Source organism: Pan paniscus, chromosome X (assembly GCF_029289425.2).
Source record: "Pan paniscus chromosome X, NHGRI_mPanPan1-v2.0_pri, whole genome shotgun sequence".
NCBI lineage: Eukaryota > Metazoa > Chordata > Mammalia > Primates > Hominidae > Pan > Pan paniscus.
The window spans coordinates 103656724-103728812 of record NC_073272.2 but is presented as its reverse complement, the minus strand read 5'-3'; the positions used below and the strand labels follow the sequence as shown (position 1 = coordinate 103728812).

Here is a 72089-nt window from a genome sequence, read left to right as displayed (position 1 = left end):
TGGCTGAGAATAACTGGTGCAAACTTTTGGAATCTTCCATGAGTTGCTAAAGCACAAAGTTTGAGCACTCAAAAATCAATTTAATTACCAAATTAACAGAATGAAAAAAGAAAAAACATTTGATCATCTGAAGAGACGCAGAAAAATATTTGACAAAATCCAACCTCCATTCCTGATTAAAATAAAAAACAACTCTTAGCAACTGATTAATTGATGGGACTTTCCTTAATCTATTAAAGGATAACTCTGAAAAATCTGCAGTTAACATTATGATGGTAGCAGGCTGAACATTCTCCCTGTAAGAACAGCCTCAGGCAAGGAAGAAGTTGAGGTAGTTGAAGCTAGAGTCTCAATTTTCTCTTTGAAGGCAGTAACATTCTCTGCCTATGCCCAGTCTTCAGTCTATCACTCTGATATTGTTCATAGATATTGCAGATCTAAGAAGGAGAAGAAAGCTAAGCACTTCACTTTGAGCAAGTAATGTACAAACCAATCATTTATCAGAATTGTTTGAATTCACTAAGCAACACTGCCAAGTACTACACATGACATGACGTACACCTCAAAGTCTTATATTGTGAAGCAGTAGTTCTCAAACTCTGATAATGCGTTCAATCACCTGGGAGCTTATTAAAATGCATGTGCCTAGGCCCCACTCCCAAAGAATATAATTCAATGTATCTGAAGCCCAACATAGGAATCAGAGAATCAATGTTTCAAAAAAGCTTCATTCAATCCCTGATACTGATGCAGGTGGTTCCTAGACCGTTTAGAGAAATACTGGAGTAAGGGCTCCATCACAACTATGACAATGACAACTATGGCAACCTAATTTTGGTGGAAGGGTATTGGATGACAAGCTGTTTCCTAGTGCTCAAGCTGTCAAATTATCTGTTGAAATCGTTACAGGCCACAGAGACACACTCTTCTTCACACTTTCTCTACCCTGCCTCCATGATACAATTTGATTCAAGGCTTCTACCGTTTTCTCTAACTGCCCATTGGGCAATTTTGACAAGGACTGGCTCTATATTGAGATATGTGGAATTGCCAGAGGAAGGGGCATTTTATGGTCCACTCTGCTGAAATCATATTTGTTTAATCTTCTCCACCTTCTTGGCCTGCTCCTTCTCTGCTCAGCCTCTGAGGGAGTCTGACAGAGCTGTGCCTACTGTGGGGATCAATTCCCTTTTTCAGCAGAGCTGTATATGTAGAAAACCATGTGTCATGTGAACCTGAAAAACCCAATTCTTCAAGATGGATCCCAAGTGGCTAATTAGGCCTAAATTTAAAATAGAGCCAAGTGGCCATTTGCTGACTAGAGGTCACACATTTACTCTGAGTTCCTCCAAAAACTCACCTCTGTTTAACTTTGGGACTTCCAGAGTTTACATGAACCAACCAATGACAGCTCACCTGAACCAATCAATCAGAGCTCACCTGCCTCGACTAATCAGGGATCAGCCAATTGGAACTAAGAGAGTTTGAATCCTTTATTTGCATAAATGGATAAATGGGCATGATTAGGAACCTGAGTGGGAGCTTATGCTATAAAACTCGAACCCTGCTTTTGTTCTCTGGAATGCGTCTTCATTTTATACCAAAGGCTGCATCTCCCTGGCTTGCAAACTGTTCACCGCAAGAAAGTCTTTCCTCCAAATTCCTTTTCTTAGAACTTTTGTTCACACACAAATATATGTGTATTTAGAACCATTTACATCAAAACTGATTGTATGCAGTGAAAAGATACACTTGTAAACTGGCCAAAATTACAACTGTTTCTATCCATATTGATTTGCTTTGTACACTCAAAGTGCAGTTGAAAGAGCACCATGATGTCTGACAGGCTCTGAAAAGCAGCACTTGCTGTAAGTAATTTAAATGGAGCACTATTACGGTTTATGGATTTTTTCTGTTTAGAATCAGTAAGAAGCAAAAGCCTGAAAGTTTTAAGCTGATGCTTATCACTTTTGGTTCCATAACTCCTTGTGGTTATGTTTTTTTCTCCTTTGTATTGTAGTCATTGAAGTTTCTTGGGCAGCAAAGTATCTTTAGTGATCTTTAAATATTTTACATGTTCTCCCAACCCACTCCCACTTCACCAAATTTTCACCTATAAATTTGTTGCAATAGAAAATTTTCTTTGGAGACTATTTATCACAGGCACAAGAAGGGAAATGTAGCTAATAAAGACACATCTTGAGAACAAAATAGGGTTGGTATGTAATTTCAGATGGTAAGTTTATTATGCCTTACTGACATCTACTCCTATCAACACAGGTTTTAGAATAGTGGCCTCATGGTGGGGTTGGGGAGACACTTATGGATCATCTACTGCTATCTCCCCTTTTCAAGATGGGCAAATTTAGGCCAGAGGGAAGTGATGTCCCCAGCTCCCAGAGAGTCAAGCTTTGCCTTCCTTCTTTCCTCCCTTCCTCCCTCCCTCTATCCTTCACATGCCTTGGGGCCAGCCTGGAGTCTAAGGTCAACCATGTTATGTCTAGAACCCAGAAGACTGGGCTGGGCGCGGTGGCTCATGCCTGTAATCCTAGCACTTCGGGAGGCTGAGGCGTGTGGATCACCTGAGGTCAGGAGTTCGAGACCAGCCTTCCCAACATGGTGAAACCCCCATTTCGACTAAAAATACAAAAAATTAGCCGGGCGTGGTGCCGGACATTTGGAATCCCAGCTACTCGGGAGCCTGAGGCAGGAGAATCATTTGAACCCAGGAGGCGGAGGTTACAGTGAGCCAGGATTGCGTCACTGCCCTCCAGCCTGGGCAACAAGAGAGAAACTCCATCCCAAAAAAAAAAAAAAAAAAAGAACTCAGGAGACCCTGACCCTCTTGAACTGCTTTGTCAGTCTCCAAATCTGTGGAAACACCACTGTTTGCATTTACTGAATCGTACCTGAGTTCCTCTCTGGGGCCTGCCCCAATCTACTGCCAAATCTAGTGATTCTCCTTTGGCAGAACTTTCCAAATCACTCCATGCCTTCCTAATTTCTACAGCCAACAATCAAATTCAGGCCCTCATTTCCTCTCTTCTGAGTTATTGGTACAGCTTTCTAACTGTTCCCTACCACCAGTTTCTTTGTCTCCAGTCCCATCTCCACTACCACCCACCATAGAGCTGGAAGACTAACATCCCTAAAGCCAAGTCATCTTATGACTCTCTTGCTTGAAACCTGTCAATGGCTCCCTATAATGGAAAACAAAAGTCCAAACTCCTTGATCTGGTATTCAAGGCCTGCTAGGAATTGGTCCTCACTTATTTATGCAGCCTCATCTTCTACTGTTCTTGATGTATCATATGCCCCAAACTAGACTTCTAGCATATTTCCAAATGTACCCCATATATCCCCTTATCCTTACCTTCACGATTAATCTAATAATCCGCTTAAAGATTCCCCTGCCACATAACACACTAGAAATTCTCTCTCCTTCCTCCTTCCTAGCACTTAATTACAATATAATTTTGGAGATAAATACTTGATTCTTACATTCTTCCTACTCAAACCGTAAGCTTCTTGCCAGCATGAATAATCTGCTTAATCTCTGATTCAAGCAAAAGTCGTGGTTACCATGCTGCCACTGGAGCAGTTGTGCAATGGAAAAATAATGTGGGTCGGATATGTAATTTTAAGTTTTCTAATAGCCTCATTTTAAAAATAAGAAGATTCATGGAAAATTAAGTATAGTCCTATATTTTGACTTATATTAAACTATCATCTCAACATGTAATAATATTAAAATACTATTGAGATATTTTATATTCTTTTTTAATATTCTATTTAATATTTTTTATATAGAATATTTTATATTCTATTTTATATTCTTTGAAACCAGGTGTATTTTTTAAGTTGACAGCACATATTAACTTGGACTAGCCAAATTTGAAGTGCTCAATAACCCCATGTGGCTGGTGGCTACCACATTAGACAGTGAAGGTCGGGAGTCTTTCTGCCAGGGCTCAAATCCTAGCTCTGTAACTTACAGCTGTGTAATCTGGACTAATTGCTTAACCCTTCTGTGCCTTAGAGTGAATATTTTTTAAATGGCAACAATAATAGTACCCACTCATAGGGTTACAGTGAAGATTAAATGAGAAAATGTGGCCATGTGCAGTGGCTCACACTTGTAATCCCAACATTTTGGGAGGCCCGGACAAGAAGATCGCTTGAGCCCAGGAGTTTGAGACCAGCCTGGGCAACATAGGGACAACCTGTCTCTACAAAAGTTTTAAAAATTAGCTGGGTGTGATGGCACACACCTGTTGTCCCAGCTATTTGGGTGGCTGAGGTGGGAGGATCGCTTGAGCCTGGAGTTCAAGGCTGCAGTGAGCCGTGATGCACTCCATCACGACATGATACCTGCCCCCCCCCAAAAAAAAGGATGGAGGGGGAGAGGGGAGAGAGAGAAAATGGGAGCAGAGAGCTTTGCATGTGGTTAGCACACAAGAAATTGTAGCCACTATTTTTAATATCATTAATTTTGAAGGTACCAAAAGGTCTAGAGAACATCTACGGTTGGCAACAACTGCATGTTTATTGCATTGAAATGAATTCTGCTGAGTTCCTCAAATTGCAGAGGGATTAAAGTGCTATTTATGAAAAATTAGCCTAAAAGTGTGAGGCTTATTCCAGTACAAAATCACAATGAAATATACTTGTCTTTTCAATGTACTGAATTTCCTTTGCAGCCTCCCAGGTTCTCGCCATGTCTCTGTGGTCCCAGGGGAAAGGATTTGCTACCACTCAGATCACTGGTTCTCAACCTTGACTGCATATTGGAATCATCTGGGAAGTTTTTAAAGCTACTGCTGCCCAGATCTACTCCCTCACCATTTTGATTTAATTGGTCTCGATGAGGCTGGGACATTGTTAGCTGTTTTGTTTTGTTTTTTGAGACAGGGTCTCACTCAGTCTGTCGCCCAGGCTAGGGTGCAGTGGCACAATCTTGGCTGACTGCCTCCACCTCCCGGGTTTAAGCGATTCTCCTGCTTCAGCCTCCTGAGTAGCTGGGACTACAGGCATGCACCACCACACCTGGCTAATTTTTGTATTTTTTGGTAGAGACGGGGTTTCACAGTGTTTGCCAGGGTGGTCTCAAACTCCTGACCTCAAGTGATCCACCCACCTCGGCCTCCCAAAGTGCTGGGATTACAGGTGTGAGCCACAACACCCAGCCGGACATTGTTAGTTTTAAAAGCTCCCCAGAGAATTTCTCTCTCTCTCTATCTCTCTGTCTCTCTCCTGTGTCTCTCTGTCTTTCTGTCTCTCTCTCTCTCTCTCTTTCTCCTCCCCCACTGGTATTTTTAATTGACGTATAATACTTGTACATATTTATAGGGTGCAGTATATTTTCATATATGTATATAATGTATAATGATCAAATCAGGCTAATTAGTATATCCATCACCTCAAACATTTATTATTTCTTTGTGTTGGGAGCATTCAAAGTCCACTCTGTAGCTATTTGAAAATATATGAAAATATATAAAATAAAATATGAGTTGTTTTAAATTATAGTTGAGCTACAGTGCTACAGGACACTAGAATGTATTCCTCTTATCTAGCTGTAATTTTGTATCTGCCAACCAACCTCTCATCACCCTTTCCCCACTACCCTTCCCATCATTCAGTGACCACTATTCTACTCTCTGCTTCTACGACATCAACTTCTTAAACTTCCACATGAGTGACTACATGTGGTATTTATTTTTCAGTGCTTAGCTTATTTCACTTAACATAATGGCCTCCAGTTCCATCCATGTTGCTGCAAATGACATGATTTTATTCTATTTTATGGATGATTAGTATTCTATTGTGTATTTATACCATATTTTCTTCATCCATTCATCTGTTGATGGACACTTAGTCAAGATTACATTTCTTGGCTATTGTGAATAATGCTGCAGTAAACATGGGGATGCAGATATCTCTTTGACATACTGATTTCTTCTCCTTTGGACACATACCCAGTAGTGGGATTGCTGGATCATACGATATTTCTATTTTTAGTTTTCTGAGGAATATTCATACTGTTTTCTACAATTGTTGCACTAATTTCCATTCCCACCAACAGTGTATAAGAATTTCCCTTTCTCAGGCTGGGCATGGTGGCTCACGCCTATAATCCTGGCACTTTGGGAGGCCGAGACTGGGGGATCACTTGAGGCCAGGAGTTTGAGACCAGCCTGGCCAACATGGCGAAACTCCGTCTCTACTGAAAATACAAAAATTTGCCAGGCGTGGTGGTGCGCACCTGTAGTCCCAGCTACTCAGGAGGCTGAGGCAGGAGAATCACTTGAACCAGGAGGTGGAGACTGCAGTGAGCCAAGATCTCAACCATTGCACTCCAGCCTGGGCAACAGAGTGAGACTCCGTCTCAAAAAAAAAAAAAAAAAAAGGAATTTCCCTTTCTCTGTGTACATGCCAGCATTTGTTATTTTTGTCTTTTTAAAAATAATTTTATTTTAGATTCGGGGGTACATGTGCAGGTTTGGTACCTGGGTATATTACATGATGCTGAGATTTGGGGTGTGAATAATCCCGAAACCCAGGTGGTGAACATAGTACCCAACAGTTAGTTTTTCAACCCTTGTATCCCTCTCTCCCCCTTCTAGTAGTCCCCAGTGTCTATTGTTGCCATCTTTTTGTCCGTGAGTACCCAATGTTTAGCTCCAACTTATACGTGAGGACATTCGGTATTTGGTTTTCTATTCTTGCATTAATTCACTTAGGTCATTCTAACTGGAATGAAATATCTCATTATGGTTTTGATTTACATTTCCCTGATGAATACGGATGTCGAGCATTTTTTCATGTATCTGTTGGCCATTTGTATGTCTTCTTTTGAGAGATGTCTGTTCAGCTCACTTGCCCATTTTAATTGAATTATTTGGTCTTTGCTATTGAGTTCATTGTATATTCTGAATATCAATCCCCTGTCAGCCACATAGCTTGCAAATATTTCCTCCTATTCTGCAGATTGTCGCTGTCGCTTCACTCTGTTGATTGTTTCCTTTGCTGTGCAGAGCTTTTTAGTTTGGTATAGCTCCATTTGTCTCTGATTTTGTTGCCTGTGCTTTTATTTATGTGTTTATTTTTAGATGGAGTTTTGCTCTTGTTGCCCAGGCTGGAGTGCAATGGTGCGATATTGGCTCACTGCAACCTCCGCCTCCCAGGCTCAAGTGATTCTCCTGCCTCAGCCTCCCGAGTAACTGAGATTACAGGCACACGCCACCACGCCTAGCTAATTTTTGTATTTTTAGTAGAGACGAGGTTTCACCATGTTGGCCAGGCTGGTCTCGAACTCCAGATCTCAAGTGATCTGCCCGCCTCAGCCCCCTAAAGTGCTGGGATTACAGGTGTGAGCTACCGTGCCTGGCCTAGGACCATCTTGTTTTTGGGAAGTGGGTGCCCCTGTAAAGTGCTCTGTGAATATGACTGTGCTTCCATGAATCCAGCTGGACCTTGGCAAGGCCACAAGGTTTAGTTAGCCAATCCAATGGAAGTGGCTGGTGGCTGGCCAGATCTATTTGGTGGCCTTAGAGTTTCTCCCTTCTCTTGTCTCTGTGGATATTAAGTGAATTTAGTGTGATCAATGACAGTGTTTGGATGAGAAATATATATATTTTCAAATCATGAATGGTTTTGCCTACAGAGAGAATAATTACATTGTAACCTGAAAAGCAAGGTAATAGGCAGCCATCCTTATGCGTTCAACAAGAATCTACAAAGTGCCTGTTTTGTATGCAGTGCTGTGCTCTGTGCTGTCTCTTTGACTTAGCAGGTCCCTTTGCCAGGAATGGATGGCTGCTCCTAATCTTGTCTTTCAAGTCAAAACTTAAATTTCCCCTCCTCAGTATTCCCCAGTCTTAACTGACACATTCTCCATCACATTATCTGATTTTATCTTCTTCATAGTGCTTTTGAGTATCTGAAATTGTTGTATTTGTTTTCTTTTTGTCTCACTCTTTTCCTCCCTCCCTCATCCTCTCTTCCCCTCTCCCTAGAATGGAAGCGCCAGGAAAGAAAGCTGGTCTTATCTGCCTTGCTCATTTCTATATCCCCAATGAGTAGCCACTCAATAAATATTCATTGAATAAATGAATGAGACACTTGGAAGATAGGAATCTCCAGCCAGGTCTTAAATGACACAGCCACGGGTCAGAAGAGAAATCAGCTTTCCAGATAAGGAGAGTAGGGTAGAAGACTTAATGACCTCAGTTTTCTGAGGGCCTGAGGGGAGCAGCCAGCGCATAGCCCAGGGGCTAGGTTAGGGAGCAATAAGTGCTGTCATCCAAGGCACAGGGAACTGTGCCCCTCCTTGGAGGGGACTGTAAAGCATGGAAAGTCACAGATGCTAAGATGAGGATGTACACGATCCAAAAAGCAGTTAAAAACAATGGGGCCTGGTGTGGTGGCTCACGCCTGTAATCCCAGTACTTTGGGAGGCCGAGGTGGTCGGGTCACTTGAGGTCAGGAGTTCAAGACCAGCATGGCCAGCATGATGAAACCCCATCTCTACTAAAAATACAAAAAAATAGGTGGGTGTGGTGGTGGGTGCCTGTGGTCCCAGCTACTAGGGAGGCTGAGGCAGAAGAATCGCTTGAACCTGGGAGGCGGAGGTTGCAGTGAGTCGAGATTGTGCCACTGCACTCCAGCCTGGGAGACAGAGCCAGACTTTGTCTCAAAAACAAAAACAAAAACAAACAAACGAAAAAAAAGAGAGAGAAACAATGGGTTATTGAGTAAGAAAATAATAAGAAAAACTGTATTTAGAGTTTATCCTAAAAGAACAACAAGAGTAAAATCCATTCATGTTCCTGAAGCACACTTGTTCCTCAAGTAAAACCTTGGAGAACACAACATAAAACAGATAAGTGCCTTACCCCTCTCATTCTTCTCTTTCCCCTTCTGTAAAGCAGGAACAGAAGCATCATTAACAATAATGATGTGCTAACAGTTCTATTGCAAGGCACTAATTCATACAACATCATTATGAGGTAGGTGGTGTTATTAGCTCTATTTTGCAGATCAAGCAACAGAGCCTCAGGGAGGAGGTTACATAAATCAAACCCAAACCTAGTCCAGAGTTTTATTAACCATCATCTATAACATGGAAGTTTCAAAGATAAAATCCCACTTGTAAATTTATTGGGAGAAGATGCCACCTTAAAAGAGGCAAAGTACATAATGTTAGAATAGGAGATTTCTGGACACTAAAACCTGAGATGAAAACACTGTAGTTGCACTCTGCTCTGACAGAAGGCAATCTAAGTGTATATGCAACCCTGTGATGTGGTGTTAAGAGCAAAGGCTTTGAAAATGAGATCAACCTGAATTTGAGTCACGGCTCAACTAGTTTCTCGGGGTGTGATCTCGAATTTCTCTGAGCCTCAGCTGCTTCATCTATAAGATGGAGATGATACTAATACTGAGGTCATGAAGATATAGTGAAGATTAAATAAGCTAACATATGTAATCTGCCACTGTAGAGAACAGAATCAACAGCTTTAGAATCAGACAAATCTAGATAAAATCCTAGCTGAACAGTTCAGTAGCTGTGTGACCTTGGGCAGGATATTTTACCTTTCTGAGTACTGATTTCCTTATATGTAAAATGAGAAAAATAATACTTACAACTCATTCTTCCAACAAACATATATATATATAATATATGTAAAAAGTATATAATGCACATGTAAAATATATATATATATATATGTATATAAAATTTAGAGACAGGGTCTCTCTCTGTCACTCAGGCTGGGATGCAGCTTGATCATAGGTTACTGCAGCCTTGAACTCTTGGACTCAAGCGATCCTGCCACCTCAGCCACCCAAAGTGCTGGGATTATAGGCATCAGCCACTGCACCTGGCCCAACAAATATTTTTTAAATGCCTGTGATCCTAGGCACAAATACCTTCTGAATGCCTCTGTTGCTTTTCTAGGTTTTTCTTCACAACATTTTGTTTTCTCTTGTACATGGTTAATTTTGAGTGAGTGATGAACACTATATATGAACAATGCAAAAGATCATTTGAGGCCTAGAATGAAGTTGCCCTGCTCAGAGTCCCTAGCAATCTGGAATTATCTTGATCCATTTCAATGACTGAGATTATCAGAAACTGGTCTTTAAATCCTGCAATGGTCAATCTATTTCTGGTTTCCCATTATTCCTAGAGTTACAGCATTTTGAAGTCCCAACCAAGAGTTGGGGGGGGGGCGGGGGGGGTGGAGTTGCCAGGCCCTACTGTCCTTGCTGAGCTCTGGACTGCAGATTTTGTACCCCCTTTCCACTTGAAGCTATCATAGCACTGCTTGGATTCTCAGTCATTTAGATGTTTCTTCTGGAATCAAGAGAGGCCTTAGAGGAAAAGTTGTCCAAATGCCAGATTCACTTCTACGAGTTTCTGCCTTTTCTTAGACTTTTGAATCTCAATCCCCACAGTTCTTCATTGCTTTGATACACGTACACACACACACACACACACACACACACACACACATATACTTTTCATAATTGTCTTCAATGAGAGGGTTGCCCAAATCCCTAGTCCACCAATACCAGAGTGGAAATGTTGCTAGAAACGTTTTTAAAATATTACCTCCCGTAATACTCACAAATGTGCTCAGCATCACACAGGAGAAAAGTGGAAGAGACAGCTATGGTAGCCCATTCTCTCTGATTCCAAAGTCTAAGTAACAAAACAAACAAGGGCGATGTAGCAGCCTGCATGGTGTGCGGCTAGAGCTGGCGAATTAGTTTTTATTAGTTTCATTCCATCTCTAACATTTAATGCTAATTTAAGTATTAGAGGAAAAGGAAAAAAACTCTATAAGTGAGTTGTGTGTTTGAGAAAGAAACACCTCAGAGAAGGGTGACTAACATACATAAATCTCAGCAAAAATAAGTTGTGGTAACTGGCTTCTATACAGTGAAGAATGCATCTGTTCCCCCCTTGCCATCCTCATTGCCATTGCCATAGTTGAGACCCTAATTCTCTCTCTTCTGGATCTGTCTTTGTAAGTTCTCTTCTGCAACAGAAGGTAAGGATGCTTAGTCTTCTTCAAATTATAATGGGGTCACCACTCTACTTAAAAGCCTTCGAAAAGACTCTAGGATTCCCCTTGACTTCACAGCCTCCTCCAGCTACCACCTTATTTCTTTGCTCCCTGTCACAGTAAGGTTTCTCAACAGAGTTGTCTCTATACTGGCTATCTTCACTTCCTTGCTTCTCATTCTCTCTTAAACTCACCACATTCTGGCCTCTGTCCATCAGCATTCCACAAAAACTTCTTTTTTTTTTTTTAATTTTGAGGTCAACACAATCTTCATATTGTCAAATGCAGTGGACCCTTTTCTTCCTCATCTTACTCTCAGCAGCATTTCACACTCCCTCTCTCTAGAAACACTAGCCTGGACTTTTTCTGACTTCTCCTCCTCTCTCCAACATCTGAAATTTGCTGTCACAAGTCTTGGTTGTGAGAAACACTTCTCCATCTGCATTCTCTCCTTATATGATCCCATCCAGTCCTACCTTGAAATACTACCTATATGCTGTTTCCCAAATTTACATCTTCAACCAGATCATTTCTCAGCTTCAGTCTCCTATATCTAATGATCTGTTTGATATTTCCACTTGCATATCTCAAATTCAACATGTCAAAAATGAATCTTTGATTCCCACAATACCCAATTTCTCTTACACTTTTCCTCATCTCATAAGATGTCATCTTTCCATTTCTACCGTCATCCTAATCCAAACTATCATCATTTCTTGCTTAGACTATACCAATGGCTTCCTAGCGGGTCTCCCTGCTTTTATCTTTGCCTTCCTATGATACTTTCTCCATAGAACAGTCACAATAAACCTGAAAGCCTAAATCGGAACATAGAACTACCCTTCTTAAATACTTCCTTCTATACACACAAAGGGCTTACATGTAGTAGAAAGAATAAAAATTATAAGATAGCGCTGGCATTGTTAAGGATTTGTGCATATGTCTTACTCTTCCTAACAAATGTATAGCTTCATAGATTCGATAGTGCCTTACACATTAGGAATCTGCAAGCTTTTCTGTAAAGGGTGATATTTTAGGCTTGGGGGCCATATGGTCTCTGTCACAACTACTTAACTTTGTCATTGTAGCACAAAAACAGCCATGGACAATAAATGAAGAGGCATGGATGTGTTCCCACAAAACTTTATTTACAAAAAACATGCAGCAGGCTAGATTTGGCTCACAGATCATAATTTGTCAAGCCCTGTTCTAAGTGTCCCGAGTCTTCTGTGATTATATCAAAGAAAAATGCCTACTATGGCAGACATGAAGGTGCACCATTCAGATCTCCCTTCAAGAGAGAAACTAGTCAAGGGGTGCAATTATCTGACAGCCTCAAGTTGCAGGTTGCTTTAGGGTCTGTTCAGTTTTAGAGTCAAGGCCATGTGCTTCCCACGTAGTTCTCAGCCTATGACTGAACATAGTGGTGGTAAAATGGCTCACCATTTATGGCCAGCACAGGACAATCTTTACACATGGGTGAGCTTTGCACCAGAGCTCCCTATTTGGCTGGCTGGGATTTTTTTCAGAGCTATGCTGCAATGTGAGGCTGTTCCTCCCCAATTCTCCTTTCTTCCCACTTTCCTTTGTCACGGGTCAAACCTGCATCACAGTCTAAAGGCAAGTAATGTGTTGGTGGCCTGGACTTCAGTGGTAACAACAGTAGTGGTAAGAAATAGTCAGATTCTGGAAAACTCTATAGGTAGAGCCAACAGGATTTGCTGACAGAATGGGTTTTGGGTGTGAGTTAAAGAAAGGAGTTAGGGGCCAGGCATGGTGGCGCGTGCCTGTATTCCCAGCTGAGGCAGGAGGATGACTTGAGCCTTGGAGGCAGAGGTTGCAGTGAGCTGATGAGCTGAGATCGCGCCACTGCACTCTAGCCTGGGCAACAGAACAAGACTCTCTCTCTCAAAAGAAAAAAAAAAGGAGTTGCCAAAAATGACTCTATTTAGTGTTTTCTGGTTCACTCATTTCTGCTCCTATTTTTCTTGTTACCTGCCTTATATTTTCTTTAGTTTTATTCTGTTGTTCTGTCTCTGAATTCTTCATTTATACAGTTAATAATCAATTTTGAAGCCTTTTCTCGTTTTATAAGCATCTAAGACTATACATTTCCCATGAGATAATTTAGCAGCGCACCACTTTGTTGGATAGTACTTTCATTTTTATTCAGCTGTATTTTTAAATTTGTTACTTCTTCATTGACCCATGAGTTTAGAAGTACATTTTCAAACTTTCAAAGATGTGTTTTTCTCTAATTATTATTTTCTATTGGTTCCAGTTTATCTGCACTGTGGTCAGAAAATGTGCCCTGATGATATTTAAAAAAAAATGTTCAGACATGTTTTAAGGCCTGGTCTGCAGTCGAATTTTGTAAAAATGCTGTGTGGGCTTTTTGAGACTTCTGTAATAATTGGGATTGTGTTCTATATATTCCATTAAATTAGGCTTAGTAATTGTGTTGTTTAAATCTATATCCTTATTGAATTTTTATCTGTTCAATCTAAAAATAGAGAAAAGTGCTTAAAACTCCCACCATAATGTAGATTTGTCAATTTCTCCTGGTAGTTCTGTAAATTTTGCTCTCTATATTTTTGAAACTATGTTGTTAGGCAAATTCAAGTTTAGAACTGCTATATTCTTCTAGTGACTTGAACCTTTTATCATTACATAGTGACAACCTTCTTTATTTTTAGTAATGCTTTTTGCCTTCAGGTCTATTTTGCTTGTTGTGAATGTAGTTTCACCACCTTTCTTTTGGTTATTATTTGCCTGATATACCTTTTCCCGTTCTTTGACTTCACCTTTTACGGGTCCTCATGTTTTAGATGTGTCTATTACAAAGAGATTACAAAGAGCATTTGCTTTTCTTCTCCCTTAACTTAATCATATAATCTTTTAACATTAGTTGTTTCACATTTATTGTTATTTTAAAAAATATATTTGATTTTCTTTCAGCCATTTTGTGCATTCTATTCATCCCACTTTGTGGTTTTTTTTTTTCTTTTCTTGCCTTTTTTAGATTTTAGAGATTCTTTTTTCTTGCTCCATTTTTTCCCTTTACAGATTTGGAAGTTAATTACTCTTTTATTTTCAGTAAACAATCCTTGAAATTCAAATTTAAAATAAAAATCTTAAATATTCATTGAAATAAAATTAAAATTTAATGTAATTAAGGACCTTGTATAAGCCCTTAGAATATTTTGACTGCAATCATTGCCTTCTGGCTTAAATGCTCATTTTGAAGCATTTTATTGAAATATACATACAGAATATTGCACATTAGTGTACAGCTCACTGACTTTCTACAAGTAGACTACATTATTTAACTAACCAACAGCCATCTCAACAAGTAGAAAATTACCAGTTCCCCAGAAGGGCCCCTCAAATACCCTTGTAGTCATTACAGGCATCCCAGACCCATAAAGGTAACCACTATCCTAGTCCTAGCAACATAGTTTTAATTTTCTTTTAATACCACGTACTATGTACTCCTTTGTATTTGGTTTATTTTGCTCAACATCATGTTGGTGAGACAGATTTATATTGTTGGGTATAGTTGTAGATAATTCATGATCAAGATTGTATAGTATTCCATTGTGTGAATATACCCTGATTAATCTATCCATGCACCTGTTGGTCATTTGATTAGTTTCCAGTTTGGGGATATTATAGTATTGCTATAAATATTCTAGCATATGTCTTTTGGCAAACATACACCTTTCTCAGGTAGGAGACTGTCAGCCCTTATTTTCCAGTCCTGACAGGATGAAATGAAAAAACCATTAGAAACCAGCAGATGGTAACTAAAGTGATCCTGAGCTGCCCTCATTGCTCATTAGCACCATGACAGTTTACAAACACCATGGCAACAACCCAGAAGTTACCATCTCTTTTTAGAAAGTTCTTAATAAGACATCCCCTCAATTTGCATTAACCCACCCCTTAATTTGCATGTAATTGAAAGTGGGAATAAGTGAGTATAAATACAGTCGCTAAGAGCCCATACATTGCTGACTGTGGGTGCACTGTCTACAATTTAGCCCTGCTCTATGAGGAGCTGTGCTGTTTAATAAAAGACTGTTGTCTAATAAACTGGGTTATCTTAAGGTATTAATTTGCTGAGTTACGGGAAATTTTGCTTTTAATGGTATAACCAGTGCCTTTTGGAGCTTCTTGGATTCATGTCTCAGAGGGTCAACTGTTGTCTCACTATTCTCTGCTCTCTTCTTTTAAAAATGCTGGAGATGATGGCTCTCTGTTTTAGCTTTTTTGTCAACTTCTGTGACTTTTTCTCCTCTTGTTCTGACTTTTGTCGTGGCCTGATACTAAAGTGTTTTGTCTTAAAGGTCTGTGAGAGCAGTGGTTTCCCTCAGTATTGCTTGATTCTATGCTTTTAATTTTTCCTAATATATAATCTTATTTTTGACTTTTAAGTATTGACTCTTATATTGCTTAAAAGTGGTTTAAGGGCTAATAAGTGTCTGCCCACCTTCATTCCCGTTCGGCCCAAAACATACATTTATTTATTTATTTATTTATTTATGAGACAGAGTCTCACTCTGTCACCCAGGCTGGAGTGCAGTGGCACCATCTCGGCTCACTGTGACCTCCGCCTCCTGGGTTCAAGCGATTCTCCTGCCTCAGCCTCCCAAGTAGCTGGGATTACAGGTGCACACCACCATGCCTGGCTAATTTTTGTATTTTTAGTCAAGGTGGGGTTTTGCCATGTTGGCCAGACTGGTCTTGAACTCCTGACCTCAGGTGATCTGCCCTCCTCAGCCTCCCAAAGTGCTGGGATTACAGGCATGAGCCACCGCGCCCAGCCCTTAGGACATTTTTAAATGGCCATACTCCCAGTGGAAATAAATCTTCATTTATTTTTATTTTGATTCATTTATTTATTTTTTGAGATGGAGTCTCGCTCTGTTGCCCAGGCTGGAGTGCAATGGCACGATCTCAGCTCACTGCAACTTCTGCCTCCCAGGTTCAAGCAATTCTCCTGCCTCAGGCTCCCAAGTAGCTGAGACTACAGGCGCCCACCACCACACCCGGCTAATTTTTTTGTATTTTCAGTAAAGACGGGGTTTCGCCATGTTGGCCAGGTTGTTCTTGAACTCCTGACCTCAAGTGATCCTCCCGCCTCATCCTCCTAAAGTGCTGGGATTACAGGCATGAGCCAGCATGCCCAGCCGGAAATAAATCTTTCAATAACTATCTTATTTAGACATATTCATACTATACTGATGACAAGGCAGTTTTCTAAATGCACACGAGGTAAATGCAGTTAACACTGCTAAGTGAATGTGACATTTTTGTTGTACTGTGATCATAGATGAATCAACTAAGTAAAACAATTAATCACAAATCAGTGTTACCAGGCTCACTGAGAGACTATTTCTCCCTTGCAAGGCAGTTAGAAGCTCTAAATTTATAAGCTAATCAGTTTATTCTAGCTATAAGCAGACATAAGTATCCGAGTATGCAGAAAATTTGTGGGCAATTAAGCTCAAATGATGATCCCCTTATATATATTTTGGCACATTTTTATCATACGGGTGTTGTGCAGATATATAAAATGACATACATTACAGATAAAATGTGGATAATATAATACTAAGATAACTAGTCCAGAATTTTAATACATGTCAATAAGATACTTAAGAATCACAAATTATCTTCATTTCATCAGCCTTTAAATAGCTTTGCTTTGTTTTGCAATGACTGGAACTTGTAACCTTAATAAGTATCATTATCATGACCAAAATCATTTGGAAAGGAACAGGGATTTACAAAGCTTTCAGTAAGTACTCCCCGATGGTGTTAGGGTTTTTAAAGTAACCTATTTGAATTGAAATCTCCATTAATCTCAGATTGACAAAGCTGTTAATAATATCAAATTAACAAAGTTCTTTACACAGGCACAAGGAACCACAAGGATGTAAAAATGAAAATGTGGACTAGTGGGAAAGACAAATAAACCTTCTTAATTGTAAGGCAGAATGACATACAAGCTGAATAAAGGTACATAAACATTTGAATAGTGCCTAGAAGCAGCAGCCTACATGTGGCCTGTGCTGGTCTATAATGAACTTTTCACTGGTCTGTAGCAAAATGATCAATATAACAACGTAGAAAAGTTTCCATACAGCTTCTTTAGATTATGTCCTTCCTACTTTCTTGGCATTAAAATTAGCTTTCTTTTAATGAAATGCATATTGGTTCCCTCTTCTGGGAAACTCAAAACCTGTGCAAAATAATGTAAGCTGTGTAGACTGGGTGTGGTGGCTCACACCTGTAATCCCAGCACTTTGGGAGGCCAAGGTGGGCGGATCACCTGAGGTCAGGAGTTTGACACCAGCCTGGCCAACATGGCAAAACCCTGTCTCTACTAAAAATACAAAAATTAGCCAGGCCTGGTGGCAGGTGCCTGTAATCCCAGCTACTTGGGAGGCTGAGGCAGAAGAATCGCTTGAGCCTGGGAGGTGGAGGTTGCAGTGAGCCGAGATCGCGCCATTGCACTCCAGCCTGGGCGACAAGAGCGAAACTCCGTCTCCAAAAAGAAAAAAAAAAAAAAAAAAAAGAGAAAAGAAAAGAATGTAAGTTGTGTGAAGGCAGAAACTGTATCTGTTTTTCTTTACCACTCATCTCATGGTGCTTAACATAGTGCCTAGCAGACATTCAACAAATATTGCTGAATAAATGAACGAGGAAGCAGCATATGAGTTTTCCTTTGCACGATGAAAAGGATGCAAGAGGAAGTCATTTCATTGTATATTTTTAGTAAATGATGTACTAGTTACCTAGCACTGCATAACACATTACCCCAAAATTTAGCAGTTTAAAACAACACACATTATCTTGCAGTTTCTGTGGGTCAGGAATTGGACATTACTTAGATTGGGTGTTTAGCTCAGGTCTCACAAGGCTGCACTCTTCTCAAGAATCTACTGGGAAGGATCCACTTCCTAGCTCACTCACATGACTGTTGGCAGGATTCAATTCCTCACAAACTGTTGGCCAGAGGCCTCCTCCATGATTCTTTGCCATGTGGCCCTCTCCACAGAGCATCTCATAGCATGGCAGCTTGCTTTATCAGAGCCAGCGACCGAGAGGACAGAAGAGAATGCCAGCAAATGATTGCATGAGCAAGACAACAATTTTCTACACTGCCTCACTTGTGCTGTATTTTATTGATCAGAAGCAAGTCACTGGGTCCAGCCCACACCCAAGGGAAGGGAATTATAAAGGGCATGAATTGCCACAATCATTAGAAGCCACATGAGAAGCTGCAGACCACAAACGCTGAGTAGACTGGTTGGTTTGAGTGTAGAGTAAATGAACAAATGCACTAAGTAAATTGAGGCCAGGCAAACAGCGGAGGCTCTTGAAATGTCCTAAGTTGTCTGAACTTTGTTCTGACCCTTGCTGCCACTCAAAGTGTGGGTCATGGATCACCAGCATTCATATCACCTGGATACTTGCTGGAAACACAGAATCTTGGGGTCCTACCACAGACTTACTGAATCAGAATCTGCATTTTAACAAGTACCTATGTGTATTAAGGTTTAAGGAGTATTGCTCTAGATCCTGAGGAGAAAACAGCTCTGGTGGTAAGATTGAACATGAAGGTAAAGGAGGGGGAGGAATGAATCAAAGATGACTAAATTTTTTGAGGATACCTAATAAGAATTTGGTCTGATCAGGGCATTAGGAGGTCTACCGAAGAATATGACTCATCCTCAATCAGTGGCTCCCACACTTATTCTGCATTAAAATCTCCTAAAGTCTTTTAAAAAATGGTGCTCAGGGCCAAGCATGGTGGCTCATGTCTGTAATCCCAGCATTTTGGGAAGCCGAGGCAGGAGGATCATTTGAGCCCAGGCATTTGAGGCTAGGCTGGCCAATACAGCGAGGAACTGTCTCTAAATAAAATGGAAAAATTAGCCAGGTGTGGTGGCTTGCGCCTATAGTCCCAGCTACTCAGGGAGGCTGAAGTGGGAGAATTGCTTGCCCAGCAGATTGAGGCTGCAATGAGCCATGATCACACCACTGCACTCCTGTCTGGGTGACAGAGTGTGAGCCTATGTCAAAATAAAAGAATCAAATGGTGCTCAGCTCCTTAGAGAAATGGCTAACTCAAGGGCTGGGGCATCGTGTAGTGCCAGAAAGCAAAGAACTGCTCAAAATACAAAAGGATGAGGGCAGGTCAAAGGGACACTGGAGCCAAGCTTTAAGAATTTCTAATGTCCAAAGCTGGAAAAATTTGAGTAACAAAATAACAGTACTTGGTTACAACCCAAAGTATAAAATAAACATCCATTAATCTGTCCTGACATGAATGACTGAATAAATAAATAAAGGCTGGGTGCGGTGGCTCACGCCTGCAATCCCAGCACTTTGGGAGGCCGACCTGGGCGGGTCACCTAAGGTCGGGAGTTCGAGACCAGCCTGGCCAACATGGTGGAATCCCCTCTCTACTAAAAATACAAAAATTAGCCTGGCATGGTGGTGCATGTCTGTAATCCCAACTACTTGGGAGGCTGAGGCAGGAGAATCGCTTGAACCTGGGAGGCAGAGGTTGCAGTGAGCCAAGAGCACGCCACTGCATTCCATCTCGGGAGGGCAACAGAGCAAGACTCCGTCTCAAAAATAAAATAAAAATAAATAAGTAGGCAGAAGAAACAAATCTTTCATTTGGAAGAATTCCAAATAATATATGTAGATATTCCATTCTTCAGGAGGTGGAGCCTCCTCTCCCCTTTGAGTGTGGGCTGGACTGAATGACTTGCTTCTGGAGAACAGAGTACAGAAAGGGAAAAATAGTACATTACAATGAAGAAGTCTGGCAAACACTATCTTAGCCAGGTGATAAAAGTTAGCATAACTAGTGTTAAGCCATGTTGACAGTATATCTTTGAGGTGAAGAGAATGGCACTTCATTTTTATGGTAATCTTCCTTAAGTCCCCAAATCCCAGTCTAACCACGAGAACATCAGACAAACCCAAATTGAGGGGTGATATTCCACAAAATACCTGACCAATTCTCCTATTGGTCAAGATCATGAAAAGCAAGGAAAGGGCCAGGCATGGTGGCTCACACCTGTAATCCTAGCACTTTGGGAGGCTGAGGCAGGCAGATCACTTGAGGTCAGGAGTTTGAAACCAGCTTGGCCAACATGGTGAAACTCTGTCTCTACTGAAAATACAAAAAAGTTAGCTGGGCGTGGTGGTGGGCGCCTGTAATCCCAGCTACTTGGAAGGCTGAAGCAAGAGAATCACTTGAACCCGGGAAGTGGAGGTCGCAGTGAGCCAAGATCCCGCCATTGCACTCCAGCCTGGGCGACAAAGCAAGACTCCATCTCAAAAAAAAAAAAAAAAAAAAAAGCAAAGCAAGGGAAGACTAAGAAACATCAGGCACCAGAGGAGGATAAGGAGATAAATGCAAGGGGATCCTGAATTGGATTCTGGGATATAAAGAGGAGATTAGTGGAAAAACTAGTGAAATCTTAATAAAGTCTCTAGTTAACGGTAATGTACTAACATTAGTTTCAAAGTTTTGGCAAATGTACTATAATTACATTAAGATATTAACATTGAAGAAAACTGGGTGAGAGGTATGCAGGACATCTCAGTACTATCTGTAACAACTTTTCTGTAAATCTAAAGTTATTCCAAAATAGAATGTTTATTATAAAACAATACCCAGGCCTCACCTTTGAGATTCTAATTTAATTTGTCTGGGTGAGGGACAGGGAACATCAGGCACCAGTATTTTCTCTTTTTGTTTTTTTGAGACAGAGTCTTGCTCTTGTAGCCCAGGCTGGAGTGCAATGGCATGATCTTGGCCCACTGCAACCTCTGCCCCCTGGGTTCAAGCAATCCTGCTGCCTTATTCTCCCAAGTAGCTGAGAATACAGGTGCCCGCCACCACGTCTGGCTAATTTTTTGTATTTTTAGTATAGACGGGGTTTCACCATGTTGGCCAGGCTGGTCTCGAACTCCTGACCTCAGGTGATCTGCCCACCTCGGCCTCCCAAAGTGCTGGGATTACAGGCATGAGCCACCATGCCCGGCCTGGCACCAGTGTTTTCTAAAAGTTCCCGGATGATTCTGATGTTCAGCCAAAGACACACTACTCTATATCAGTGTTTCTCAAATCTAAATGTCCATCAGAATACTCTGGCAGGCTTATTGAAACATGGATTTCTGGCCAGGTGCGGTGGCTCATTCCTGTAGTCCCAGGACTTTGGGAGGATGAGGCGGGCAGATTGCTTGAGCTCAGGAGTTCCAGACAAGCCTGGGCAGCATGGGGAAACCCTGTCTCTATGAAAATACGAAAATTAGCTGGGCATGGTGGCACATGCCTGTAGTGCTAGCTAGTTGGGAGGCTGAGGGGGGAGGACTGTTTGAGCCCAGGACGTTGAGGCTGCAGTAAGTGGTGGCCGCCCCACTGCACTCCAGCCTGGGTGACAAAGTGAGACCCTGTCTCAAAAAACAAACAAAAAAACACAGATTGCTGAGCCCCTCCCCGAGAACATCTCACTCAGTAGGTCTAGGGTGGGGCCTGAGTGTTTGTACCTCCTACAAATTGCCAGGTGATGCTGATTTTGATGGTCCACACACTGGGACCACTGTTCTATACCAAAATCTTAAGGTGGTTTCTCCCAGTTTCTTGGTGTGAGTTGTACAAGTGTGCAAACCACTGTGAAAAGTAACAGCAAGACATATGCAGCGTGATACACCTCCAGAGACTTGGATTCTAGCCCTTAATCTGTCATCAACCAGCCATGTGATCTGGATGAAGCACTTTACCTCTCTGGGCCTCAAGTTTCTCATCTGCAAAATAAAGAGACTGATTTAATGACCATTAAATCAAAAAGCCTATATCTCATTCAAATTTTCAGATTATCAACTAGCTCTGTTATCTCGGATTTGGTAAGTGATTATGGGAAATCTAACCCAATATTTCTAAAACATTAGTGAAAGATTTCTCTAGAGTACATTTTATGATTATAAAGCAATGAAAACTCTTTTAAATCAATAAGCCAGAGCTAATACATCCAAATTAGTATCACCCCATTCTATGTCACCCTGATACACCTAGTCCAATAATGCTGTCTTGCCCAAGATATTTCTGGAACTCTAGTATGTATCAACACCAGTTTTAAGGCCACATACACACACACAAAAAAAACAGCGTAATTACTTTAAAAATTATACCTCACTGGCCAAATCCAGAAATTTCCAGATTTCTCACTCACATCAACCACCAGACAGCTTCCAAATGACCCTTGGTTATTTTCAAAAACCAAAAGTGCCCTAAAAACACAATGTTAGTCATTAGGGGGAAGGAAATTCACTTGAGAACTTGATAAAAGATACAAAACCCTCCCTAGAAAAACATATCAGCAAACAAATTTTGCCAATAATTTTGATCGCTAGACTCCAGGTTAGTAACTTCTGCCCTAGAAAGACAAAAGATTTACTACTACCAAGAAAATTCACATATGCAGAGGAGACTCGAAAGAAAGCTTCTGGAGCCAACTACTCTGAAGGGAAAAAACATATAAAAGCACTGGATTTGGGGTAAGTCATCTCAAGATTTAGATTTAGATTTGGCTGTATCACTAACCAGTTTTGGGCAAAGAAGTAACTTTCCTCCTAGTGTAAATTTTCTCATTTGCAGGGAGGGAGAAAAAGGGACTGAGCTGTATCAATAGTTCTGTGTGTTCACTGGATGAGCAGCATCACATAGGACCTGTTTTAAAAATGCAAATTCCCAAGCCCCACCCCAGACCTACTCAATCAGAATCTCTAGGGGTGGAGCTTGACTATCAGTGTTTTAACAAGCCCTCCTGGGGATTCTGATCCACTGCTCAAGTTCGAAAACCAAGACAGATGATCTCCAAAGTCCTTTCAAGTTCTCAAATTTTATAATTTATTTGAAAAGTATACTCTGGTAAGTTAAAATGCAAAACAAAAACCAATAGTCTCTGTTTTATCTGTTAAAAAAAATTTAATTTCTAATAAATAAAAGGTTAGAAATGTCTATTTTTCCTTATATTCCCCATGGGATCCTTACATTTTTAAAAAAAAATAAATACTAGGTATTTGAATCTGTTACATGTGGGCCGATTTCAGCTAAAAAAAAGAAAATTATTAAGCCCAGAGGTAAGGTGGGACAGAAAATACCTGGCTCAGCTTATCTTGAACAGTTACTTTCCTGCCTGCTACTCAAATTATCCTGTGGCTTTAACAACAAAGTAGTGAGGAAAACAACTGGAATGTTTTTATCTAAGAATAATAGATACCTCACTTTCAATTAAAATGTGCTCAAGACACCATCAGGACCTATCAAGTAATAGTAAAAATAACTATTCTACCTTGGTGCTAGCAAAATGCAGAATGATTTTGAAATTAACACAAATGGTTATAATCTTGATGATTTTGAAATGAACACAATGGTTATGATTTTGATTTCAAATAGGTAGACCAGATATTTGATATTACAGAACTATTTTTATTTATAAATAAACAAGGTATATTTAAATAAATAATAAATAAGGAGGTATGATGATGGTATCATAATTATATATAAAATGGGAAGGCCGGGTGTGGTGGCTCATGCTTGTAATCCCAGCACTTTGGGAGGCCAAGGTAAGAGGATCACTTGAGCCCAGGAGCTCAAGACCACCTGGGCAACACAGGGACTCCATCTCTAAAAAAAAATAAAACAATTAGCCAGGCATGGTTGTGCACATCAGTGGTCCCAGTGGTCCCAATACCTTGGGTGACTGAGGAAGGAGGATTGCTTGGGCCTGGGCCGAGGCTGCAATGAACTGTGATTGCGCCACTGTACTCCAGCCTGGGTGACAGAGTGAGACTCTGTCTCCAAGAAAATAAAAGTGTCCTTACCTTTTAAAAATCATATATACTGACATGTTAAAAAATGAAATATGTCACCTGGGGTTTGCTTTAGTATCACTGGGAGTTGAGGTAAGGTGAGTGGGTAGGTGGGAGTAAAAGACACAAGATTGTCTGTGAGAAGAGTTGAAGTAGATACAGGTATGTGTGGATTCATCTTACTGTTCTCTCTACTTGAAATTCATTGTGTGTTTGTTTTTGGAGACAGGGTCTCGCCCTGTCGCCCAGGTTGGAGTGCAGTGGCGTGATCTTGGCTCACTGCAACCTCCGCCTCCCAGGTTGAAGTGATTCTCCTGCCTCAGCCTCCTGAGCAGCTGGGATTACAGGTGTGTGCCACCACATCTGGCTTTTTTTTTTTGTAGAGACAGGGTTTCGCTGTGTTGGCAGACTGGTCTTGAACTCCTGACCTCAAGTGATCTGCTCACCTTGGCCTCCCAAATTGCTGGGATTACAGGCGTGAGCCATCGCGCCCAGCTGAAATTCTTTATAATACAAAGTTGAAAATACATAAATCCAATCTAAATACATATTTTTAAGATAAAAAAGCATGTAACAGGATCCTGGTAACCAAAGGAATAAACTGGAATGTTAAAATGTTTGCTCATTACAAAGAGAAGCAACACTATACCTAAATCTAGTATCTATCAACTTATTACTAAGAAACAAGGATACTGTAATACAAACATCTCACTTACCATGAGATCCAAACTGATGGTGAGAGGGCAGAGGATTGTCCAACTCAAGTAACAGTGACTATGAAGGCTCTCACAAGAATTATTAAAACACACTTTGGGCCGGGTGCGGTAGCTCACGCCTGTAATCCCAACACTTTGGGAGGCCGAGGTGGGTGGATCACCTGAGGTCAGGAGCTCAAGAACACGTTGGCCAACATGGTGAAACCCTGTCTCTACTAAAAATACAAAATTAGCCGGGTGTGGTGGTGGATGCCTGTAGTCCCAGCTACTCGGGAGGCTGAGGCAGGAGAATCGCTTGAACCCGGGAGGTGGAGATTGTGGTGAGCGGAGATCGCACCACTGCACCCCAGCCTGGGCAACACAGTGAGACTCCATTGCCACCCACCTCCCTCCAAAAAAAAAAAAACAAACCAACAAACACTGAGGGGATGATTCCGAAATTCACGTTTCTACTTATTTGTAAGCATAGTTTTAAACAACTGGAGTCTTCTAAAATGTATTCAGTTCTGTGTCACAGCACTGTCATTTACAATTGCTTTTTTTTTTTTTTTTTGCATCGAAGGACTAACTCACAGAGAAAGCTGCATGGCAGCACTCTGCAACTATAAAATCTGTGAAACTGGCCCAAACTTCTCACATTATTCAAACATTAAATCTTATTCATAGTCAAATGAAATGGTCACTATGATAAATTTCTCCATTAAACCACCAAGTTCTCAAATTTGGTAGTGGCTTTAATGAAGCAGAAAATGAAATACAGGCTGGGTACAGTGGCTCACACCTATAATCCCAGAACTTTGGGAGGCCAAAGCAGGAGGATTGCTTGAGCCCAGGAGTTCAAGACCAGCCTAGACAAAAAACATTTTTTGTAGAGACCTTATCTCTACAAAAAATTAAAAAATTAGCTGAGTGTGGTGACATGTGCCCGTGGTCCTAGCTACTTCGGAGGCTGAGGTGGGAGGACCGCTTGAGCCTGGGAGGTTAAAGCTGCTGTGGGTTATGATCACACCACTGCATACCAGCCTGAGTGACAGAGCGAGGCCCTGTCTCAAAAAAAAGAAAAAGTTTAATCTCCCTCTCACACCAATCACCTACAACAGTTAACTGTGGGCAGCAGTTTTTTAGCCACTAATTACTGTTCACTGATAAAATGATGATAATGGTCACTACATAAGCCAGCAAATCTCTAGAGCAGCACTGTCCAACAGAACTTTCTGTGATGATGGAAATGTTCTACATCTCATGCTTTTCAATACAGTAAATAGCCTGTAGCCACATGGTAGCTACTGGATACTTGAAGAATTGCTAAGGAGACTAAAGAACTACATTTTAAATTTTACTTAACTTTAATTCATTTAAATAGACATATGTGGCTAGTGACTACCATAATGGATAGTACATTATGCACTGCCCATTATGGTAGTCACTAGCCACATATGGAACTCTAGAGTACCTAAGAGAAGAAACACACACACGCACATTTCACTTAGTATCTAACTCACATTTATTAAAAATTGAAGATTACAGAAAAGCATAAGATTGGCATCATTAAACAAGCTTAATTAACTTACCTTTGACTAATAAATGAAAATATTTAATAACACTAAAGGAATTTTGAGAATAAGTTCTATTCCAACCTTAGAAATTAAAAATAAAAGCAAAGCAGCTATTCTCCAAAGGAGAAAGCAACCACAGATCTCCCTCTAGTGGCAAAAGATAAAGTTGCTGCTGAAAAGCTGAATTGCTCCTCCATACATAGAACTGCTCAGACATTTCTTCTATAAAATTCTAACTTAAGATTCTAAATCAATATATAAGGAAAATAGATCTATTTTTTGTCAAAAAAAATTAGACCTACTGCCCAGTAATAGCATGGATTAAAAAAATTAGACAATTTTCACTTACTATGAATGCTAACCTCTCTAGAAATCTGCTCTCTCTAGAAATCTGATCTGTCCAGAAAAAAAAATAAGTTTTGCCAATGACATTTGGGTATCTGGGGCTTTCACCAAATAAAAGTTTATAAAGCCATAACCAAACTGTGAGCAACAGAAAAGGGAGCAGTTCTCCTCTGTTGGTAAATATTCTGGGATAGAGCATGAAAGGAGCTGACTCAAAAGTATAAAGTAGTAAGCAGCAGTGAGTGGGCTGTGTAACAACTCAGGGTGCATCAAAAGAAATAATATATTATAAGAGTTCTTAACCAAAACAACACTTTTCATTCTGGTATTCAGTTTCAAAAGACAGCTCTGCCACATTGCCAGTTTTAATTACAACCATACACACTCATTTAGATTTCACTATTGAACTACTTTCAAGTACAAGAAGGAACTCAAAATAGAAACGACTTATGATACAACTATTGTTATTCCCTCACAGCTTCAGGGAAAACAGGCTTTATATACACTGTAGTAAGTACAGAATGTACAGAAGACAGTTATATATACAAAAGTGCATTAATATAGTAATATATTTAGCAGTAATACAGGAAAAAAAAATCCTGGTTAACAATCTGATACATTACAGTATTTAAAACTACTTGAAGATTCTCCAAACCAGTCAACTTCCTACTTGCTTTGGTTATGATATTGCTGCTACATAACTAATCTTTGAAACTAAAAAGCAAAAACAAAAACCCACAATTTGAAATTTTTACCCATATGTGAATTGTTTTGCATATACTTGTTTACCATTAATAGCCTTTGACAATAGTCCTTAAATTCCCAACACAAAGGTTCAGAATAGATAATACTTGTTAAGTGAGAGTACTCAAATAGGAAATTAAATGGATCCACTACAGGAACAGACATTATCTGCTCCATTGTTAAAAGCCTCAGCTAGATAACCTAACCACAAATCTCAATTTCAGTCTCAGTTTAAATCCAATAGGTCAGCTACTGTTAAAAGAGCCAGCAGCTCCACAAAACTAGTCACGGCTTCAGGCCACTGTTCCTTAGAACAATTTAGAATATTAAGTGTTAACTTGTTATTTATACATATAGTCTACAACTACCTTTACATAGTCAAATGTATATGCATAATTAGAGCAAGTCTCCCCTTTTTCACCCCCATCCCTCACCACAAAAATGAACACAGATTTCCACAGGTTTTGTTGGACACGAAGATGTAACAAAGAAATGTGACAATTAAAAAAAGTACTACATACAGAATTTAGAGAAGATCAAACAAGCTTTTCTGAGTTCGGTATGAGTGTCAAATTAAAATTTAATTTGCCATTATATGCTCTAGGTTAAAACAGTAATTACCTTAATTTAAAAAATAACTAGAGGGAGAGCCAAAAAGAAATAATTTTAATGTTAAAAAAATAAGAAAATAAAATTTCAGTGAGTCAACTCAGATCTTCAGCAGTACCATTCAACTTCCTTACTCTTAATGGCCAGTTAGAAGAATTTTCAGAATTCCTTCTAAGGCTTTTGGAATAAGTAACTTATTTTCCAAAGAAATAAGACCTAAGCATTATAAGTAGTTATGTTCCGGATACTATGCTAACAAAGATGCCTAGCTTAAAATATCTCAGTTTTTATTCATTTAGCATAATTTTATTTTTAAGACAAAGTTTATCTTACTTTATCAGACTTAAAATGAATCCAAAGTTACCACAGTACATATGTATACAAATACTTATTTCCTAACTAACAGTCCTTTCAGAATTAAATTTACTTCTAGTTCAGACATGTTGAATGAGTCAGTGCCCTCAACATCAACACTATTATTTGAATGCAACTGGGGATTTTCCTATTAATTGTCCCAAACTATAAACGGACTGCGAGTACCCTCCACCAATTCCAAACAAATGTTTTTCCTTGAAGACAGAAGTGCTAGAAGTTCATTTGTTAAAGGAAAGAAGAGGAGTGTGTTCCAGCTATTACACAAATGAGTTCAAAGAATTCCTAGAGAATCAACTTGCTACATAATCTCTGTCCTTGAAGTGCTTTTGCCTATACCTTGAAAATTATCTTTCTAGATATTAAAAGTGATCTGGTTTGAAGAAGTATCCTGGCATATGATCTTTTTCAGAGGGAAAAAAATACATTAAGCCATACTTTAGAGAACTTTCAAGGCTCTTCAATGATCTAGCTAGGCCGAAAATAAAGTTACACAAATGAAACTTAAAATTTGAAGGTTTTTGTTTTTATACTCTATTAGCATTGATTGGTTCAATTTAATGGCTTTGCTTACTGATATCCAATTCCATGGGCATTATGCAAAACAAATTACAACATTTGGATTGTTTTTGAGTTTTGAAAAGCCTGATATTGACAAAAACTAGAGTTCACCACCTTTAAGGCACATGAGGCTATACAGAGTAAGCCACAAACAAAAAGTCTCTGCTGGAGAACCCAGAAACAAACAAGACTTCTATATTGGTTGTGTACTAATATTTCTGGCTAAAATATGAAGACATTTGCTATATTTTATAATTTTTAAAGCTCATCAGAATCTGGATACCGCTATAGTTTCCTGTAATTTTTCCTTTATGAGAGGATTTAGCACTTTTAAAAGCTAAATAAAATGAGAAGTTCACCCAATCTATAATGAGTCATTATTTTATAGGTCAGTTTCTGAGATTAATTCAGCAATATCTAATTCACTCAAGGGACAGAGGAACTGGACAAAACTGCCATAGCCTAACAAAAATGAGGTAAGTCTCATGAAAAAAAAGTGTTATTTTATTCTAAGTTCTTGTTGGGAGAGAATGAACTAGCCCTTTATACCTCACTACACATTATAATACATCACCTTCCTTTAATTCAGTTGCAAAACTATAGAAAAATATTATATATGTCATTTTGTTAAATGCAAGTCTCATCCTTTAGAAAGCTGTGGTAGGAACTGAGATACTACTATAAGATCTCTAATAAAATGTTTCTGGATAAATCTGTGGGAAATGTATTACGCCCTCAGTTAACAAGGCTTATTTTCAAAGGGGAGACTTAAAATTTGCTCCAATGTCAGTTCTCTACAGATGAGAACCAATACTACAGCAAGTAAGTCTTGCCTTTTTATTAATTAATTGGTTAGTTAGGATTTGTATTTAAAAATAAATATTACTGAGTTGGATTGTTTTAAATTGAACTCAGAGATACACCATATTGAATAAATTATTACTTATTCCAAGAAAGAAATAGTTCAAACTTTGAATTATCTACACAAGACATTAAAACAGAAAAAATGTACAGCACATGAACAGACACCAAAGAGCTTTTTATATCTTTTTCTGCTAGTTTCTTTTTTGGGGGGACAGAGGACTATCTAATCTCCCTCTTCAATCACAAGCAAGCCCAAGTTAGTTAATTATTTTCTTTTAATCAAAGGAAATATTTTCAATCTCCTTCAACCCAACTTTATGGACTATCTCTAAGTTATAGTACTATAATGACAGTTCATCTGGATTTACACAAAATTTCATGATGCACTTCTATAAACATTCAAACCTTTACAAACGTTAAAAATCAACTTTGTGGCACTTTGGTAAACTTGCTTAATAGTGACTCAAGTTAAATTGAAAGTAATAAGACTATGTGATTATTGGGAGAGTAGGGGAATTGGTCTTAAATTATATCATGACCTTGTTTAGGGTTTTTTACTGATGACCGTTAAGTAAATAGTTTCCAAGTATTTGACAGATAAATGGTGCTCTATGGTCTCCAAAAGTGGCCTGTTTTCCTTGAAGAATAGGCAATCATTCTGTGGGATTTTGCTTTTGCTAAGAGCAGGTAGAGAATTTAGATACAGTTACTATGCTCTATTTGCTCTTCCTATACTTGGAAGGGAAAACAGTGAGGTTAAGTTGTTCCACCTCCACAGAGTATTCTGGTGTCTATCCCTAAGCTCTCTTTGGGTCCTCTAAGCTGGTTAGGAGAACCAAAGAGGGGGAGGGGGAAAGTAAGAAAGACTACTCCAATTGAAAACCATAGACACATATGTTTTATTTTAATAAAAATTTCAAATTATGACTTTAGTAGTCTTTAAAAGGTTACAACCATATCACAGACCTTGGCAAAGCTGCAGTGTATTAATTTTTATCCCCAGTTTCCATTCTTTAACCTTCAAGGAACGAAAATGAAATCAAAATTTTAAAACACATGATTATAAGCCTTTGTATCAACTGAGAATTAAGAATTTAAGTCATGAATCTTTTTCTTAATAAGCTACTTGACATAACAAAAAGTAAAAAAAAAAAGTAGAAATCTTACGAACCTCTGTACTCTTAGAGTTTGAAAAATATTGATTACAGCTCTTCCTACAGAATCACGGTCACCTTCAAAATGCTATCCACAATATGAAGAAAATTATGAAAGTCAGAAAGCAGCTTGATTGTCAGTAGTATCAGTTTCCATCTTCTTTAACCCATGTGAATGTTCAAGACATGTGGTAGAAGAAAAGGAATAACGCTATTTCTAATGTTCATGATAACAAACACTCTAGGAAAACATTTAAAGAAACTCCATGATTTCACAGTTAAAATTAGAGCTCTATTAATAACCAACAAGCTAAGGTGTTTTCTATATCTCATTGCTCTGTATATTTCTAGCAATTTATAGAGAAGTTTAGCAGATCTACAAGGGTTTTCATCAGTTAATTTTCAACATTAACTAGGTCACATGCCAGAAGCTGTTATACCAAATATTTAAAAATTAGAGCTGTGCTGAAAAAAAAATGACCTACAATAAGAACTTGAGAGAGATATAGACTGACTTCCTGCCTGAGACAATTTTACAGCCTAAAAATTCTGAAAGCAACAGAAAAGCAGAATTGCTTATTTTGCCTAATTACTTTCACCATTTAAATATTAATCAACATAGCATCAAGTCTAAAATTCAGCTACTAGTAACATTATTTCATCAGTAGTCATCACTTAAAAAAGGATTCTGAACTTACATAAAGTAAAAAACAAAAATAAATCTAATAGGAAAAAGATAAGGGCCTGTTCTAATACCTTTGAGTCAATAATGAATGAAAACACACAGAACTAAAACTAATGAAGGCACTATCGTAAACAGCAATCCACACCTTGCCCACCCCCACACCTCAGAAAAGATTTCCACCAGGAATCAAGAATTATGCTATGGCCCTTTAGGAAAAGTAAACTAAGAAATTGTAACATTAAGAAGGGAACTAAATTATGATCTCTACACATGTATGTATACTGACATAATAAACTACTGTCAGCAGTACCTTGAAATCTTCTAAACTGTGTAAGTACTAGTCTTTGAAGACGCCCACTTCACCGCCATAAACTTTAAACAGTCAAAACGTTTACCCAAAGTAGTGGTTCTTAAACTAGACTGTGCATCAGAATAACCCAGCACTTGTTAAAAAAACAATGCTAGGCGCCTCCCTGTTGGTTTCTGATTCACTATGTCTGGGGGCGGGGCCCACTAGTATGCATTCCTAACAACTTCTCAAGTGATGCTGAAGCTGCAGGTCTTGGGATCACCTGCCAAGAACCACTGGCTTAAATTATTAATGGTACATCAGCACAGCCCTAACCAAAATTTTGGTCAAGATGCATGTAAACCCATAAGGATGGAGTATTTTAATGCTCATAAAGAACGTTGATAAATTCACCCTTATTACATCAAAACATCAACATCTGCTTCATGGTCTTCCTCAGTCACTTTCAAGGACAGCACCTCTTCGTTAAGGAAGAGCCCACTGAGCCTCTCCTTCCGGGCCTGCCTCTGCTCCTTCAGCTGCCTCTTGCGGAAGGCCTTCTGCTGTAACTTCCGCTGCTTGGATCGCTTCTGTCAAAATAAAAATTTCTAAATCAGTTTGGTTTAGTTTTTGGCATATCCACCCCAAAATGTTTTGTGGATCAAATTCTCTATTTTCTAACTTTAAGAGCTGTTCAAATCCTTCTGTAGTATGATCCTTGTTCCAATTAGTGAGCCACTGGCTTAGGCTTAAAAATGATTAAGATTCCAATTTTGTGGTATTTGACCAGTGACTCTTCTGATTAGGAAGGGTTGAGACAATCATTTTGGCTAGTGATAGATAAAAAGTCACTTCAAAGACTTCTTTTTTAAATTCCATTAAGGTACATTGGTACAAATGCATAATGAACACATAATTAATACTAGGCGACAATACTGAATACAACTGTGGAGAACATTGCCCAAATCTCTAATACTTATGATTCTCAGGTGCCTTTCATCCAAAAACACTAGCAATCTTACAATGGCAGGTAAAAAAAAAATCATGCCTTTTTTGTAGTAGGCGAATACCATCTTAAAAATCCATCAGAAACTCAGTGGGTACTCCCATCCTTGTCACCGGTGAACTGATAATAAAAAGGAATGACCACATATCTAGAGAAATTCCTTAGCAACAAAACTGGCTATGTTTCTGCTACTTCCCTAAGAACCAGGGAAAGAATCATTGTGTATCTTCAAGTCACCACTGGGTCACTAAAGAGTTAGAGAGATTCTCTTATCATCTTTAAACTGGCTCCAGATTCTTGCCATTGCAAGGAATCAAACTCCCCTGCTAAGCCACAGGACCATTCTAAATATACTTATACCTTCTTTTTTTTTTTTAAGTGCCCGACAATATTATACAGAACTTTCTCAACTGTGAAAAGAGTAGACAGAAATTATAGAAAGTATTAGATTTTTAAATTAGCTAAGAAGAAACATTTAAGATTAAAACATTAGGAAAACATTTAACACACACAAAAGACATACACAACATTCTTAGGAGCTAATAGACAGCAACATCAGCAACGTAGTGAGATTCGCTCAGTAGTGAGTTGCAGTCAATATTGCAATCTTGAGAATAACTCATTATTTCCACCAATTTATCTTACTTAAAACATACACAAAAATCAGGTAAGATTGAATGCAATATGGTTGTGGGTCAAAACAGCATTTCAAAGCACTCAGCCTAGAGTGCTTTGTTCAACAGCAGAGCATCCTGCTTGTTCAATTAAGACCAAAACCCACAGGCATCTAGACAGCAGGATCATTTTAACTCTTCGAGAAATTTATATGAAGGAGTACTAATGTTAATATTGAAAGGTAAAGTTTTGTATTGATTAGACGTTTTACTTTTGAATCCCGAATCCGCTCTGCTGCACTTGCAGACAGGTTGCTGTCACTGTGTGCTCGACTCATGTTGGCACTGGAGTTTGAAGCAGAGTTTCCAACACTGGACCCACTGCTGCTTGCAGAACTGACCATGCTGGCACTGCTGCTGCTGGCGCTGGCACTGGCACCGCTCACTCCACTGGTGCTTGCACAACTAAAGTTGCTTCTCTTCCAGGCCTCTCTTGCAGGCCGTTGGCGAGGGCTATGTTCCTTGATATAGTTTCTGACCTTGGGATGCACAAACACAAACTGGTTAGTGTTGCACCTTGATGTTCTACCTTCAAAATGCTGGGGGAAAAATAATATTGTACTTAATCTAAAAGATTGTCAAAAGTGCTGCAGATGCATACGTAAGGTAGAATAGAAAGGCTAAATTTAGAAATAAGTACTAGAAAATAGACAATGCTCAAAAAGCTAGAAAACATGTTATAGAGCTGGATTTTAAAAGCACATAAAATATAATCAGTAAATGGAAGGCTACTCGCCTTCAGAAATTTAGGACTGTAAAAAAATGGTACTCAAAATACAAACTAACAATAAAATAAAATAGATGAGATTAGGCATTTGTTAAAAGTCTCCACTTAAGACAATTTAAGTAAGCTGCTGATTTTATCTAAGATTAGGATGTTTCCTAAATCTTAGCTAGGGGCCAACAATACCTGTCTTCAAATGCAAGACATCAATTTATCATACTAATGAAAAATTTGCTGGAATGTAGAAAATTATAGTATGTCTGCTGGGAGAAATACTGAAATAAGAGAAATTTTTCATAAATAATGATAAATGCAAAACAAAGAAACAAATCAAAAGTAGAACATAAGAACGTAAGTATTCACTCAGCTACGTACCAGAAAAAGAACAGCAAAAATTGTATTTAGAAGATACCAGAGGCCAGGTGCAGCGGCTCACGCCTGTAATCCCAGCACTTTGGGAGGCCGAGGCAGGTGGGTCACGAGGTCAGGAGTTCAAGACCAGCCTGGTCAAGATGGTGAAACCCCATCTCTACTAAAAATACAAAAATTAGCCGGGTACGTTGGCAGGTGCCTGTAATCCCCGCTACTTGGGAGGCTGAGGCAGGAGAATCACTTGAACCCGGGCAGTGGAGGTTGCAGTGAGCCGAGATCGCGTCACTGCACTCCAGAGTGAGACTCTGTCTCAAAAAAAAAAAAGAAGATGATACCAGAGTACCAGAGATGCGTATTTCAGAACAGCAGAGGGAAAATTCACTAGGTTTCACCCTAGCCTGGCTCAATTATTACTGCATAAAACTACTCAAATCCCTCAGCTGTTTATCAAAGAATAGCTCTCATTAATTAGTATTTTGATTGTCAATTAGTCTCCTGTAAACTGAGTTAGAATAAATCTATACCTTAACCTAACCACTCCGTAAATGGTGACATTAAATTTCAAATCCTATACAACTGAAAAGCAGGTTCCAGATTCACATTGATCCCAGAAAGGTACTGGCAGGTGAGATGTACATAAAACCTCTTAAATCAATGTGCCATCATTTTTTCTAATATTACCTTTCGCAGCAGTGATTTTGGCCTTAATTATCTATGTATTTACACATGATTATTTTAGTCTACATTTTATAAGATGGTGGTATTTTTAATAGGTAAATAATCTGTATTTTCTTTACATACCTGCTTCAGTTTTTCATCTGTGAGACAGTTAAGTTCAATAATAAACTCACTGTCTGTAGGGGAGATTTGAGCAGAAGGATCAATGATCTTAATAATATCAAGTTGCTCCCGAAGACCCATCTCAGTACTCACTTTCCGACTCAGATACTCAATATATTCCACCTATGTGATGAAAAAATTACAACAAATAAGATCATTGCTAAAACTTCTGATCCTTTATTATGTCAATTATAATGTTTACATAGCAGAAGCACTTAAGGTTATATTTTTTCCCTGAAAAACCGTTAAAGCTCAAATTCAGATTTACTAAGCAATCCACATTTCCCCAGTAGCTTTAAACAGGCAATAAACTGAGCTTTACCTAGTCTCCACATAAAAGCTTTTAATTAAGAATGTCAAGATCTTTACCTGCTCATCATTTGTCATTGCACTCCAAGGGAGTTCATCTAAATTCCGGTGCTTGTTTTTCTTTTTAGGTAGCAGGCAAGGTGAACTTGGAATACTGGGTATGACATCAGAAAGTACATCACTCCCACTGGCAATGTCACTGCCTGGTAACTTTATAAAAATAAGGAGGGTGCGGGGAAGGAAAGCAAAATTTGTTCAGACTACATTTTAAATACTACAATATATTTTCCACATCGATTAAAAGTTAGTTTATGAGACTGACGTGCTGCTGGCTGTGCTAAGAGGGCTTCCTTTAATATAAGACTAATGGCAGCCCGGCGTGGTGGCTCATGCCTGTAATCCCAGCACTTCGGGAGGCCAAGGCAGGTGGATCACCTGAGGTCAGGAGTTTGAGACCAGCCTGGCCAACATGGTGAAACCCTGTCTCTACTAAAAATACAAAAATTAGCTGGGTGTGGTGGCATGTGCCTGTAGTTACTCGGGACACTGAGGCAGGAGAATCGCTTGAACCTGGGAGGTGGAGGTTGCAGTGAGCCGAGATCGTGCCACTGCACTACTCCAGCCTGGGAGATAGTCAGACTCCATCTCAAAAGAAAAAAAAAGAAAAAAGACTAATGGCAAATATAGAATCAGAGGACATTAATTCTGATTCATGCTTATTTTATACAAAGCAGCAACATAAGTATATAAATATATATTCTTTGCATATAGTTATTCAATGAAAGATGTTTTTGAAAAGCTTAGACTCATAATCAAGACTTATTAAAATGGTAACCGAAGAGTCAATCATCATTAAAGTTTTTAATGTATAATGAGAATATGACTAGGGCCTCCACACTGTAATGAATAAGAAGCACTGGTCTCCATCTGGGGAGACCTGAATGATGTGCCACTAACTGGCTTTTTGCCAGAGACTCTGCTAAACTTACTGTCAATATAAAGACAAATACATCTTGGTCTTTGACCTCAAGTCTGTATTAGTGACCTCAAGACAATTAAAATAAATTAAGGCCGGGCAAAGTAGCTCACGCCTGTAATCTCAGCACTTTGTGAGGCAGAGGCAGGAGGACTGCTTGAGCCTAGGAGTTCAAGACCAGCCTAGGCAATGTGGCGAGACCCCGTCTCTCTAAAAAAAAAAAAAAAAAAAAATTATCATGCCTGTAATTCCAGCATTTTGCAAGGCTGAGGTGGGAGGATCGCTTGGGCCCAGGAGTTCCAGAGCAGCCTGTCCAACATAGCGAGACCTCATCTCTATTAAAAAAAAAAAAAAAAAAAAAAAAGAAAGGAAAAAAATTAGTTGGGTGTGGTGGCACATGCCTGTGGTCTGAGATGGGAGGATCGCTTGAACCTGGGAGGTTGAGGCTGCAATGAGACATGTTTGTGCCACTGCATACCAGCCTGGATGACAGAGTAAGACTCAGTCTCAAAAAATAAATAAATAATAAAATAATTTTAAATATGCTGTTAAAATAAAGTAAAACACTTTAAGAACCAGAAGTATTACAAGAGAAAAATTAGAAAAAAATCATAGAAGACAAAGTGTAGACAAAGGAGGAATAAAAGCAAGCCTAACATACAGAAAATCAATTTAAGACAAACAGCAAAAATACGTGCTATAATTTTATATATATTTATGTATACTTTTGCACATATGCATATACTCAAGTATATGCATGGTCACCGCCATGACCAAGGTTATAAATATATCAATTACCTCCAAAAGTTAGAATGGATTTAATTTTAAATAAATATATTTAAGTCATTCATCAAAAAGGTAAAGTCTTTTCTTCTACAAGGAGCACATGACAATTTTCAAATATACTGACTTCATTTTTACAAGGTATAAAACAGTACCTTTTTGCTGTGTTTTGGTTCTATAGAGCTTGGAACTGTATCTGAACTCTGGATAATTTCTAGGCTTCTACGGTTACCAAAAAAGCGAAGAGCTACTTTAGTCATGAAGACTATTGCGATCACATGTATTTGAACTCCTACTTTGTACACAGCAGTATAATAGGTACAGGGGATTCAAAGCAGTGTTAAGTCCTTACACAAAAACTTTACTTGGGAAAGTAATACAATAACACAGACATACAATTATACAACACAGCACATGATGAATGCTAGGTTTCAGATGACAGGTCATCAACGGAAATATCTAGCAGTGGGCTGAAGCTGCAGGATTAAAGTTTGGGAGAGTTGCAATGGACTGCAGGCAGGCACTGGGGAATCAATCACAAAGAAATAAATGAAACCACAAAGATAGGAGTCAATCACTATGCAAAAGATGACTATGATGTTTAAAATGAAATTGTCTAAGAGAGAGGCCATTCTTTCTACATCCCCATAAGTAGCTACTACTCTTAAAAACCACATTTTCACTATGACAGTTATTGACAAGTCCAAGTACATAAGTGACTACCAACAATCTGTATAACTTCTTTTAAAATCTCATTAACGGCTGGGCGCAGTGGCTTATGCCCGTAATAACAGCACTTTGAGAGGTGGAGGTGGGTGGATCATCTGAGGTCAGGAGTTCGAGACCAGCCTGGCCAACATGGCAAAACTCCGTCTCTACTAAAAATACAAAAATTAGCTGGGTGTGGTGGTGCGCACCTGTAATCCCAGCTACTCAGGAGGCTGAAGTAGGAGTATCGTTTGAACCTGGGAGGTGGAGGTTGCAGTGAGCTGAGATTGTGCCACTGCACTCCAGCGTGGGAGACAGAGCGACCATCTCAAAAAAAAAAAACAAAAGAAAACAAAACATAAAATCTCATTAACTAACACTGCTTGAACTGTTCACCCTTGACCCTAATTGTTATCTAGGTGGTGTTATGAAAGGATGATTGCTGAATGCACATATGAATACCATCTCTTTTTCAGCCTTTAATTGCAAAAAAGAAAATGCGTGCTATTTTCTCTTTGACTTCAAATCACATCAGAAATCTCCCTGTGGCCCCTAAAAAAAAAAAAGAGATACTTCTTATCAGACAAAAGGCCTCCCCTACATCAAGTTCCTTTGATAAATGAGGTAAATGGAAGAACTCTTGAAATACCTATACTTTCAAAATATAATTAAAAAAATTCACCTAAATCTTGGAGAATATCTGCTAGGCACTTAAATTTGTACCTTTACTTCTCTTTATGCGTTTGTTGGGGAGGGAGGGGTGTAAAAAAGGTAATTAATGGTACCTCGGTCATTTTTTTTTCAGGGATAAGTAAGAAGATCCCGGAGTTCAAATCCCAGCTCCACTGCTCACTAGCAGTGTGACCTTGTGTAGGTTAGTTTGTTTCTTTGAGCCTCAGAGTTAGTAGTAAAATGTGGTCAATATCATCAGTCTCAAAGGATTGTTGAGTGGTTTAAATGTGGTAACATGCCTGGCACAAAGGCAACACTCAATAAAGAGATATACTTTTCTTTTTCCATCCCTTGCCATGGTTTTGGACCCTTAAAAAAGCAGCACAATCCCTCAGAGAATGTCACAGGTTGCTAAAGTGCCTGGGTTAATTTCACAAGGCAGTGTTTCAGAATGATAGGGGGAAAAGGAAAAGACATTCAGGTAAGGAGAATAATTTAGTAAAGTCATAGATGGAAAAAAACATAGTATGAGGTGACATATATTCTAGATATCGTATCATTTAATCATATGTCAATATGATTAACACAGAAAATCAGTGCTAGGGATTTGAAAGCTCAACAGAAGAACCAGAAACTGTCATATGATATGCAGAAGTAGGCCGATAACATTTTCTAAGAAGTAACTTGATGAAACTGGTCTTTAGGGAAGATCAGCTAAAAAGCACTATGGGGACAAAATAGAGTGAGGAAAGATTGGAATTAGATAGGAAGCTCTTGTAATCTAGGCGTGGATGAAAATAAGCAAACATGGAAAGAAAAATGGGAATAGATAGGAAAAATATAACATGAAAATTTACAAAGCCGAGCGCAGTGGCTCACACCTGTAATCCCAGCACTCTGGGAGGCCGAGGCGGACAGATCATGAGGTCAGGAGTTCGAGACCAGTCTGGCCAATATGGTGAAACTCTGTCTCTATTAAAAATACAAAAATTAGCCAGGTGTGGTGGCGTGTGCCTGTAGTCCAAGCTATTCGGGAGGCTGAGGCAGGAGCATCGCTTGAACCCAGGAGGCAGAGGTTGCAGTGAGCCAAGATCGCACCACTGCACTCCAGCGTGGACGACAGAGTAAGATTACATCTCAAAAAAAAAAAAAAGAAAAAAAGAAAAAAGAAAAAAAATTACAAAGCTGTTTGATAACTGAATGGATAAGGTAATAAAGAGTCTCATGTTGAGACCAGAAAAAAATTGGTGACATTTCAGGTCATACAACCCACCCAGAGTGATACACTTAAAGACCTCAATTTTCATAGCAAGGTAACTGAAAGGATGTTAAAGATCTTCTAGTCCAACATCCTCATTTTACATATAAGAAAAAAATGATGTCTGGGGAGGGTCATACAACTAGTGGCAGAATCCAAAGTAGGACACCAATCTAATGCTTTCAACTATGCTAAACAGTTTTGCCTGTCTGGTAAGTTTGTAATAAGAGAGGAATGCAATTTGGGATATAAAGAGTTTGTAGTGATAATGGGAGAAGCAAGCACAAGTGTCCTTTGGACAGACAATAGTAATTTTTCACTAAGTTGTAAGACATGTCACTAAGCAGAGTCTATTTTTTCCATGGAAACATTGTAATTGGAAGTTGCAACACTGCATCAAAGACTCAGCATCAAATAATGGGTTAGTATTAAATATTAAGGTCATCTAAGTGGAAATGTCAAGTAGTCAACTGGAGATACGGGATTAGACTAGCGGTTGTACAGGAGAATTGTATGGGCTCCTGTATATTTATTAGACCAGCAATTTTCCATTTTATAACTGATACTATATTTCAGAATAAATACTTAATAACTCCCAGCCCATATTTTTCATGGGCAATATTTGGCATATTTATATTATGATCAGTAATTCTGAAACATAGGGAGACTTAAATCTCTGCCATATTTTCTGCAGAATGCAGCAGAATTTTATGAGTAAGCTCATTTCTGTAACAGCTGATATGTAATTTCAGATTGCACCTCTAGGTTTCAAGTGTGACAGCTGATTACTCACTGTTTAAATTTTCTAAGCTTTCCTGATCAACAATAGAAATAATTTCTCAGACTCTAAGACTACTCAAATATATCCTTAATAACAAAAGGACTGAAAGCAAAGAAAATTATTAGCAAAGCAAAATGCAAAGATGCTAATTCATTCTAAGGTTAAAATCTCATCTTATTAAGTAGTGAGCATTTTTCTTCCCAGAGAATCCATAAATCATTTATATTTACTTTAGTAGTAACTAAAGCATCTGTTAAAAAGAAAGATTTAAACAGATGTAGTTTTTAATCATAACAGAATACAAATTTTTTAACTACAGTAAATGATTTTTAATCCATATTAATCCTAACATATAATTTGTAATTATATTCTTGGATAATTTACTGCTCATGATTACAAAATCCCACAAATACAAGACAGCACTTTAAATCTTTCAGCATATTTAAATAGCAGATATCCATGGTAATAGAGTATCCGTATTCCAATTTCACAAGTGGGAAAACACATTACTAAGGCAGGTCTGATTTTTGTTCTGACATCATAGTCACTCATGTACATTAACGGTGAATGGCTGGGGATGGTTTTCCACTCTTAACTACTCATAACATGAGTGAAGAAGCCAGCAATTAAAATTTAAAAATGCCTGCCACCTTGCAACATTATGGATGATAACTCTAAATAAATCACATAAAATAAGCAGAAGAAATATTTCTTAGAATTATCAGGACTCCCATCTGATTTATGCTTTACTAAGAATCCTTGTAGTCTGATTTTAAATACAAAGTCTGTACTGAGAAAAAAAAAAAAAAAAAGAGACACTGGCTGAGCACAGTGGCTCATGCCTGTATTCCCACCACTTTGGGAGGCCAAAGTGGAAGGATCGCTTGAGCCCAGGAATTCAAGACCAGCCTGGGCAGCAAAGTGAGACCCCGTCTCTACAAAAAAATTAAAAAAAAATAGCTGGTTGTTGTGGTGCCCACCTGTGGTCCCAGCTACTGAGGAGGCTGAGGCAAGAGGACTGCTTGAGCCCAGGAGGTCAATTCTGCAGTGACCCATTTTTGCATCACTGCACTCCAGCCTGGGTGACAGAGCCAGGCCTTGTCTCAAAAAAAAAAAAAAAAAAGGAAAAATTCATTATCAATATCATGAAAAAGTTTGTATCTTAAATGAGAAAATCTTATTAAAAAATTTTAACCAGAAGAGGAAACACTTCCTACCTCCTTATGAGAGGCCAGTATTACCTGGACACCAAAGCTAGACAAAGACACAACTGAGAAAGAAAACTGCAGACCAATATCCCTTATGAATATAGATGCAAAATTCCTTAACAAAATACTAAAAAACCACATCGAGAAGCAGACTGAACCTCTCCCCTAAGATTAGGAAAAAGACAAGGATGCTCACTTTCACCACTTCTATTCAACGCTGTACAGGAGATCTAGCTAGGGCAATTAAGCAAGAATTAAAAGGCATCCAGATTAGGAAAAAAGAAGGAAAACTATCTCTAGTCACAGATGACATGATCTTAAATATAGAAAACGATAAATAATCCACACATGGGAAAAAATTATTAAATCTAACATGATTTCAGCAAAGTTGGCAGGATACAAAATCAATATACTAACACCAACTGTATTTCTATACATACACTAGCAATGAACAATCTGAAAATAAAATTAAGAAAACAATACTATTTATAACAGCATCTAAAAGAATACAATATTTAGGAATAAATTCAACCAAGAGAGTGTAAGACTTAGACATTGAAAACTACAAAACATCATTGAAATAAAGAGGCCCTAAATAAATAAGATATTCCATCTCATATTAATGAATCGGAATATTTAATATTGTTGAGATGGCAATACTCCCCAAAGCAATCTACAGATTCAATGTGATCTCTACCAAAATTCCAACTGCTCTTTTTTGAAAAATGGGCAACCTGATCCTAAAATTCATATGGAATTGCAAGGACCCCAAATAGCTCTGTTGCCCAGACTAGAGTGCAATGGCGCAATCTCAGCTCACTGTAACCTGCACCTTCAGGGCTCAAGCGATCTTCCAACCTCAGCCTCCTGAGTAGCTGAGACCACAGGTGCACACCACCACGCCTGGTAAATTTTTGCATTTTTTCTAAAGACACAGGGTTTTGCCTTGTTGCCCCGGCTGGTTTCGAACTCCTGGGCTCAAGCTATCTACCCACCTCGGCTTATCAAAGTGCTGGGATTACAGATGTGAGCCTAAACAATCTCTATAATGAACAACAAAGTGGGAGAACTAACACATCTCAATTTCAAAACTTACTGAAAAGCTATAATAACTAAAACAGTGTGGTACTAGCGTTAAGGACAGACACATACATCAATGGAATATAATTTAGAGTCCAAAAATAAACCCACACATCTATGATTAATTCATTTTCGAAAGGGTGCCAAGATGATTCAATGAGGAAAGAATAATATTTTCAACAAATGGTGCTGGGACAACTGGATACCTACATGCAAAATAATAAATTTGCGAGCCAGGTGCAGTGGTGCATGCCTGTAGTCCCAGATACTCAGGAGGATGAGGTGAGAGGATTGCTTGAGCCCAAAAATTCGAGACCAGCATGGACAACATAGTGAGACTCTGTTCTTAAAAAAGGAAAGAATGCGCCTGTAATCCTAGCACTTTGGGAGGCCGAGGCAGGCAGATCGCCTGAGGTCAGGAGTTCGAGACCAGCCTGGCCAACATGGTGAAACTCCATCTCTACTAACAATACAAAAATTAGCCGGGCTTGGTGGTGGGTGCCTGTAATCCCTGCTACTCAGGAGGCTGAGGCAGGAGAATGGCATGAGCCCAGGAGGCAGAGGGTGCAGTGAGCTGAGATTGCGTCACTGCACTCCAGCCTGGGCAACTGAGCTGAGTGGGACTCTGTCTCAAAAAAACAAACAAACAAAAAAAACAAAAAAAGAAAGAATGAATCTGGACTCCTATCTTACACATCATATACAAAAAGTAACTCAAAATGGTCAAAGACCTACATGTAAGAACTAAAACTCTAAAAGTCTGGGAAGGAAACAGGTGAAAATCTTCCTCATCTTGGATTACACAGTGGTTTTTAAAATATGACATCATAAGTACAGCCAAAAAAAAGATAAATTAGACTTCATCAAAATTAAAAACTTTGGTGTCAAAGGACACTATCAAGTGAACAAATGCTAACAAGCAAAAAGACAACCTGCAGAATAAAAACATTTTTGTAAATCATATATCTGATAAGGGTCTAGTAGCCAGAATATAGAAAGAACTCTTACAACGCAACCATAAAAAGTAAAATAACACAATTTTAAAAGCAGCAAGGTATCTGAATAGATATTTCCCCAAAGAGGACACACAAATGGCCAATAAGCACATGAAAAGATGCTCAAAACCATAATGAAATACCAATTTATACCCAGTAGGATGGCTACAAACAAAAAGACAACGCCAAGTGTGGACAAGGATGTGGTGAAATGGGAACTTTCATACGCTGCTGGTGGAAAAGTAAAATGGTGCAGTCACTCTGGAAAACATGTTGGCAGTTCCTCAAAAAGTTAAATAGCAAGTGATCATATGATCCAGCAATTCCACTCTTTGGGGTATATCCAAGAGAATTAAAAATATAAATCCACATAGAAACTTGAACCTGAATGTTCACAGCAGTATTATTTATAACAGCCAAAAAGTAGAAACAACCCAAAAGTTCATCAGGTAATGAGTGGATGAACAAAATGTGGTACTGTACATCTACACAATGGAATATTAGCCATAGAAAGGAATGAAGTACTGTTATATCGTACAACGTGGATGAACCTTGAAAACATTATTCCAAGTGAAAGAAGCCAGACACAAAAGGCCATATATTCATCCATTTATATGAAATATCCACAAAAGCAAATCCATAGAGAAATTAGATTAGTAGCTGCCAGGTGATAAGGGGGAGGGGAGAATTGGGACTATGTGCTAATGGGTATAGGATTTCTTTTGGGGGTGACAGAAATGCCCTGGAATTAGTGGTGATGGCTGAACAACTGTGAGTATATTAATAACTACTGAATTATACATTTCAAAATGATGAAAATGGTGAATTTCATCTCAAATTTTTAAAAAGTTTAAAAATGTTTTAATCCAAATAATATGAAAAACAAAAACGGAAGGGTTGTGAATTACTTTTTTTCTTAAAAAAAATCTCATCTTTTCAGTGTAGCATTGTTTATAACAACAAAAAACTGAAACCAACCGAAATAGCCATAATTAGGAAATGGATTAAGTAAATTATGATCCAGTTATGGAAAAGAATGAGATGTGTTAGCTGAAAAAAAGCATAGGGCCAAACAGTGGATGAAGTATAATCCCATATGTTTTTAACAGTATGCAAACATACTTATATCTGCATAAGCTCCTAACAGTGGTAACCATAGTAGAGTGGGACTTGGAGACTTTTTTTAATTTGATGCCATTCTGTATTATTTGAAAGCTGTTTGAAATTATAATATTCAATCCCTCTTTTGGAATAAAACTTCAAGTATTCAGATGGCTTTCAAACGTAGCAGACATTCGAGTTTATCTAGCAAATAAAATCTTTGCTGTAGGCAGGGAAAACGTCTTTAAATGTTTTATTGTTTTTACAATCAGAATATGAATGTTGTAATAACACAATCTAAATTTTCTGACAAACTGCACTTATTATAAGGCAGGATTTTCAAACAATTTACCACAAAGCCATTTTACATGGTATATATGCCACAAGAAAAAAGTGTCAGGCGAAAAACATGTCTACATACAAACAGAATACAAAATGAGAAATTATATATTTCTGATGACAGAACCAAAAATCATGTATTTATGGTAATAACAGTTTATGATATTAGGTACATAATGTGACTGATATTTGTCCTATAAGGACACAAAAGCTATTTATTATAGGGTAGGAAGTGTAACTTTGCTTGGATTCATGCACAGAAAGGTACCGATAATATATAATAATGGTAATATTACGCAAGTATTAAATAACATAAAAATCTACAAAAGGATATCTATAGCATCAAAAAGGTACATTAGCAAAAATAAAGATATCCCATCCAATTCTTAACCTTAAAACATGTCAGAGAATCTCCAGGACTGGATAAACATTAGAGAAATTTACTTTGAAGTAGAGATGAAAATATCAAAAGAAAAGTTTATACTTCTACTTCGGTAGTAACAATGTCAAGAAAAGGACAAAAATACTTACCTGCCATTCAAACTCGCTATCTGACCAATCCCAGTAAGTGCTAATAGAAGAAGAGACATCACTGCAGACACTCCCCTCAGGAAATAAATCAAAAGAAGTGAAGTCCTGATCATCTAACAGGGAATAGCAATCATCTTGATCTCCAACAGACACAGATGAAAACAGCTCCTCACTGCCTTCTGAGCTGGCAACACTTGTTCCACAAGAAGTTAGGTTCCACCTTCAAAAACACAACACGAAAGAAATCAAGAGAACTACAGAATCCATACAATTTTAAGATATAATTAACAGGACATATTTATAACATTTATAAGGAATGTGAGGTTTTTTGTATTTTTAAAAGAGCCCCTACCTTTTAAGGAAATATACTAAAATATTTATGAATGATACACGTCTAGGATTTGCCTCAAAATAAGGCAGGGGTTGGGGAGTGGATAGAGGTACAGATGAAGCATGACGCCGTATATGAATAAATGTCGAAGCTGGGTGACAGGAACATGGGGTCCATTACACTTTTCTCTCTACCTTTGTAGCTGTCTGAAAATTTTTGTAGTACACTATTTTAAAAGAAAGTAGTATTTAAATTGGGACTAAAGTAAAATCTTCATCCATAAACAAAGCATACAGCATAGTGGTTATGAGTAAGCTCTGGAATCAGACAGTTCAAATTCTTGCTCTGTCACTTCCTAGCTAATTGATTTTAAGCAAAAAACACTCTCTCCAAGTCTGTGTCCCAATGGAGGTATCGTGGTGATCACATGAGAATGCATACACAGCACTTGTAGCACACATAAAAAGTGCCCAATATATGACAGCTATTATTATTGTTAAAGGAAGAGTGGGGCCATTACAGGGCAGAGAAAAGCACTAACAAGCATCTACACAGGTAGATGTTCAAGAAGTATTTGTTATATTTAAGTAACTTTTTCATATTAATGCTGTACAGGCTCATTGCAAAGATGTTGGAAAGAAAGGAGTGAATAATAAAATGATCAATAATTCCATTATCCAGCAATAACTAATCTATAATATTTTGGTAGTTTATTTTTATGTGCATACATATTTTTTACAGAATCAGCAACCATTCTGTGTATATATATTTTAGTATATTGCTTTTTTCACTTAACATTAATATGCTAAACATTTTCCTAAGTATATTACTTGAAAACATTTTAATGCCTATATAATATTCCATTGACTAAATGTATCATAATTTATTTAACTTTATTCCCCAATGATACATAAGCTGTTTCTAATTTTTTAATATTAGAAATAATACTGAGATGAGCCTTGTTTATAATTATTTATCAAAATATATTATCTCAGGATACAGTTGCTTGAAAGGTAAGTACTGAGTCAAAGAATATGAACATTTCTAAGGATCAATTTAGTCAACACCTTTCTGAAAGGCAGCATCAATTTATACTCCCCAGGGCAGTATATAAAAGTGCTCATTTCATCACAATCTTAACAGCACTAAAATTGCTAAAAATTTTTTTACCTATCTTATAGGACAGAAACTTCTTGCTTTTTTGAGACAGGGACTCACTTCTCTCATTGAGGCTGGAGTACAGTGGCACAAACACAGCTCACTGCAGCCTCAAACTCCCAGGCTCAAGCGATTCTCCTATGTCAGCCTCCCAAGTAGCTGGCACCACAGGTGCAACACGCCCACTTAATTATTGTATTTTTTGTAGAGATGGGGTTTTGCCATGTTGCCCAGGCTCGTCTCAAACTCCTGAGCTCAAGCCATCTGTCCGCCCCAGCCTCCCAAAGCGCTGGAATTACAGGCATGAGCCACTGCACCAGCACAGAAACATTTTTATATCAAGTTTTATTTAATTACCAGCAAGATCAAATTTTTAAATATTTATTAGCTATTTCGCTATGGTGTTTTCCTATGTGCTAATATTTTCATTACTAATTTTGTAAGAGTTCTTTATGTATTAAGGATATTAACATTTTGTCTACAGTATTTATTGCAGGGTTTTTTGGTTGGATCTTTTTTTGGTCTTGAAATCTATCAATCTGTTTTCCTTTGTAAATTTCCACTAGTTTTATACTATTAATAAGATAATCTTCATTGCTTTGCCAGTAGCATAGAGAATTAATCCTTAAGATAATTATTTAGTATTTCCAGTACTAACAAGCTCCTGAAGTAATGACTTCCTTATGAAAAGTCTGTTATTTACCTATTATTAGGTCGTGTCTCATCCTTCATTAAATCTACTGTTTCTTAAATTACGCACTTCATTTTTTTTAACTTCCTCCATTTTGTATGGCTAATCTTTTAGAAGTTCTTGATTTACATACAAAATTTGGACAACCTGAAAAACTTTATGGTACCTTTTCTTTTGAAGGTAGACCATTTTAAAACACTGAAACACACACACACTATTATAATTCAGTAAACAGAAAGTAGATGTCAATAAATTTTTATAGATAGTAAAAAAAATAAAATTCATCTAAGAATCCTAGAATATCTTGTAATATTACTTTCATCACATGCTCGCTAGGTGAACAGTATCCTCATTTTAGAAAAATTTTTAATTAACCAAATTATCCCAGGTCTTGCAATAAAAGTTATGAAGAGGAATCATACCCTGGTTTGAGACCAGTCTGGGTAACAAAGCAAGACAGTATCTCTACAAAAAGTTAAAAAATGTGCTGAGCAAGGTGGTGCATGTCTGTATTCCCAGCTACTCTAGGGAGGCTGAAGCAGGAGGATCCCTGGAGCCCAGGAGTCTGTGGTTATAGCAAGCTGATCCTGCCACTGTACTCTAATCTGAGCCACACAGCGAGGCCTTATCTCAAAACAAAACAAAAATACATTCTGGACACAGTAAGCCCTATCTACATTATGTCCTGAGCAAACTATTTTTCTCTTGTGTCTTCAAATTACATGTGATTTTTTTCCCTTTATTCATTCACTCATTCAACAAACATTTAGTCAGTATCTTCTATGTACCAAGTACTATGTTCGGTGCTAGGAAAAACTGTTAGATAATTGTTTTTAATTAGAATTTCTTTTTAGTTTGTAAAAATTCTGTAGAAATGTGTTTCTCTCCATGAGTAATAGTGACATTCCTTAAAAAAAAAAAAAAAAAAGATGCCATATTTAGTAATCTAACCATTAGATCACTGCCAAAGGAGTCAGGAATTTGCTTCATTTTGTGCTCTTACCTTTGGGCAAAGTCAGTGTGTTTCTCAGATTTGTAATCATCACAAGGTTCTGAATGTTCTTAGAAGTCTTTGTCTTTTGTTTTTAATTATCAGCAGCAAGTAAACTGGGCTCATAATTGAACAAATCATTCATAAAATAGAATAATAGTATTTTTTACTAGTAAAGATTGTAACATTTTTTATATCTTCCTTTTTTTTTTTTTTTTTTTTTTTTGAGTCAGGGTCTTGCTCTGTCAACCAAGGCTGGAGTGCAGTGGTGCGACCATGGCTCACTGCAGGCTTGACCTCCTGGGCTTGATTCATCCTCTCACCTCAGCCTTCCCAGCAGCTGGGACTACAGGCACGTACCACCACGCCTGGCTAATTTTCACATTTCTTTTTTTTTTTTTTTTTTTGGTAGAGAAAGGGTTTCATCACGTTGTCCGGGCTGGTTTCAAATGCCTGGGCTCAAGCAATCCTCCCACCTTGGTCTTCCAAAGCGCTGGGATTACAGGTGTGAACCAATGCACCTGGCAAAATTTTTATATCTTCTAATTTGCAAATTTTTAAAATCATAATTTTAAGGCAATATAGATAAAAACAAAGTAGGAAGTACTTTCATCCATTGCTAGTGACAGTCTAAGTTGACATAATCTTTCTTAAAAGCAATTTGGCAGTACTATGTACATCTAGACGTTTAAAAAGGTTCATTCATTTGGAATCAGTAATTCCCCTTCTAGGATTGTGTTCCGTTCCCCAAACAGAAATTTGGAAAAAAGATGTGTGTACAAATATGTCCAAACAATACTATTTGTAATAGTCCAAAAGGGAAAATAAATGCCCCTAAAATATGAGGATTAAATGATATATCTGAGTGGTATTTTTATAATCACTAAAAATCATATTTTCAGATTATTCAAAAGGAAAACACCCAACAATATAGGAGCAAATATGCAGGTCACAAACTGATCCTGATGTTTAAAAATTATATCTGTACATAGACACATTAAAAGAAACATCAAAATGTTGATAGTTGTTACCTTTGGGGAAAAGGATCATGAGTGGTCTATAGTTTTTTATATGCCCTCAGTTTTCTATAATAAGTTTTTAAATAAAAATTTAAGTGTGATTCTTTCAGACTGTTCTGTCAGTTTCAAACTTGTAATGAATGTCCATTGTGTGCTCAGCACTAAACTATTTAAATTTACAAGCCCTTACATTATATTCCACTAAGAGAAAGTTACCTAACACTTCGACTCTAGCTATAACCATAATATTACTCTCAAAGGAGACTTTCTCCAAAATCTTGAAAGACGTTGAAAAGAATTCCAGTGAAACATGGTGTTTAACTCAATAACTAGGCTTGCTGCCCAAATTTTAATTAAAAAAAAATAAATAAAGCCAAGAACATTTCTCTGCAAGGTGTTTCAGCAAGAATATACAGACTAAGGACTTTCAATGGTATTTTGGTAAACAGCCATTTAAACGTTAAAATTAAGAAAAGCATGTTTACCATGTACACATTCCTCTGCACCCCCTTTTCTCTCAGGTGGACCTGACTGCCACTTCTGAAGATAAGAATCCAGCCAATGAGCACTGTTGAATGAAGTTCTGCCAAGCTGATGAAGGTCATTTGAAGTCTATGCTATATATTCATTCTTAGGGGACAGTGCCCCATTAGTACTTGTATTTACCACTGACTCTCTGCCAGAATCCCCATATAGCCAATCTGACTTCTGCTGCTATTCTGGAGTCCAACAGGCCACCAAGGTTCCAAGTTAGAGAATATACAACCCCTTCTTCTACCCACTTAAGTTCCCGACTTTCCTCCTAGCTACCCCAATTGTGTTGGGTTCATTACCCATCTTTCCTGCGCTCTTTACTGCCTTGGAAGTAAAAAACACTCTATGTCATTTCTAAGGCTAATGATCCCATTTGGACTTCTGAGTTCATCATCTCTATCTTTCATCCCACCTTCTTTTATATTTTCAATTTCTCCCTTTCCTGTGGCCTGCTTCTAAGGAGCTAACATCTCTATTCTTGGAAAAGAAAAACTAAATGAAGTTAAAAAAAGAAAAAAAGAAACCTTTACTTCCCTTTCAAATTCTCACGACATCTCCCCTTCTCCTTTCTTTCCCTGCTACATTTATTGAAAAGCTTCCACTCTCTCAACCTTTGTAACCTGTAGTTCCACTTCTATCACGTCACGGACTTCTACTGATTACTCCCAAATCTGTATTTCTAGCTTGGATATTTCTCCAAATCCTAACCCCCCATTTTCAACTTGTCTCAGCAAGTCCCCAAACCAAATTCGTCCAACATGGTTCTCCCACCTGCAACCCACAGCTCTTCTGCACCTCTAATTCTGTATCTAGATAGGAAAACTATGGGTGTTACCAAAGGCACACAATAGTCTTTAGGTTTTTCTGGTTAATGGTGATTGAAAACGGAGCTCTAAAATCACATAACTGAGTAAAAGATTTATGCAATAGTTTGGAAGTGTTAAGAGAAAACCTCCATTTACGTCAGAAAATCACTGCCCCCAAAACCAAAGAAAATGTCTTAAACACTACATACGTTCCATACTGACATTTCACATTTTTAAAAAATTCATTCACTTTTTTGGCTTATTGAAATTTATTCTATTTTCCTAAAATTCTAGACCAATCCATGTAGGTCTTAAGGTATGAATGCTTAGGAAACTGGCTGTGTCCATGTAATGTATTTTCTACTGAACCTAGACCAGTGACATACCAACCTACATCACAAATGACTTTAATTTGAATACTGGGCCGGGCGCGGTGGCTCACACCTGTAATCCCAGCACTTTGGGAGGCCAACGTGGGTGGACCACCTGAGGTCTGGAGTTCAAGATCAGCCTGGCCAACATGGTGAAACCCTGTCTCTACTAAAAATATAAAAATTAGCCAGGCATAGTGGTACACGCCTATAGTCCCAGCTATTCAGAAGGCTGAGGCAGGAGAATCGCTCGAACCCAGGAGGCGGAGGTTGCCCTAAGCCAAGATTGTGCAACTGCACTCTAGCCTGGATGACAGAGCAGGACTCTGTCTTTAAAGAAAAAAAAAATCTGAATATTGCAACCATTCAACCTCAGGGACTGTTAATGCTGTGACTGTCTTTGTTAATGAAAATTGCAAATATAGCCCAGAATCCAGTAAATAAGTAGGCACAAAATTGTCATAATCATAAGGTCCTTATCAAGTGCATTATTTTTAAAATCTCCACATTTTTCTTATCAGGTACCAAGAAGGAAGCAAAATTAAGGTTAAGTCAAATATCTACCAATTAACAAGCTTCCTACTTCCAATGAAAATTTGTTTTACAATCACTAAACCCAAGGCAGAATTTCAGCACTCAACTATTTGAAATCTGATTTTTGGGTTGTTGCCTGAATTGACAAATGATGTGATGTGAAGTTGTATGTGACACATACAACTCCAAAATAAAAGAACTCCCTAAACTTTGCCCGATATATGATTTAGCTGTGTGCTTCTCCCTGAAAAGAAATGGCTGGAAGCCTATGGTCCTCTCAAGCACCATCTTGAGGAGGGGTAAGAAAGCAGAACATTCCAGAAGGATAATACATTTAAAAGGCAAGGTAGCCTAGGACAGAAACATCATGTGCTGTGAATATCGCTAATTTTGCTTCCCCTACTCTCTGCTGAAAAGGATACAGAGCATTAGAACCCCTGCCACCATGCCAAGCCTTGCGAAAAGTAGGGTAGGAGAGGGAAGTTGGAAAAAAAAAAAAAAAAGCAAGCAGTAACTAGGAAAAATGCTTGACTTGGAAAAACTGGGGCTTGCAAAGAACCTCCTTCTCCCCTCCTCACTGCCCCATTGAAAAACAGTCCTGACCTCACCACAGTCTTTAAGGGAAAGAAAACACAGGAAAAAACGGGGAGGAGGAAGGAACAGAACAAGTTGTAAGAAACATATTATTCTCATAACTTCACTCCCCATCACCTCTACCCAGTTTTGGCAGTACTTACCCACAGCCTCTGCCCTCACTCCCTTGCCCTCATCATCACAGCAGGATCATTCTGAAATCATTTAACTTTCCTGGGTATGTGACTTGCTCCAAGGCTGCAAAACTTAAATGCCAAATATGTACAAAGGTATTCTTTTACATTATTTTTCAACATAAATAACCCTAAGCACACTTGATTTCATGAATATGTTACATTCACATTACAGTGACATCAGGGGTTAAATAGGCTTCTGTGAGTTGGTCTAGGAAACCATAAGTTCTATTTGTAACACTGGATCAATTAGTTCTGCTCCAAGTTTAATCACTGGCTTCAAAGGAATAGTCTTGGATTTGCTTGACTAGGTTTTATGACCTTGAACTCAATCTTTTCTTTCTGGGCCTGTTTCTTCATTTTTTGCAATGACGATTTAGAGTAGTCATAATAAATTTACTGCCACTTCCTTTTGAGATGTGTTATACTGATATTCTGATTATTTAACTATAACACCTTGTTCCCATAGACCATAACTTTCATTTATGTAAGAAACATCTTTTACACATTCCTTGTATCTGGTAGAAGCTCATTCAATCTACAGACTGATTTAAGGGAAGGGAGGGGAGAAATATGCTAAAGACATTAAAATATGGAAGAATTTGATCAAACTCACATCATAAACTTGGATCAGAAGTCAGAACTAGATTTCTTAATTTATCTCCAGTATTTTCCATAGCTGAACCCCTCTCCTAGAGCCTTAACCACACACACCCCCAGCCCTTTGTATATGTATCTCAAATATCCACCTATGTTAAAACTTGAGGCTGTATCTAGAACGTCTTCAACCCACCTCCCAAGATTTGATCTAACACGTAAATGCTTGCATGAGAGAAGTCTCCAGAACACTACCTTCTACTGAAATCAGTTAGGAGGAGATACACCCTCTGAATAAATTTGTGTAAGTCAGTCCATCCTAAGCCTTACTCTGTCTCTTCAAAGGGGAAGGAAACCAAGGGATATGTCATATGAAGGAATCCTCCAGATTTAAGCTTACCAATTATGGCAGAGCCTAAAGCGCTAAGGCAAACAGTTAATAAAGGAGGGGGAAAAAAAAGAGAGAATCGACTAGTTTCCTAGCGCTCAACTAAAAAAAAAATGGGGTAGGGGTGGTGGCGGCGGGGGGAACAGGACTGTGAGACAGCTTAAAAATAGGGAAAATGAAGCTTCTAGCTTTAAATGTTTCACCTTTCAACGCCACTTCTCAAAAGATCTATGGATTGATCTTGAGCCATCCAAATTCCTCTACAGCGTACCGGAAATGGAAGGGGTTAAACTTTTGCAGATGGATGCAAACAGGGGCGTATCTAAAAATCAAGGGTGGGGGTTTGGGATTCGTAGGGTACAGATGGGGGGAGGGAAGGGAAGCAAGGGAGGGAGAAGGTAGGGAAGGGAGGAGTCGCTATAGCCAGAATATGAATGAGGAAAAGAGAGTAAAACGCCGGTCGAAAGGAAAATCGGAGGGCAGGGGTGAAAATAGGGAGGGGGGGGCAGGGAAGGAGGCAGGGAATGAGCGCTGGTCGAAAGCAGGTGGGGGAGGGGGCGACTGGAAGCGCAGCCCGGGACGAAGGATCAGGAGCGGGGGGCGACCAGAAGTGGAAAATCCACCCCTGCCCTCAGGTGCAGTTCGTACCTGTTGGTGTGGAAGCGGTGGAGCGGGTCGGTGCGATGGCAGGAGGACAGCTGGCAGCCGAAGTCGCTGATGTCCAGGCAGCCCGGCTCCTCGCTCGGGCAGGTGCCCACCCCGCGAGGAGGTCCCAGGAGTGGGAAGGGCTCCTCGGGGGTTAGAAACTTCTCGTAGGAAGTGATGGCCGAGGCCTCGTCGGACATGGTTGGAGATGGCCTGGCTCGGGCTCCCTCTCTGGCCCTGGGCTGCTCCCGCGCCCGCCCCTGCCCCCACTCTAACCTGTCCGCAGTCGCCGACGCTCCGGGGTGTGCCCGTCGCAGCTCACTGGCAGGCTGGGCGTCGCGGCCCGCTGCTGCTTGCGGGGTGCGGGGCCGCGCGAAGAGGCTGCTCGAGGCCACAGCGGCCCACCGGCCAACCAGTTAGCGCCTCGGTGGCCTCTGCAGCTTCCGCCGCCGCCAGACTCAGCCCGTCAGCGCAGCGCCGCCGCCCGGCCCGGCCAGGCCCGCCCCGCCCACTGCGCTCGCCGCTTGCGACTGCAGCAGTCTGCCCGGCGCCCGCAAGGAGGGGAAGGGCGGCGGGAAGCCACTCCCCGTGCCCCCTGCTGGACCGGAGGAGGAACTGAACCTCCGCCCGCCGCGGCCCCAAGCGGCCCGCCCCGCCCTCTACGCATCGAATCAGGGATTCAGGCCGCTAGAAAGGCTAGGCGCCTCTGGCCAACCTCCTCCTCCGCTTTCTCACTCGTACTCGATTACTAAGCAGGAACCGCAGTCCCAGAAAAGGGACTTGGCCAAGGTCACACTGCGGGTGCGTGAGAAAGCATCCAGATGCCCTGGTTCCCAGCGCACTCTTTCATTCTGTCCCAATTCAACAAGTATTTATTGAGCTCCTGCAGTGTGTGCCCAGCACCGTGCAATGAGCTGTAGGAGAAATCGTCCAAGCAGGGAAAATAGTCCCTTCCTCACCCTTGATCACCTAACTCCAAGAACCCTACGCTGCAGCCACTCGCCTACTCAGAGCTGCTGGACACGTCGTACTCTTTTGTGCTTTGCGCCTTTTGCTCATAAGCACTCTGCTTGGAATGCCCTGCCATTTCTCCCCTGCTAATCCTTCAAACTCCAGCTCAAACGTTATCTCCTCAGTGAAGCCTTCCCTGACTCCCAAAGGAGACTTAGGCACTCCTGCTAATTTGCCCCCTCCCTCCCGTAGAAAATATATTATGGAGCTTAACTTGTTCAACTTGAATCAACTTGTTAGGTGTTATATAGTGTACTTTGCTGTTTATCTCATCTCTCTTCTCTATATTCTGGGCAAGTGATTCCTGTTCTTGGATGCGTAAGATTAAAAAAAATAGAGGAAACCCCAAGATTACTAATTTCTTACTTTGCCCAAAGAAGACAATTTTTAAAACTACCTAATACTATTTTATAAAAGGAAGCACATTTTCATATAAGAGCATAATTCTTCAATAAAAGCAATTCTTTGCATTAACTATATTTATGAAGAAACTACACTGATCCTTCAGGAAAGCATAGAACTTAAATAGGCGGAAAGGAGGGGAAAAATGAAAGAAGGCAGGAGGAAGAAGAGAAAGAGGGCAGGAGAAGTGGGGGGTTGTCACTAAAACAAGCCCCATTCAGTATTAAACTCTGTGCCTTGCCCTACCAATGCAACTTATAGTGAAAACAGCTCCTCCAACGTGCCTTTAAAATGTATACATTATCTTGCTTCAGTTACTTGGTTGTTTGACTGTTGAGCATGCCTGCTTTCTTTCATTGAGATTGCAAGAAGGTGTGTTGCATTGTGTATGTGGCTTTCAAAATGAATCATTCATTAATATCTAATGAGGCTGACCAATTTAAAACTTGTGGAAGTGAGGCTGATGATGGTTTGTTCTATGGTCCCTAATGCACCAATCCCCAGGGGTCTGAGGCCAGTGAGGCTGAATGGGCCATGGCTTAGTCCCCAGAAACAAGAGACTTGATTATCCAAATGAAACAAGAGTCAAGTGCTGCATGATAATGCAGGCACTCAGGTAATAGCACCAGGAACTGTTAATAAGAAGCTAACGAAATAGTCTATTTTATTTTATATTTTTTTGAGACAGAGTCTTGCTCTGTCGCTCAGGCTAGAGTGCATTGGGGCGATCTTGGCTAACTGCAACCCCCACCTCCCGGGTTCAAGCTATTCTCCTGCCTCAGCCTCCTGAGTAGCTGGGATTACAGGCATGTGCCACGACACCTGGCTATTTTTTGTATTTTTAGTAGAGACGGGTTTTGCCATGTTTGCCAGGCTGGTCTTGAACTCCTGACCTCAAGTGATTGACCCGCCTCAGTCTCCTAAAGTGCTGGGATTACAGGTGGAGCCACTGTGCCTGGTGGTCTAATTTAAATATATATACCTTTTACACATACTATAAGAGGTGGGTGTTTTTTTAAAGCGGAGTCTAATGATAGAGTCTGTGAGGTTTCTACAAGTATGTGTTTTACTTTTGTGTTTAAGCATATTCTGAAGTATCTGTATGACCACATGATAACTAACTGCTGCCACATGATTAGGACATGTATTTGAGTTTATTTTCACAATGAATTAGCATAATACTACTTTAATTGTCATGATCCTGTGAGAAGACAAATGAGGTGCACCTCATACTTGGCATCTTCCTAAACAAATGAAGGGTTGCAGTAGTCTGAAGAGAATAAAGTGATGGGAAAGTGGAGTCAACCCCAAGACATACTTACAAGCCGAAGGCCAACAGCATATGCTTGCCAGTCAGTAGTATGTTCACGTTTCTAGGGCAGTTTTGTTTCATCATATATACCACATTACACTGACTTTGTAAAAAAGTTTGTGCACAATTTGTAAATTTGCTTTGGTGTTACATTTGTACAAGAGCTTTATGAACATGTAGAGTTTAATGTTTGTTTACATTTAAGAAATATTATAAAAAGAATTTACAGAAATGTTTGGGTGTGAGAGAATTTTTTTTTTATAAAAAGAGGTCCCAGGCCAGGCACGGTGGCTTATGCCTGTAATCCCAGCACTTTGGGAGGCCAAGGCAGGCAGATCACCTGAGGTCAGGAGTTCAAGACCAGCCTGGCCAATACGGTGTAACACCATCTCTACTAAAAATACAAAAATTAGCTGGGCGTGGTGGTGCACACCTGTAGTCCCAGCTACTTTGGAGGCTGAGACAGGAGAGTCGCTTGAACCTGGCAGGTGGAGGTTGCAGTGAGTCTGGGCAACAGAGCAAGACTCCGTCTCAGGGAAAAAAAAAAAAAAAAAAAAGAGGTCCCTCCATATATTTCTCAGTGAGAAATACTGACATAGATACGGATAGCAGTACATAGAGTTGGTGCACTGTATGTATAATGTTTACTTAAATATATGGTAATAATGTATTAATACATCTTAACCAAGTTCTTAATCACTGGAGTTGATGACTGTTGGGCATCCTGCCTTCTTGTCTCACTTCGATTTGGTTTGTCCCTTGGGTGTACTTCACCTCAATGGATTTACCCAATTCATCTCTCCCTTCCATTCTCCAAGATCCTTCCTAATTTCTGTTTCTCTGAAAATGTGGGTGGGTATAGTAGTTCCTTATTTTCTCTGAAGATCTGAGCCTGAGAGCAAACCCTGGGGTAATCTGCCTTAAAGTCTTCAGATGCATAATTTACCTACCAGAGAGCTGATGGCTGCAGGAGAGACTGAGTGGTATCGAGAATTGTCAATTAACTTTTATCATTTTGTTTACCATTGGATAGAAATATACTGGACTTGACCCAATAACTGGTGATCTAACCCTTATAATTTTTTCATGTGATTGATGAGCTCGAAGTGTGTGTGTGTGTGTGTGTGTGTGTGTGTGTGTGTGTATTTAGCTGAGTCAAATATCACCAACAAAACCTGCTGATAAAACAAAGCTTGAATTTCTTATGTATTTTGGCAAGGAAAACCTCAACTTCCACAAAGCTTTGGCAATGTTTCAGAGGGAAATGTCTGGGCAGAATTTATTAAGAATTGGAAGTTTGATTTAAGGTGGATATTTCAATGTGGGGTCTTGATTAAGACTGGGCAAGCATCATTTTACAACAATCCAGGATTGGTGAAAGCAGCAAGATGAGGATTTTGAGGTGAGGAATTCAGAGAATTGTAGGGTGCAAACTGTTGATGCTTTCCATTGAAGAGGTGGTAGGTCTTTCAGGAAGTTCTGTGAAAGATGTAAGAATTAGATCCATTCTTTTTGCACGTGGATGTCCAGACGTTCCTACATTACTTATTGAAAAGACTATCTTTCCTCCATTATATTGCCCTTGCTCCTTTGTCAAAGATCAGTGGACATTTAAGGAAAGGATGAATTTGGCTTGGGAGAAAGAAGATTAGTGGAGGTTTTTACAGTGAGTGACATTTGGCCTGGGCTTTTAGAAGAGTAGGCCAACAAAAGATGGACATTTTAGATGAAACATTGTAACCCTGAAATTATGGATCGTTTCTGTGGTGAAACTGGTGAATTTTGAAAGACAGACTTAGAAAACGTTTTTGATAATAAATGGTGTGATATCAATCATATACAATCATAGAAACCCTTGTGAACAAATGTGAACCTGAAAGAGCCAATCCTTCAAGATGAATCCGGAAATGCTAATGGCCTAAATTTAAAATAGAGAGCCAAACAGCCATGTGCTGACTAGAGGTCATACACCCACTCTGAGTTCCCAAAAAACCTCCACCTTTTTAACTTTGGGACTTTTAGAACTCAGCTGTATCAACCAATCAGAGCTCAGCCACATCAACCAATTGGGGCTCAGCTGCTTCCACCAATCAGAACTAAGCAAGTTTGTATCCTTCATTTGCATAAATGGATGTGATTGGGAACCTGGGTGTGAACTTTTGCAATTAAACCTAAACCCTCTTTTGTTGTCTGGAACACACCTTCATTTTAAACCTGTTTGCAAACTGTTCAGTGGAATATAGTCTCTTTCCTCCAAATTCCTTTTCAGAGAACTTTTGTTCACACCCTTAAGGGTTGATGGCAAAAAAATTTTTGAGAAATACCAACCAAGGGGATGATTATAACATTTTTATATTTGTCCTCATATAATTTTCTTCTTCTTCTTTTTTTTTGTTTTTAGACAGAGTCACGCTCTGTTACCCAGGCTGGAGTGCAGTGGCACTATCTTGGCTCACTGCAACCTCCACCTCCCAGGTTCAAGTGATTCTCCTGCCTCAGCCTCCTGAGTAGCTGGGATTATAGGCATGCACCACCATGCCCGGCTAATTTTTGTATTTTTAGTAGAAATGAGGTTTTACCATGTTGTTCAGGCTGGTCTCAAACTCCTAACCTCGTGATCCGCCCACCTCGGCCTCCCAAATTGTACAGGGGTGAGCCACCGTGCCCAGCCTCTTTCTTCTTTTTAAAAAGAACATAAGATATATTGTTCCCCCGTAAAATTCTATCCAGTCTAATGTTTAAGTACTTTAAAAATTTTAATGAATGGGGTAATTCACCATTCTTCAATTGCTCTTACCAAACCTTTGTTTAGCCATTGTTACAGATAAGTTAGGAAAGTCATATCTCCTCTTTGATGTATATGTGTGTTAAGCAAGTAGCTATGATATTCTTTCCTATGCTTTAATGAAAATCTTGAACACAACTAAAATACTCCATGAGACTTACAAATATTGTAATTTATTTGACTAATGTAGAAAGGGCTTTTCAGAAACAACCAACATTTCTCAGATCAGTATGAATTTTTGGTTTAATGATATTTTCTTAAGAAAATGTTTGTTTTAGTTACCAAAAGTAACCACTTAAAAGACCCTCCATAATCTGATTTTTTTGGAGAGGAAGATGATTATATATTTTGCTAAACAGCAAAAAAGGAATTAAAATACATTATGATATATAATACACGTAAATAAAAATAATAAAAGGAACCAATTACAAGAGGTCATAGCAAAAGGAATGTATTAAAATATATTCAGAAATAAGTAATCCTAAAGAAAATTATTATCTTGGTTCTTTTATTGTAGCTAGAGGAATGGATTGGTTCTTTTATTGTAGCTAGAGTCAAGTGAGATTAGAATCAGTGACTATACATTATTTACTATGTAAATAATAGGATATATACTTTGGAGGAGATGCTAGATGTTTTGAAATTTTCATCCTTGCAAATATATATTTCAACAATCTGGTCATTTTCAACCTGAACATTTTTTTCAATCTGAACATTACTCTTAACTAATACTTGTACATTTTTACAATATTATGATTGAAGTTTGTAAAGATGATCCAATATGTCTTCTGAATCATAGAAGAATTATTAAATTAGGATATGTTTTTATTATTTGCAAGCTGGTAATCCGGTCTGTTGTTGTTTCTTTTTCTTTTAACACTTCTAGACTAATCGGAGCATGCTTATCAGGTATCTAACCTTGGGCTCATTCTTTGATCATCTTTGATAACACAGAGTTTACACTCAACAAACATATAGCAACCAACAGCTGATAAATTTAAGATTCATGCTATTATAGCAGTGTCTATCACAAAATAATTGTGACTTAACTAAAATTTTAACAAATGCCACATAACTTTTTAATAAAAACATAATTTTTCCACAATGAAGCACAAACAAATATATCTTCATTTCTAATTTGATAGAATGTAGTCTGCTGGTGTCACCAAGACAGTAGATTTCAGGAATAGGCCAGATCTCATTTTAATCTGAGTTAGGACAGATGTTCAAGTTTGACTTAAGAGGTCTTATCCAGTTACATCTTAACTCACTCCTGACTTCCCCAGAGATGGGTACGATGGCTCTGCCTACAACAGAGGGCCTACAGAGGGACTTCTTTACATGATCCTCTGACAAACATGAGCTGAGCATGATGAGTATTAGGGTTCCCTAGAAGCAGAGCCTAAGGTGGGGCATGATTCTTGGGCCAGTGATTTAGAGCGAGTGCTCTCAGCAGCAGCGGAGTGAGAGAAGCAGGATATGGCTGGAGGAAAAAACCTAAGCTCGCTGGAAACAAGCTCTAGCCTAATCCCAGGAGGAGCTCTGGAGTAGGATTTACACCACAGAATTGGCCAACCTTGAGGCAAGGTACCCTTGTACTCTCATCATCAGTTAGTCATTGCTTTTGGCTGCAGGGTTGTGTGTGTAGGGGTTGGGGGTATTAAACAGCAATCTCCCAGGCAATGAACCTCTTCTGCAGAGTGCAATTCTGCAGAGAAGGAAGCAGCTGTAATTATCAGCTAATACCCACAGCAGCTGGGGGATGGATCTATCTGCCTTGTAAAGGGGGCCTGAACTGGTCACCAGCTGTGTAAAACACTATGGTATAGAAACACTGTCATATATATGTTAGGACCCCAGAACAGCTCTGAAGAAACAAATAACTGAAACATACTGAAGAAAGCACTGCAGAACCTGAACACTTATTATGTACGTAGAACATTGCTTCTAAAAATATGCTATGAGTACGACTAAGGATGCTAGGAACACATCTCCCTTTCTAACATTGGGTTTACGAACATCCTCTCCCCTCAACTACCCAGTTTGCTTAGCAGTAGCAGCTGGTGGTGAATTCTGCCATTAGGGCAAGATGCCCAGCAAGGAAAGAACTGGGTTGGTTAGGAGAATTTAAGGCAGATGAAGTCTCTGGAATGGGGATATGGTGTGTAGGGTGAAAGGAGCTAAAAGGGAAAGGTTTCTTTGTGTATGAAACCCACTCACCAATCTCCACCATTTGTTTATTTCTACCGGCCCTAGAGACACTCTTGTCGGCTCGTCTTTCCTCTGCCAACACTTTTGCTTTGCATCAGGATTTTTCTCTTTCCTCGCCTCTGAAACTCGACTTCTCACAGCTCTACCCCTTACACTGACATTTTCTAATAGTTTGACAGCTAGAAATAATGGAGAAAATTAAGTAAAAAGTCTTTCCGTGCTACCTCTGTTATTTTTGTTTTTAAATTTGGCCAAGCCCAGACATGTGTGCTATCGTTGGGTGTTGGGGGAAAAAATAAAAGACAAGATGATTTGTCTGCAATTCAAACCCAAGAGGGTTTCCTAGGTGTGGAGTGATGGGTTCTGAAATGCCAAATGAGAAAGAAGGTCAGGGAGCTACAAAAGAGGTACAGAGGTAGGGACAAGGCAGTGCTTCATTTACCTTCAGCAAACCTGGTGATTTACCTTCTCCTTCAGTCCCTTCACCATCACCAATCCTTCCCCTGAAAAAACCATTGTGGACTGCCTGATGATAAGTTGGGAAGTGAGGGTGGGTAGGTGTGGAGCAAGAATAACAACATCCTGGGTACCGTACATTCTGAAGGAACAGAGGGAATTCCTGTTTTGTTTTAACCTGGGACAGAGGGGATTGGTTTGTTCTCTCCAGGCTGAGGCAGTAATTCCTGACTCTAGGGACTGCTGATATGGAAATTACTACTACCACTCTGGGTGGAGTCAGATGAGTATATTAAAGAGTCTCATTGTACTGTCCTAAAATAAGCAAGATCTTTGCTAATATCCAAGCTTTACAGAACGGTGGGATGAGGTGAAGGCCCTGTACCTTTATCCCCAGTGGTCTTCAGTACTATAGGCAGTAATGGGGCCTGTGTGGCACAGTGGAGGGCAATGAGTGAGCTGGTTATGCCAATTCCTACTATAGTCACCTCCTTGGCTGCCAGCCTTCAAGGGAGAGATCTTTGCCTTACTGGGTTCTGCCCTTCTGCTTCTGAAGAGAACCTAGTCTTTCTGTATGGGCATTCAGGCAACTCTTGGGGTGGGGAGTTGGGGGAGAGAGAGCACTTGAAAAGAATTTATGGTGGCCTTTTTCTCAGTGATATTTGAGAGATACCAGGACACATCTGAATGTATCTGAGTTTAAGTCTTGGCTCTATTTGTTATTAGCTCTGTGACCGTGGGCAAGTTATTGATTTATATGCAATCTGACTAATCTGAGTTTTCTTAGCTGCTTTAAGCAGACAAAGAGGACAGGAAAGGGTAACACACTTAAGAACCAGCAAAGGGCTATTGTGAGGATGAAGCAATAACAACAAAATGAGTTTAAAGCACTTATCATAGTGCGTGGTCCATAGAACTGCAAACGTTGGATTTTGCTTATTTTAGGACAGTACAAAGAGACTCTTTAATATACTCTTCTGACTCCAGCCAGAATGGTAGTAATTTCCATATCAGCAGTCCCTAGAATCAGGTATTACAGCCTCAGCCTGGAGAGAACAGGGCAATCCCCTCTATCCCAGGTGAAATGATTATTATCATTTATTATTTATTAGTCAGAGGTCTTAGGTGAGATCAAATTCAATCATTATAATTTATATTTCAATATACTGCTTAACTTCATGATAGGCAATGTTCTAGGTGCTCCTCACGTGAAATTTTAATATTTTTACTGCAACTCTGGAGGTAAGTACTATTATTATACCAATTCTACAGATGAGAAAGCCAAGGAATAGCATGCTTGAATCACTTGCCCAAGATGCCATGTTTAGATAGTGGTACAGTGGGGATTCGAACGCAGGAGCTCAGGTTTCAAAGTCTGTGCTCTTTACATATGCAGCTAAAGAGTCAGACAAGAACCAAAAGGAGATGGAGAATGGAGGGTAGAAAGGGCACAGGTTCAAGGTGAAAGGTCAGAAACTGCAAATTCGGAGTTTGGGTTGGTCTAGCAGCTTAAAGGCGTCATCATGAACTGTTCACCTAAGTAAGTTAAGCTCCTGTTTGAGAATGATTGATAAGCTTGCAAGCCAACTTACAAACAAACCGGGGAAATGTTCCAATAGATGACTAAGTCTTTTAGGTCTTTTTACCTGTGTTTTTCGGTCTCTATACCAGATTAGTCGCCTGGCTCTCCCAACCAGACCGGCCAACGGACGTAGTCGCGAAACGGTTAATGTCGAGGCGGGGGCGGGGGAGGCGGAAATGGAGAGAGCGGAAGCAAAGAGGATTGTGGGAGCTCCGTTGTGCGTCGCTTAAGTGAGGGCGGCGGATGGGCGAAGGTCCGGTGACTGCGACTGTCGCTGCTCTCTGAGGCCACAGGAAAGGGGCCGTCGGCCGCCGCCATGACAGCGAGCGAGGCGGAGGTTTGTAGCACTTCTTATGGGCTGAGGGCGTAGACACATCCTGCTTCCAGCCGAGCAGGCAAACGGGAACGGAAGTGATAGGGGATCAGAAGTTGCGAGGGGATGAGGAGTTGGGGGAACTGACAAGCGGACGGACCCGGCGGCGAGAATTGATGGCGTAGCTGTAGGATTAAGGGGCGTGTCAACTGTGTTGTGTGTGTTGACACTGAGATGTGTGAATCCCCTCATTATTTTTAGCTGGGGACAGGCGGGGTCTATGGGGGAGGGGGCGGACGGATGAATGGAGGATAAAATCAGGGCGAAAACGTGTTGTCTGCTGGGCACCAGTACATCTGAGTCACATCTCAGCAGGATGATTTTATTGGAAAGATCTAGGTCCCTGGTTTCAGATTCTGCTATTGATGCGTTGATTGATTTCCCTTACCAAAATACCAAGTACCTGCTCTGTGCTGGGTACTGCACTAGAGGCTCCGGATGAGGAAAGGAATTAGGCTTTTTCCTTGACATTTACAGCCTGCCGGTTGCTATCTGCATTTGGAGACAGGCTATTACAGTACAAGGAGACAGAGATAGATCCTGTGTTATGAAAATCTATTGGGTGCCACCGAACTCATCTGGGAGTTGAGATCTGGGACGGCTCTTTGATGCGGTGATTTAACATATATTTTGAAGACAAAATAAGCAGGGCAAAAACGAAGTGCAATTTTCCTCCAGGCACCTTCCCTCCCTGTTGAGGTGAACTGGTGAACTGAGTAGCATTTAAGGCCCCAAATTAGTGTATTTCTTTTTCTTTCTTTCTTTTTTTTTTTTGGATAAGGAGTCTCTCTACTTCTGTCGCCCAGGCTGGAATGCAGTGGCGTGATCTCGGCTCACTGCAACCTCCGTCTGCCGGGTTCAAGTGATTCTCCTGCCTCAGCCTCCCGGGTTGCTGGGATTAGAGGCACCCACCACCACTCCCGGCTAATTTTTATATTTTTAGTAGAGACGGGGTTTTACCATGTTGGCCAGGTTGGCCTCGAACTCCTGACCTCAAGTGATCCGCCTGCCTCGGCCTCCCAAAGTGCTGGTATTACAGGCATGAGCCACCGCGCCCGGTCCCCACAACTAGTTTATTTCTGGTAAGAGCATTTGCCCATCACAATGGGACTTCCAGGCGCCTCTGGAAGAATCAGTCTTACGTGAGTGCAAAGCCTGCAAGCTCTGGGTAGGACTACGATGGAGGTGCTAGTTATTTGGTTTTCCAGCAAACTCGGTTCACAGCAGGGAATTGTGCACCCACCAGAAATCCTAAGCAATATTTCTCTGAACAAGAAAAGCAGCCTCTTTGTTTACCAGAGAAACAACAGTATAGCAGTCTAAGTCAGTGGCTCTCAAACTTTCCTGTGAATCAGAATCAGATGGAGGGTTTCTTAAAACCAAGATTGCTAGGTCCCATCCACAGAGTTGCCCCTACAGTTGGTCAGGAGTGGACCCCCGAATTTACATTTCTAACTAGTTCCCAGGAGATGCTGATACTCCTGGACATGGGGCCATACTTGGAGAACTATAGATCTAAACGGAGCTGACAATAAATTGGAAAGAATATCTCCTGGAATCTCTTAGAACCCGGGAGGCAGAGGTTGCAGTGAGCCAAGATTGCGCCACTGCACTCCAGCCTGGGCAACAGAGTAAGACTCTGTCTCAAAAAAAAAAAAAAAAAAAAAAAAGAATATCTCCCCTAGGGAAGGCTAGGCACACTCCTAAAGGTCAGGCATGTCTGAATTCAGACACAGTAGATATGAAATAAAATTGACTTATTTGACACTGCTTAGAAAATCTTTTTATTTTTATATTTCTATAATTTTATTGTATATTAACAAATTGTATACATTTATAGAGTTCAAAGTGGTATTATATATATACAATGTAGAATGATTAAATCAAGGTAAATAACATATTCATCACCTAAAATTTTATCTTTTTTTACACAAAAATGACTCAACATGGAATTTAATAGTTTTTTTGTGGTGCTAACATTTGAAATGTACTCTTAGCTCTTTTGGAATATGAAATTTTGAAATATCACCACCATTCTATTCTCTGTGTTTGTGGGTTCCATTGTTTTAGATTCCACATACAAGTGAGAACATGAAGTATTTGTCTTTCTGTGCCTGGCTTATTTCACTTAGCATAATGTTCTCCAGGCTCATCAATGGACAGATTTTCCTGATTTTTGAAGATTGAATAATATTCCATTGTGTATGTATAGCACATTTGCTTTATCTGTTCATCCACTGATGGACACTTAGGTTGATCCCATAACTTGGCTATTGTGATAAATCCTGCAATGAACATAAGAGTGCAGATATCTCTTCGACATACTGATTTCAAATTCTTTGGATATATACCCAGAAGTGGGATTGCTGGATCATATAGTAATTCTATTTTTAGTTTTTTGAGGAACCTCCATACAGTTTTCCATAATGGCTGTACTAATTTATATTCCCACCAACAATGTATAGGGTTGCCTTTTCTCCATATCCTGGCCTGTTATCTTTCACCTTTTTGATAATAGCCATTCTGGAAGGTGTGAGGTAATATATCATTGTGATTTTAATTTGCATGTCCCTAGCGATTAGTGATGTTGAGCATTTTTTCTTATGCCTGTTGGCCATTTGTGTGTCTTCATTGGAGAAATGTCTATTCAGGTCCTTTGTCCATTTGTTAATCAGGTTGTCTTTTTGCTATTGAGTTATTTGAGTCCCTTATATATTTTGGACATTAACACCTTATTAGAAGTAGGGCTTGCAAATATTTTCTCCCAATCTGTAGGCTGTCTCTCCCCTCTGTTAATTGTTTTCTTTGCTGTGCGGAAACATTTTAGTTCGATGTAATTCCATTTGTCTAGTTTTGCTTTTGTTATTTGAGCTTTTGGGGTCAAACCCCAAAATTCATTGCCCAGACCAGTGTCCTGTAGTTTCTTCCCTAGGTTTTCTTCTTGTAGTGTTATGGTCTCAGGTCATATATTTAAGTCTTTAATAAAATGGATGTGTTTTTGTTGTTTGTATGTTTTGGATGGTCGAGCAAAGATCATCTTCCTGAACTAAACAAAGCAAATTGTTTTTCTCCATTGTACTTGTCACAGTGACTTATACCATAAATTGTTTAAAAACACAAAGTAGCAGTTTTCTATTCAAATCCCTTGCTGATTTTTATGTATTCAAGTAGTTGTTTACAGTGGAGTTCACACCTCCACTGTATCAACAACGAAAAATGAAGTGTTCCTAATTTCTGGTAATAAATTATGTTTGAGGTTAAAAATTAAAAAGACAGTGTGACAAGCTAATTGACAGAGAAAGATTAGTATAAGAAGTCAGAATTGGTAGGTAGTTCCACCTCCACCAAGAAAACCCTCCCTTTAGAAGAAATACAGTTATTCACTGCATAGTGGCATTTTGGTCAACGATGGACCACATATATTATGGTAGTCCCAGAAGATTATAATGGAGCATATATAGAAACCTGATACACAGCACTTGATATTGGCATTGCAGATCAGTTGCGGTAATGATTGATGTTCATTATTGGTACTGGAACATTTTGTTTTCCGTATGAGAAAAATATATATATATATATACACACACTCTAGGTTTGTGTAAGTACAGTCTATGATGTTCTCACAATGAAATTGCCTAACGATGGATTTCTCAGAATATATTCCTGTTGCTATGCAAGGTGTGACTGAAATCATTTTATTTACTCTAGAACACAGAATCAGAAATCTCATTTTGTTACAGCTTAATTTGAAGCCTTCCTTTAGGGGGTGGCCCTAAACAGACTCCTGGAGGGTGGCAGTCCACAGTTATACCTCCCGTTCAAACCCCCTCCCATGACCCTGAAAAAGGCTAGGACACATTTTCAGAAATTTCACTAATCATTCTAGACTCTTGTCAATGCTTCATCCCAAATCTCGCTAGGCCAGTTACAAAACAAAATAAATGAAACCCCAAACCAAACACTCAGACACACATAAAAAGACAACCAAAAAGTCCATACAAACTGGCCTGAGTCTATTGTGAGTCTTTGTAGGGGCCAGCAAGGTGCTAGAATGGCCAGTGCCTTGGATGTTTCAGAAATCTGTTCTCAGGCTGGGCGCGGTGGCTCACGCCTGTAATCCCAGCACTTTAGGAGGCCGAGGCAGGTGGATCACCTGAGGTCAGGAGTTCAAGACCAGCCTGGTCAACGTGGTGAAACCCTGTCTCTACTAAAAATACAAAAATTAGCTGGGCGTGGTGGCAGGTGCCTATAATCCCAGGTACTCGGGAGGCTGAGGCAGGAGAATCGCTTGAACCTGGGAGGCAGAGGTTGCAGTGAGCCGAGATCATGCCATTGTACTCCAGCCTGGGCGACAAGAGCGAACCAAGAAAATGTGGCACATATACACCATGGAATACTATGCAGCCATAAAAAATGATGAGTTCATGTCCTTTGTAGGGACATGGATGAAGCTGGAAACCATCATTCTCAGCAAACTATTGCAAGGACAAAAAACCAAACACCGCATGTTCTCACTCACAGGTGGGAATTGAACATTGAGAACATATGGACACAGGAAGGGGAACATCACACACCAGAGCCTGTCATGGGGTGGGGGGAGGGGGGAGGGATAGCATTAGGAGATATACCTAATGCTAAATGACGAGTTAATGGGTGCAGCACACCAACATGGCACATGTATACATATGTAACAAACCTGCACATTGTGCACATGTACCCTAAAACTTAAAGTATAATAAAAAACAACACGAAACAAAAAAAAAAACAGAAAAGAAATCTGTTCTCTATCATGTCCATATTCCAAAGGAGTCAGCGAGACAACCACATATGACTCCTGAAAATTAATCAACTTTTGCACGTGATTGGTGAGCCTCTCACTTAATGCTTGTGCACTTACCCTGCACCTCCACAGTAGTCCTCATCTGTCTAAATCCACACCTAGTCTTACAGGTAGTGTTATTTTCCGTGAAATGTGAGGAGATAAAACAAACTTATGTAAGTTTGAACTCTGTAGCTCCATTTCCTAAATGATGCCTGAGTAGTAATGATTTAATTTTGTTGCATGAACATTCAGTATCTCAGGGACCCTGAGAGTGGACAGATGGTTGTGAAGGAGAATTTTGGGCTATGGGTGTCAAAGCAGCAAACGCGATTACTCCAGAATTCAAGTTCAGATGGGATTGTTTCCAGTCCATATTTTCTGTGTGCTACAGCTGATTCCTTAAACTAAACTTTAAATCGATAGGTGTCTCTGACCTGAAGTGGGGTGGGGATTCTGGTCTGGCACTGAACTACTAGGTTATGGAGGTCAGTTTTTTCTTTGGAATGGTTTTTCTGAGGGTAAGAGTCCTTGCATCAAGCGAGTGAGAACTGTAAAGGAGAGGAGGAAAAGGGTAATGATAATGTCACGTTTTTGCTTTGCAAAATAAGATTAGGAGAAAAATGAAGAACACACTAGGAGGAGGAGGAGGAGGTGGCAGAAATAGGATTGTGAATCTGGGATCTGCAACTGAGATGTCCTATGCCTACCTATTGCTTTTCCCAAAGCAGAGGCTTAAGCACCCTGTGTGTGAAGCCAGATTTCCTTTAGGTCCTGTGACTGTGCTGGGGACAGGGCAGCTGTTGCCATTGTTATTGGAATAACCTTTCTGCACTTGATAAGGTGATAAGGAGGAAACCTGGGGGACCAGATCTCATATACACATATATTTAAGATATATATATATATAACTTTAGGGGCATTTTAATAGCTTCTGGCAGTCTAAGGATTTATATAATTGTCTGCCAAAACTGCAGTGTAAAAGAGCCAAATCGAAAGTCTGACTGAAAGCTAGAATTCAGGGGATGGGAAGTGACCTCTGCTAGAAACGAGTTTTCTTATGCGAGGTCCTTAGAGGAGTCGTCAGTGCCCTCTAGCCCAAGACCACCAGGAACACACCTGTGGTTGAATAGGTTGGGTTGATTGCTCAGTGCATTACATGGAGGGAGAGCGCACACCATGGGCGCTGTGGTGCTTCTCTGTTGGAGGGTGTCAGAAAGGACTTATTACGGGATTTGAATCTGTGTTAGGTGAATTTGGGGAAGATTTAAAGAAGTGAGGCTTTGCCCTGGATTGGACTCTGTTAGGAAATGGGAATAATTCTGTGATTGTGTATCTTAATGACTCTTATCCAGAAGGAGGCTAATTGGTAAAGTAGCACCGGTCACTGTTAGCAAGGATAGCAGAGTGTTTGGTCATTTTTATGGCTTAGTCAAAGTTCATGTTTTGTTTCTTCAGATACAGTTATGAGGTGGTCTTGCTTTTTTATTGGTCACTGTGGTCACATAGTGGCCTTGTCTGATAGTGGCAGTTTATGAAATTGTTATGTTCATCGGGAGAACACCAAGGCCCAGCTGTGAGTGCCAAGCCAGTTGCCACATGTCAGTGGTTGCTTTTTTTCCTCCAGAGTGATCAGCGCTGGGTCCAGCAGCTTATTGGAGGCCAGATTTCCTGGCCATTTATAGCAGATAAGTAGTCAGATATGCTGAACAGGAAAGCTTGGGGCTGGATGTGGATGAAAGCATTTGGTTACCTTCTTTTTTTTTTTTTCTTTTTTGAGACAGAGTCTTGCTCTGTCACCCAGACTGGAGTGCAGTGGTGCGATCTCAGCTCACTGCAGCCTCCGCCTCCTGGGTTCAAGTGAACCTCCTGCCTCAGCCTCCCAAGTAGCTGGGACTACAGGTGTGTGCCACTACACCTGGCTAATTTTTGTATTTTTAATGAAGATGGAGTTTTGCCATCTTGGCCAGGCTGGTCTCGAACTCCTGACCTCAAGTGATCCTCCCGCCTCGGACTCCCAAAGTGTTGAGATTACAGGAATGAGCCACTGTGCCCAGCCCTCTGGTTACTATC

General features: G+C 39.5%; 1 protein-coding gene across 2 annotated transcripts; it reads right to left on the bottom strand.

Annotated features, from left to right (window-relative positions):
- Positions 1-26177: 26177 nt before the first annotated feature.
- FAM199X (family with sequence similarity 199, X-linked) lies at positions 26178-55630 on the bottom strand. 2 transcript variants are annotated; one of them, XM_003819654.4, is made up of 6 exons: positions 55069-55630; positions 46234-46453; positions 35862-36011; positions 35454-35615; positions 33769-34035; positions 26178-32466 (listed from the first exon to the last, which is right to left on the bottom strand). In XM_003819654.4, the coding sequence occupies exons 1-6, from the start codon at positions 55263-55265 to the stop codon at positions 32296-32298; spliced, it is 1167 nt and encodes a 388-aa protein (XP_003819702.1). In that variant the 5' UTR covers positions 55266-55630; the 3' UTR covers positions 26178-32295. The 2 variants fall into 2 exon arrangements, with proteins under 2 accessions (XP_003819702.1, XP_008971318.1); XM_008973070.4 differs by having other exon boundaries at positions 33898-34035.
- Between the last annotated feature and the right edge of the window lie 16459 nt (positions 55631-72089).

Coding starts and splice junctions, on each gene's coding strand:
- FAM199X (XM_003819654.4), bottom strand. CDS start 55,265: ATGTCCGACGAGGCCTCGGCCATCACTTCCTACGAGAAGTTTCTAACC. Junction 35,616..35,861: donor CAATGACAAATGATGAGCAG/GTAAAGATCTTG, acceptor TTCATCACATAG/GTGGAATATATTGAGTATCT. Junction 34,036..35,453: donor CAGATGAAAAACTGAAGCAG/GTATGTAAAGAA, acceptor GTGCATCCCAAG/GTCAGAAACTATATCAAGGA.